General features: G+C 67.4%; 8 protein-coding genes and 1 non-coding gene across 12 annotated transcripts; 5 read left to right on the plus strand and 4 right to left on the minus strand.

Annotated features, from left to right (window-relative positions):
* The first annotated feature begins 1,139 nt into the window (after positions 1 to 1,139).
* LOC141934552 (myb-related transcription factor, partner of profilin-like) lies at positions 1,140 to 5,261 on the plus strand. The gene is made up of 2 exons (XM_074850094.1): positions 1,140 to 1,753; positions 4,547 to 5,261. Exons 1-2 carry the CDS (start codon positions 1,288 to 1,290, stop codon positions 5,095 to 5,097), a joined length of 1,017 nt encoding a protein of 338 aa, XP_074706195.1. The 5' UTR covers positions 1,140 to 1,287; the 3' UTR covers positions 5,098 to 5,261.
* Positions 5,262 to 6,020: 759 nt separating this feature from the next.
* Positions 6,021 to 9,877, minus strand: SHISA4 (shisa family member 4). Its single transcript, XM_074850375.1, is given in 7 exon segments — positions 6,021 to 6,333; positions 6,443 to 6,497; positions 6,499 to 6,626; positions 6,930 to 7,031; positions 7,034 to 7,061; positions 8,130 to 8,293; positions 9,657 to 9,877. Coding segments are annotated over 7 exon segments (597 nt in total). The 5' UTR covers positions 9,730 to 9,877; the 3' UTR covers positions 6,021 to 6,286.
* Positions 9,878 to 11,201: 1,324 nt separating this feature from the next.
* On the minus strand, positions 11,202 to 17,265 carry INAVA (innate immunity activator). Its single transcript, XM_074850300.1, is given in 10 exon segments — positions 11,202 to 11,248; positions 11,251 to 11,320; positions 12,416 to 12,595; positions 12,597 to 12,996; positions 14,348 to 14,738; positions 14,821 to 14,874; positions 15,764 to 16,013; positions 16,236 to 16,355; positions 16,438 to 16,562; positions 17,109 to 17,265. Coding segments are annotated over 10 exon segments (1,794 nt in total).
* Positions 17,266 to 21,146: 3,881 nt separating this feature from the next.
* On the minus strand, positions 21,147 to 22,623 carry GPR25 (G protein-coupled receptor 25). Its single transcript, XM_074850252.1, has one exon. The coding sequence runs from the start codon at positions 22,194 to 22,196 to the stop codon at positions 21,147 to 21,149; it is 1,050 nt and encodes a 349-aa protein (XP_074706353.1). The 5' UTR covers positions 22,197 to 22,623.
* Positions 22,624 to 22,682: 59 nt separating this feature from the next.
* Positions 22,683 to 25,852, minus strand: LOC141934629 (protein FAM107B-like). Its single transcript, XM_074850253.1, has 5 exons — positions 25,735 to 25,852; positions 25,192 to 25,228; positions 24,505 to 24,649; positions 24,266 to 24,404; positions 22,683 to 23,092 (listed from the first exon to the last, which is right to left on the minus strand). The coding sequence occupies exons 1-5, from the start codon at positions 25,756 to 25,758 to the stop codon at positions 22,979 to 22,981; spliced, it is 459 nt and encodes a 152-aa protein (XP_074706354.1). The 5' UTR covers positions 25,759 to 25,852; the 3' UTR covers positions 22,683 to 22,978.
* A 1,377-nt stretch (positions 25,853 to 27,229) lies between these two features.
* Positions 27,230 to 30,070, plus strand: TMEM167B (transmembrane protein 167B). The gene is made up of 3 exons (XM_074850164.1): positions 27,230 to 27,320; positions 29,325 to 29,456; positions 29,546 to 30,070. Exons 1-3 carry the CDS (start codon positions 27,260 to 27,262, stop codon positions 29,626 to 29,628), a joined length of 276 nt encoding a protein of 91 aa, XP_074706265.1. The 5' UTR covers positions 27,230 to 27,259; the 3' UTR covers positions 29,629 to 30,070.
* Positions 30,071 to 32,594: 2,524 nt separating this feature from the next.
* Positions 32,595 to 32,864, plus strand: LOC141934840 (small Cajal body-specific RNA 2). The gene has a single exon (XR_012626434.1).
* A 10-nt stretch (positions 32,865 to 32,874) lies between these two features.
* On the plus strand, positions 32,875 to 46,603 carry ELAPOR1 (endosome-lysosome associated apoptosis and autophagy regulator 1). Of its 3 annotated transcripts, none has more exons than XM_074850228.1 (22): positions 32,875 to 33,061; positions 37,052 to 37,172; positions 37,659 to 37,851; positions 38,755 to 38,902; positions 39,017 to 39,097; positions 39,336 to 39,441; positions 39,524 to 39,673; positions 39,927 to 40,015; positions 40,125 to 40,302; positions 40,419 to 40,547; positions 40,632 to 40,722; positions 40,831 to 40,936; positions 41,024 to 41,161; positions 41,245 to 41,493; positions 42,217 to 42,390; positions 44,104 to 44,284; positions 45,008 to 45,104; positions 45,202 to 45,303; positions 45,544 to 45,670; positions 45,766 to 45,944; positions 46,027 to 46,192; positions 46,358 to 46,603. In XM_074850228.1, the coding sequence occupies exons 3-22, from the start codon at positions 37,691 to 37,693 to the stop codon at positions 46,424 to 46,426; spliced, it is 2,721 nt and encodes a 906-aa protein (XP_074706329.1). In that variant the 5' UTR covers positions 32,875 to 33,061; positions 37,052 to 37,172; positions 37,659 to 37,690; the 3' UTR covers positions 46,427 to 46,603. The 3 variants fall into 3 exon arrangements, with proteins under 3 accessions (XP_074706329.1, XP_074706328.1, XP_074706327.1); XM_074850226.1 differs by lacking the exon at positions 32,875 to 33,061 and adding an exon at positions 34,068 to 34,236; XM_074850227.1 differs by lacking the exons at positions 32,875 to 33,061; positions 46,358 to 46,603 and adding an exon at positions 34,067 to 34,236 and having other exon boundaries at positions 45,766 to 45,831; positions 46,027 to 46,170.
* Positions 46,604 to 48,997: 2,394 nt separating this feature from the next.
* On the plus strand, positions 48,998 to 56,093 carry SARS1 (seryl-tRNA synthetase 1). 2 transcript variants are annotated; one of them, XM_074850299.1, is made up of 11 exons: positions 48,998 to 49,194; positions 51,446 to 51,516; positions 51,693 to 51,773; positions 52,401 to 52,559; positions 53,048 to 53,191; positions 53,500 to 53,655; positions 54,144 to 54,365; positions 54,481 to 54,610; positions 55,080 to 55,237; positions 55,337 to 55,466; positions 55,579 to 56,093. In XM_074850299.1, the coding sequence occupies exons 1-11, from the start codon at positions 49,059 to 49,061 to the stop codon at positions 55,737 to 55,739; spliced, it is 1,548 nt and encodes a 515-aa protein (XP_074706400.1). In that variant the 5' UTR covers positions 48,998 to 49,058; the 3' UTR covers positions 55,740 to 56,093. The 2 variants fall into 2 exon arrangements, with proteins under 2 accessions (XP_074706400.1, XP_074706399.1); XM_074850298.1 differs by having other exon boundaries at positions 55,080 to 55,466.
* Positions 56,094 to 65,301: the final 9,208 nt, after the last annotated feature.

The raw sequence follows: 65,301 nt of genomic DNA on the forward strand, positions 1-65,301 counted from the left end.
CCAGGCTCACCCCAACCCCCTGGGGTCACCCAGAACTGGGCACCCAGGGTCACCCCAAAACCCTGGGGTCACCCAGGGTCACCTCAACCCCCTTGGGGTCACCCAGAACTGAGCACCCAGGCTCACCCCAACCCCCTGGTGCCACCCGGAACTGGGCACCCAGGGTCACCCCGAAACCCTGGGGTCACCCAGGGCCACCCCAAATGCCTGGGATCACCCAGGCTCACCCCAACCCCCTGGGGTCACCCAGAACTGGGCACCCAGGGTCACCCCAAAACCCTGGGGTCACCCAGGGTCACCTCAACCCCCTTGGGGTCACCCAGAACTGAGCACCCAGGCTCACCCCAACCCCCTGGTGCCACCCGGAACTGGGCACCCAGGGTCACCCCGAAACCCTGGGGTCACCCAGGGCCACCCCAAATGCCTGGGATCACCCAGGCTCACCCCAACCCCCTGGGGTCACCCAGAACTGGGCACCCAGGGTCACCCCAAAACCCTGGGGTCACCCAGGGTCACCTCAACCCCCTTGGGGTCACCCAGAACTGAGCACCCAGGCTCACCCCAACCGCCTGGTGCCACCCGGAACTGGGCACCCAGGGTCACCCCGAAACCCTGGGGTCACCCAGGGTCACCCCAAACCCCCCCCCCGGGTCACCCCAAACGCCCAAAATTACCCAGAGTCACCCCAAACCCCCCTGGGGTCACCCAGAACTGGGCGAGGGGCCCTGCCGGGGCCGGTTTTGGGGTGCAGGCAGGCACCTGAGTGGCCCCCGAGGGGTCCCCCCGCTGGCCTGGGGACCCCCCCCCCCCCAACGTACAGGGGCTTCGACGCCAAGCCGCGGCCCCCAAAACTGGGCAAAACGCCAATATTTGGGCATTTTGCAGGAGGGCAGCGCCTCACCCCGGGCACAACCGGGGGACCACGGACGGGCGGCCGGTACGACCCGGGGAGGGGGCGGGCGGGGGGGGGGATCCCCGCGCCCCCCACCCACCGCTCACCGGGAGGGACCGGGGCGGGGGGGTCACCGGCCGGCAGGGGGCGATGGGAGGTGCCGGCGAGCGGCCGGCAGGGGGCGGTCCCGGGAGCCGCACCGGGGCGGCGGGGCGCGGCGGCGGCCGCCAGGGAGCGCAGCGCGGCGGCGGCGGCGGCCGGTGTCAGAGGGGGGTGGCGGAGCCGCCGGGCCCCGCTCGGCGCTCGGTATCGCGGGGACGAGGCCAGACAAAAGGCGCGGCGGCGGGGCGATGGGCGGCGGGGCGGCGCCATGAGGAGGAGACGGCGGCGGAGAGATGGCGGCGGCGGGCGGCGGCGGCGGCGGGGCGCGGCGGGGGCTGCTGAAGCGGAAACCGAACTTCACGCTGCAGGAGATCGACATCCTGATGAGCGAGGTGCTCAAGTACGAGCAGCTGCTCTTCGGCGCCGCCGCCAGCACCGTGAACGCCTACGAGAAGCAGAAGATCTGGTGGCGCATCACCAACAAGATCAACGCCGCCGGCCGCAACCAGCGCGACATCGGCGAGGTGAAAAACCGCTGGCGGGGGCTGCGCCGCCGGGCCAACGATAAAATCACCCGGCACCGGCAGGAGAGGCAGGGGCCCGCCGCTCGACCCGCCGTCAGACCCGGCAACGGCAACGGGAACGGTTCCGGGCCAGGCCCGCCGGAGCTCGGCCCCGGGCCCGCTGCCGGTTGGGGACAGCGCGGCGCCGCCGGCATCGACCCGCCGCTGCTCAGCGTCGAGGTGGTGGCACCGCACGGTGGGTGTGAGGGGCGGGGGGGGGCGGGACGGGGGCGGGGGGACCGGGGCACGGACATGGGGGCAGGGACGGGGACGTGGGAGGACCGGGACAGGTGCGTGGGGGGACCGGGACAGGGACACGGGGGACAGGGACAGGGACGTGGGAGGACCGGGACAGGTGCGTGGGGGGACCGGGACAGGGATACAGGGGACAGGGACACGGACACGGGGGACTGGGACACGGGGGACTGGGACGGGGATGTGGGAGGACTGGGACAGGTGCGTGGGGGACTGGGACATGGACACAGGGGACAGGGACGGGGACGTGGGAGGACCAGGACAGATGCGTGGGGGGACCGGGACAGGGATACGGGGGACAGGGACACGGACACGGGGGACTGGGACACGGGGGACTGGGACGGGGACGTGGGAGGACTGGGACAGGTGCGTGGGGGGACTGGGACATGGACACGGGGCCAGGGACATGGACACGGGGGACAGGGACACGGGGAACAGGGATGGGGACGTGGGAGGACCAGGACAGGTGCACGGGGGGACCGGGACATGGACACTGGGGACAGGGACACGGGGGACAGAGACAGGAACGTAGGAGGGCCGGGACAGGTGCGTGGGGGGACTGGGACAGGGATACGGGGGACAGGGACACGGACACGGGGGACTGGGACACGGGGGACAGGGACAGGGACGTGGGAGGACCGGGACAGATGCGTGGGGGGACCGGGACATGGACACGAGGGACAGGGACACGGACACGGGGGACTGGGACACGGGGGACAGGGGCACAGGGGACAGGGACACAGACACGGGGGACCAGGACAGGGACATGGGGATGCTGGGATCAGGATGGAGGTGTGAAGGGACCAGGACATGGACATGGGGGACCGGGACAGGGACACAGGGATGCTGGGACCAGGATGGGGGCGTGGAGGGACAGGGACAGGGACATGGGACACCAGAATCAGGACGTGGGGGGACCAGGACAGGGACACAGGGGGAAAGGACAGGGACATGAGGGACTGGAGCAGGGACACGGGAGCACTGGGACCAGGACTGTGAGGGGGGCACTGGGGACCAGGACAGGGACAGAGGAGCACTGGGACCAGGACAGGTGCATGGAGGGACAGGGACGGGGACACAGGGGACCAGGACCAGGACACGGGGGGACCAGGACATTTTAGGGACACGGGGCACTGGGGCCAGGATGTGGGGGACCAGGACACAGGTGTGGGGGACCAGGAGAGGGACATGGAGGACTCGGACAAGGACACAGGGGACCAGGACCAGGATGGGAGGGGACCAGGACCAAGGCACTGGGACCAGGACAGGTGTGTGAAGGGACAGGGACAAGGACACAGGGCATCAGGACCAGGACAGGGACGCTGGGACTGTGACATGGGAGACCGGGATGTGGATACAGGGGACCAAGGCAGGGACACAGACGACTGGGACAGGGAGGGGGGGGACAGGGACACAAGGACACTGAAACAAGTGCATAGGGGGACTGGGACAGGGGCAGGGACATGGGGGACAAGGACCAGGTCATGGGGGGACCAGGACACAGACACAGCAGAGCAGGACAGGGACACAGGACTGGGACAGGGACACAGGGGACTGGGACAGGGATGTGGCGGGACAGGGACCAGGACGTGGGGGGACATGGACCAGGATGTGGGGAGACCAGGACCGTGTCAGGGGCACCGGGACCAGGATGTGGGGGCCCAGGGCAGGGACATGGATGACTGGGAAAGGGATGTGGGGGGACAGGGACGTGGGGACACTGGGACCAAGACAGGTGCATGGAGGAACTGGGACATGGAGGACCAGGATAGGGACATGGAGGGGACATATAGACGCAGGAGAGGACAGGGGCATGGAGGACTGGGACAGGGATGTGGGGGGACCAGGGTAGGGACATGGGTGACAGGGACATGGGAGGACAAGGACAGGGACATAGGAGACAGGGACAGCAACAGGGGCACTGGGACCAGGACAGGAGGATACTGGGATCCAGCCAGGGACATGAGGCATGGAACCAGGACAGGGGCAAGGGACAGGGCACCGGGGCAGGGGACCAGGGCAGGGCCAGGAGCACCGAGACGAGGTCAGGGACATGGGGGGACCTGGGCCAGGACAGGGAACCGGCACCGGGACAGGGATGGGGGTGGCGAGGCTGGGACAGGAGCATGAGGGGACCAGGATCAGGACAGGAACATGGGGTGACATGGCCCAGGAGAGGGACTAGGGACAGTGGCACTGGGATCAGGACAGGAGGATACCAGGGTCAGGCCAGGGATTAGGACAGGGACAAGGGACAGGGGGTACCGGGACCAGGACAGGGATAAGAGGGGGCTGGGAACAGGGTGGGGACATGGTGGGATTGGGACAGTGACATGGGCAGGACCAGGACAGGGACAAAGGATGTGGGGGGACCAGCACAAGAGAGTTACTGAGACCAGGACAGGGACACATGGGGACCGGGACAGGGACATGGGGTACCGGGACCACGCAGGGACATGGGGGCACCACATTCAGGACAAGGATGTGGGAGTGCTGGGACCGGGAGAGGGACGAGGGACATGGGATGGGGCTGAACCACAATGAGGGACACGGGGCGATGGGGCTACGTCCGTAGAGATGGGAGCGGGACTGGGCACGGGAGAGGGGACGTGGGAGTACGGGGATGGGGACAAGGACGGAGCAAGCAGAGGCAGAAGGGGGGGGCCGGGTCGCTCGGCCGTGGGGCGCAGGGGACATTGTGGGGTCCCGCCAGCTGCCCTGTGTCCTCCCGCAGGCGTCAAGGAGGAGGCGGTGAAGGAGGAGCCGGTGGAGGTGAAGACCGAGCCCTTCCCCGGCCCGGCTGCCGACAGCGTCCCCGGCCGCGGCGCTGAGCGCCGGCTACCCCGCACCGGCATCCGCTCGCCCGGCGAGCTGTGCGAGGGCTGGAGCCGGAGCCCCCCGCGCCCCGCGCCCCCCGAACTCTCCCTCGGCGACCTGGGCGGGCAGCAGGAGCCGTTGGGCTCCGATTTCCCCAGCATCCTCTTCGAGCAGGAGGCCGAGCATCTCAATAACTGCGGCGCGGGCGAACCGGGACCTCCGGGGACGACGGGGCTGTCGGACGGGGCAACCGACAGCCCCCAGCTCACCCCGGCCGAAAAACGCATCGTGCAGTCGAACGAGCGGCTGGTGCAGGAGATGCGGGCTTTCCGACGGGAGTACGCCGAGAGCCGCCGGGAAACCACCTCGGTCCTGCGCGGCATCGCCCAGGCGCTGGGCGGCCTCAGCCGCAGCCTGGCCGAAATCCGTGACCTCTACCTCCGGGGGCAGGTGGTCCCCAAACCCTGACCCCCCCACGCAGCTGGCTGTGTGCGCCCGTGGCCGGCGGGGACCGCCCTGGGGACACCTTTTCCCCCCTGCCCCAGCGCCCGCCTTGCTTCTTTTATTAATTTTTTTTTTTTTTTCCCCCCTTCCATCCCACTTCAATAAAACTCAAGAGCTGCCCCCCCCCGCCTCCTCCCTCCCTGGGCTTGTTGCAGGGTTTTGGGGGCGATGGGGCTCATGGCTCATGGGGCAGCGGTTTGCTCCCGGGGGGGGGGGGGGGGGGGAGCGGTTTCTCTGTGGCTTTTCCCCCCCCACCGGGAACAATGGACTCGTCAGTCCCAAATTTAGCCGGTGGCTGGGGCCCCCCCCTCGCAGCGGTGGTGCGGGGCGGGTGGTGAATCACAGCGGAATTTGCCGTCCAAAATAGCCGGGGTGAATCACCCCCCCCCCGCGCCCGCTCCTCGCCGCCTGCTGCGGTGGGAGACGGGTCCCGGCTCCGGCGATGAGGAACCAGGGTGGGGGCGGGCGGAGGAATTGGCCTTGCGCCCACAGCCCCCACCCTAAAGCTGAATCTGCCGCTTTCTGACCCGAAATCCTGCTGGGGTTGGTTTCACATCCCGGTTCGGAGCTGGGGGGGGGGGGGGGGGGGGGGGGGGGCGGGCAGCGGACCCCCTGGTTTGGTGGGAATTGCCCATCCCAACCCAGTTTTTGGAGGGAGAAGCCCCCAGATTGGAAGGTGAAGGGGGGAAAGTCGCACCCCCCCCCCCCCCCCCCCCCGTTACAGCTCCCCGGGGGGGGCCGTGGGGCTCTGCCCCCCACCTCCGAGCCACCGAGACGACACCAGGGTTTGGGGCACAAGATGTGGTTTAATGCCAACGCCGGGGCGGGAGAAGGGCCAGGCCCGAATCCGGGGTGCAGGGGTGCAGCGATTCCCGGCCCTCGGGGACCCTCCCCCGGGCACCACCCCCGCCACGGGTACAACGGGGCCGTTGGCACCCGGAGCCGGGGCGGAGGCGCCCACAAAGGGCCCAGTGTGCGGGACAAGAGCCGCCCTGTGCTGCTGGCACCGGGTCACCCCGGGACAGCCGGGAAGGGCCCGATCCGGCCCCAGCCGGGGCACCCTCCTGGCTCCAGGGGGGGGGCGGGATGGGGGTCCCCAGCCCAACCCCGCTGGCCGGCGGCGGGAGGAGGGTGCTGGGGTCCCCGCGGGTGCTCAGACTCCGGGGTAGCCGGGCTGTGCCGGGGCGTAGGGTGGAGGCGCTGCGGGGGGGAGCGGGATGGGGGTGTCAGCCCCTGCAAGGCCACCGTGGCCCCCCCCTGGGGAATAGGGGGGTTCCCCACACACACACTCCCCCCCCCCGGTGCTCACCTGTGGGGTTGTAGACGGGGGGGCCAGAGGGGTACAGCGGGTACTGGGCGGCGGGGGCCGGCCGGCGGGTACATGGCCATGGGGGCGAAGCCGGGCTGGGGGGGCATGGGGCCGGCTTTGGGGTCCATGGGGAAGGGGGCTGGGGGGGCCGCGGGGGGGTAACTGGACAGTGGGATCTCCAGGCCTGCGGAGAGATGGGGTGAGGGCTGCGGCACCCCGACACGGGGACAGGGCCGGGGGCAGGTGTCTGTGGCCCTCGGGGGGGGGGTAGGGAGGGGCGGGTGGGCACTGGGGTGTGATGTCAGCAGCACCCCCCAGTGCCCTCCCCCACCACCCAAGTGCCCCTCCCGCACCCTCAGCATCCCCCTCGCCCCCCCAAATCCTCCCACCCTGTATCTACAGGACCCCTCCCGCACCCCCTCCCCTGCATCCCCCCCCCCCATCCCTGCACCCCACAGCCCCCCCACCCCGCACCCCAGCCCCCCACCTTGCAGGGGGGTGCGCAGGTGCTGCCGGCGCTGGTACAAGTAGCAGCAGGAGCACATGAAGCAGCAGACGATGGTGGTGACGATGGCGATGAAGAGCACACGGCCGAGGCGATGCCCGCGATGTCTTGGGGCTGTGCGACACCGTGGGGACGTGGCGGGGGGGCACCCGGGCAGAGCCCCCCCCCCCGTCACCGCAGGGTACCTCCCCCCACCCCCAGTCACACCAGTGCCCGAAGCACCGAGGGGCACCCGTGGAGCACCCACCTGGGGACCGGAGGGACAGGGACGTCCAGAGAAGCACCCAGTGCCCAGCACCACTGCCCAGTGCCCAGCACCCAGTGCCCAGCACCACTGCCCAGTGCCCAGCACCCAGTGACCAGCACCCAGTGCCCAGTGACCAGCACCCAGCACCAGTGACCAGCACCCACTGCCCAGTGACCAGCACCCAGCACCAGTGACCAGCACCCACTGCCAGTGCTCAGCTCCCAGTGCCCAGCACCACTGCCCAGTGCCCAGCACCCAGTGCCCAACACCCACTGCCCAGTGACCAGCACCCAGTGACCAGCACCACTGCCCAGTGACCAGCACCCACTGCCCAGTGCTCAGCTCCCAGTGCCCAGCACCCAGCACCAGTGCCCAGCACCCAGCACCAGTGACCAGCACCCAGTGCCCAGCACCCAGCACCAGTGACCAGCACCCACTGCCCAGTGCCCAGTGCCCAGCACCCAGTACCAGTGCCCAGGGCCCAGCACCAGCACCCAATACCCCTGCCAGCACCCAGTATCAGTGCCCAGCACCCAGTACCAGTGGCCAGCACCCACTGGCCAGCACCATGTACCAGCACCCAATACCCCTGCCCAACACCCATTACCCCTGCCCAGCACCCAGTGCCCAGCACCCAGTATCAATGCCCAGCACCCAGTATCAGTGTCCAGTACCCACTGCCCAGCACCTCATACCAGCACCCATTACCACCGCCCAGCACCCAGTGCCCAGCACCATTGCCCACCACCTAGTACCAGTGCCCAGCACCCACTGCCCAGCACCATCACCCAGTACCAGCACCCAGCACCATCACCCAGTGCCAGCACCCAGCATCCAGTCCCCAGGGCCCAGTACCCAAAGACAAGCCCCCATCGCTGAGGCTCAGCACCCAGCACCCGTCACTGAGGCTCAGCACCCATGGCCGCGGCCAGCACCCAAAGGCACCTGAAGGCGAGGCAGTGGCGCTGCTGCAGGGGGTCGCGGCAGCAGTAGCGCTGGTGGCACGTGCCGCAGCAGAAGGCGAGGAGCTCGCAGTCGAAGCCGGGGTGCCACGAGCCGTTCCTGTCCACGTACCACAGGCAGTCCTCGCCCCCCGCCGCTGGGGACAGCCGCCCGTCACCGGGGCCTCGGGGCACCCACACACCCGCCGCGGCGCCAGCACCAGCCCACGTCCTCTGTTCCCCGATGGTGGCTCAGGGGGACGGCCCGTACCCCACTGCGTCCTGCCCCCGGATCCCCCGCCCTGTACCCCACTCCAGCCTGCCCCACATCCCCCTGTACCCCACTTTATCCTGCCCCACACCCCTCCATACCCTGCTCCATCCTGCCCCCTGTACCCCACTCCATTCTGCCCCACGTACCCCTACACATCCCGCTCCATCCTCCCCCTGTACCCCACTTTATCCTGCTCCATGTCCCCCCATACCCCACTCCATCCTGCCCCACATCCCTCCATACCCTGCCCCCATGTACCCCTCATACCCTGCCCCATCCTGCCCCACATCCCCCTGTACCCCACTTCATCCTGCCCCACACCCCTCCATACCCTGCTCCATCCTGCCCCCCTGTACCCCACTTTATCCTGCCCCACGTCCCCCCATTCCCTGCTCCATCCTGCCCCCCTGTACCCTACTCCATCCTGCCCCACATCCCCCCTGTACACTGCTGCATCCTGCCCCCCACATCCCCCCCCCGTACCCCACTCCATCCTGCCCCACGTACCCCTACACACCCTGCTCCATCCTGCCCCCGTGTCCCCCCCACACTCTGCCCCATCCTGCCCCACATCTCCCCACACCCCACTCCATCCTGCCCCACAGCCTTGCGGACCCCGCTCCCTCTCACCCAGCCCCCAGACCCCCCCCCAGGCCGCCCCCCGCCCTCCCCAGTTGCCCCAGTGACGCCTCCCAGCTCTATTCCTGGCCGGAGTCACCTGCGCTCCCAGAAATAGCCCCGGGACGAGGCCCGGGGGGCGGCTGGAGGCGGGGCGGGGGGGGGGGGACACGGGACCTGGAAGCCACCGGCGTTGGGCTCCTTCCCTCGGGGTTTCCACTTCGCTCCCCACCGGCTCCAAGTGGCTTCTCCGGGGTCTCCTCTGGGGGTTCACCCACCGCCCAAACGGGACCCCCGGCAGCTCGGAGCCAAGTGGGGAAACTGAGGCACCCACCCCCCCCCCCCCCCCCCGCGACTCGAGTGGCCACCGGCTCCCTGCACGCTGCTCCCGGGGGCAAGCGGCTCTCGGGACACCCCGAAAGTGGCAAATGGGGGGCGGTGGGGGGGGGGGTGGGACACGACAGCGCCCAGTGGGACACGTTGGTGCGAGCAACCCCCGTGCCAAGGGCCCGTGTGCTGGCGCAGGGCACGGGCACAGCCGGTGGCACCGGGTTCCCCCCCGAGGTGGCACCGCCACACGCCCCCCCCACCCCCCCCGCGATGCCCCGGGACCCCCCCGTGTCTCTTACCCAGCGAGGCGGCCACGGCCACCAGCACGGTCCCGGCCAGGGGCCACCCGCTGCCGGTGCCGCCGGGCCCCATCCCGGAGGCGGCCCGGGGGGGCGGCGCGGGGCCGGGCCCGGTGCCCCCGCTCAGCGCTGCCCGGGGCCGGGCTGGGGGCGGCGGGCTGCGGTGCGGCAACGGGCGCGTTGCGGCGGGGCCGGGGAGGGGGAGTGGGAAGGGGCGGGGGGGGGATCCCGGTGCCGCTCCCGGTGCGGCGGTGCCGGTGGGATCCCGGTGCCGCTCCCGGTGCGGCGGTGCCGGTGGAGCCCCGGTGCCGGTGGAGCCCCGGTGCGGGGCCGGCGCAGGCCCGCAGTGACGCCGCAGCCCGGCGGTGCTCGGTCGCTGCCCGGTGCCCCCCCGCGGCGGCACCTCCCGCCGCAGCCACCGGCCCCCGCCCGCCGCCACCGGGCGGAGCGGCGCCGCCGGGGCCCGTGGGCACGGGCAGGGCCGGGCGGGGCTGCTCGGGGGGGGGGGGACTCCGGCGGTCGGACAGCGGCTCGGCCCGCCCCCCCCCCGCCCCTCACTGCCCTTCCCCACCCTGCACCCCTTCCCGGCACCCCTTATTTCCCCCTCCCCCTGCACCCCATCCCTTCGCTCGTCCTTGCACCCCTTCCCCTGCGCCCCACCCCTGCACCCCTTTCCTTCCGCCCCCCCGCACCCCCGCAGCCCTCCCCTGCACCCCTTTCCCTGCACAGCCCCCCGCTCCCCCGTTCCCCTGCACCCCAACCCTTCCCCGCCCCCCCTGCTCCCCATCATTTCCCTTCTCCTACCCCATCCTTCCCCTGCACCCCCTCCACACCCTCTGCACCCCTTATTTCCCCTCCCTCTGCACCCCATCCTTCACCCCAGCCTTGCACCCCTTCCCCCACACCCCTCCTGTCCAGCCCCCCCACCCCTGCACCCCACCCTTTCCCCCCCTCCCATCCCCAGCACCCCCCTTTCCCCAGCACCCCCATCCGGGCCAGGCCAAGGGCTCGCTGGGTGCTGGGGCGGGGGGCACGGCTGCCCCCCGACACTGGGGTCACCCCACCACCATCCCAAGCCCACAGAGTCACAGGCTGGACCCCAAAATACCGGGGCCTGATCCTGGCCATGACGACCCAGCGCTGGATCCAGGGGGTGGGGGCCCCCCCAGGGGACAGGGCTGGGGACACGGTGACGCGTCCCGAGGGGCTGGCGAGGACAGGAGCACCCCAACGACCACGTTTATTAGAGACCCGAATTCAGGATCACGGTGGCACCGTCAGTGTCGGGGTCACGGTGACAGGGTGGGGGGGGACACGGGGTGGGGGGGGGGCCAGCCCCAGCCACCCCATCCCAGCCCTGCGCACCCCAGAGGTGCTGGGGGGGGGGGGGGGGGGGGGCTGTGCCTCCCACCCGAGTCCCCACGCCATGGTGGGGGGGGGGGTGGGACGGGACATCCCTGTCCCCACTGTCCCTGGGCCAGCCAGGCTGTGCCCCCCCCATCCCCTCCAGAGTCGGGGGGGGGGGGGCGAGGGCGGTGTCCACGCTTACACTTGTGTGACGATCTCGCCGTTCTCAGGCACGTAGACCTGCACGGCACGCCGTCCGGGGAGCGCCGCAGGACGTGGATCGGGGGCGCCTGCGTGGGAGAAGGAGCCCGTGGGTGCTGGCACCCCGCCCTGCGCCGGGGCAGCACCCCGGGGTGCACATCGCGGGGCAGGGTTTGGGGGGGAGAGGGGGTGTTTGTGGGGGCACGACTGCAGGTCCCGACTTGCCCTGCGTGGGCCCTGGTCGTGCCACGGGTGCTGGCCCCCAAAATATCTGCAGGGACCCCCCTGCCCAGGGGCACCCTGGTGCTGTCCCAGGGACCCCCGTGGGAACCCGGGTCCTGCTTGTGGGACCGTGGGTGTGACCGGAGGGACCCTCGTGGGACTCCAGTCCTGCCCCAGGGACCCCCTTAGGATCCTGCTTCTGCCCCAGGGACTCTTGTGGGACCCCAGTCCTGGCCCAGGGACCCTGGATCTGCCCAGAGGGACCCTCAGAGGGTCCCCATCCTGCCCCAAAGGACCTTGAGGAACCTTGGTCCTGTGCCCAAGACCCTCACAAGACCCTGGTCCTGGCTGTGGGACCTTCTCAGGACCCCCAATCCTGGTCCTGCCCTGTCCCAGGGGACCTTCACCGGTCCTGTTCCAGGCACCCTTGGGGTTCCTCAGTCTTGCCCCAAGGAACCCTCATGGGACCCCTCATTCTTCCCCCACGATCCCCTCAGGACCCCGATCCTCCCCCTGGGACCCACTCAGGACCCTGGTCCTGCCCCAAGAGCCCCCTTAGGATCCTGCTTCTGCCCCAGAGACCCTCGTGGGACACTAGGCCTGGCCTGTGGGACCCTGGACCTGCCCCGAGGGACCCTCAGAGGGTCCCCATCCTGCCCCAAAGGACCTTGAAGGACCTTGGTCCTGTCCCCAAGACCTTCCTCAGACCCTGCCCAGGGACCTTCACTGGATCTCAGTCCTGCCCCAAGGACCCTCATGGGACCCCAATCCTTCCCCATGGACCCCCCCAGGACCCCACTCTTGCTCCGGGGAACCTCATGGGACCCCACCAGAGCCACTTGTCCCTAAACCACCTCAGGGTGACAACTCGTGTCACCCCAGTCACCTGCAGGGCAGCACCCAGGGGGTCCCCATATGGGCACAGGCACTGTGGTGCCCCCACTCTCCCATGTCCCCACTCCCACCACTGCCCCAGCCGGACCCCAGACCCTACCTGAGCCCGTGCAGGACTCTACGGGTGATGGCACGTCCCTGGTGGTGCCACCACGGGGTCCGTGAAAGGCCCCTTGTCGGTCAAGGGAGTGGGGCCGGGCACCCCGCAGTCGGGCGCGCTGGTGCCATGACTTGAGCTCCTCGGTCACGGCCGCCTTGGAGAGCCCCCGGCCCCCCCGCCGGCGCATAGTCCTTGAGCGAGGGGGTGCGCACGATGCGGCTGTGTGAGGGCACCAGGCGTTGGTAGCGTAGCGGGGCCAAATCCTGCTCGTAGAGGAAAGCCGGGGGGCCGGCGGGCGGCAGGAACCGATGGGCACCCCGGGGGTAATAACCAGGTTCGGCGAGGGGCGGTGGGACTGGGGGGCGCGGGAAGGAGACGTCGGGGCTGCTGCTGCCCGGGGACGTGGCGTGGGAGATGCTGGAGAGGTCGGAGATGCTGTCGTCGGAGCCGGAGTGGCACGCGGGGCCGGGGGTCGGGATGCAGGAGGTGGGCACCGTCACCGTGTAGTACGTGGGGCGCCGGCGGGGTACGGCACTGCGGCCCCGCGGCTCACCGGGCTGCCAGCACGCCTCCACCCTGCGGGCAGGAGGGCTGCGGCTGCAGGTGGACCCTTCCCCTCACCACCCGCCCGAAAAACCAGGGGAAAGGGGGGCCGGGGGGTGTGGGGGGCTGAGTACCCAATGGGTGCAGGCTGCGGCCTCCCCATGGGGTTATCTGCAGCCTCATCCCCGTGGATTTATGGGCATCCTCCACATAGGGTTGTCTCCAACCTCCTCCTCACGGAGTTATCTCCAACCTCCTCCCCGTGGGTTGAGCTCCACCCTCCCCATGGGGTTGTCTCCATCCTCCCATAACGTTGTCTACAACCTCCCCATGGGTTGTCTCCATCCTTCTCACAGGGTTATCTCCAACCTCCCCTTGGTGTTATCTCCAACCTCCTCCCCCCCCCATGGCTTTAGCTCCATCCTCCCATGAGGATATCTCCATCCTCCTCCTCGTGGAGTTAACTCCATCCACCTTCCCATGGGTTGAGCTCCATCTTCACCATGTGACTATCTCCATCCTCCTCCCCATAGGGTTGTCTCCATCCTCTTCATAGGTTTATCTCCAACCTCCCCACAGGGATATCTCCATCCTCCCCTTGCTGTTATCTCCATCCTCCCTCCCTGTAGGGTTATCTCCAACCTCCCAATGGCTTTAGGTCCATCCTCCCCATGGGGCTATCTCCGTCCTCCTCCCCATGGGGTTGTCTCCATCCTCCTCCCCATGGGGTTGTCTCCATCCTCCCCACAGGGTTATCTCCAACCTCCTCATGGAGTTAACTCCATCCACCTTCCCATGGGTTGAGCTCCATCCTCCCCATGTGACTATCTCCATCCTCCTCCCCATAGGGTTGTCTCCATCCTCTTCATAGGTTTATCTCCAACCTCCCCACAGGGATATCTCCATCCTCCCCTTGCTGTTATCTCCATCCTCCCTCCCTGTAGGGTTATCTCCAACCTCCCAATGGCTTTAGGTCCATCCTCCCCATGGGGCTATCTCCGTCCTCCTCCCCATGGGGTTGTCTCCATCCTCCTCCCCATGGGGTTGTCTCCATCCTCCCCACAGGGTTATCTCCAACCTCCTCATGGAGTTAACTCCATCCACCTTCCCATGGGTTGAGCTCCATCCTCCCCATGCGACTATCTCCATCCACCCCACCATAGGGTTGTCTCCATCCTCTTCACAGGTTTATCTCCAACCTCCCCATGGGGATATCTCCATCCTCCCCATAAATTTGACTCCAACCTCCGCACAGGGATATCTCCATCCTCCCCTTGGTGTTATCTCCATCCTCCCCTTGGTGTTATCTCCATCCTCTCCTTGGTGTTATCTCCATCCTCCCTTGCAGAAGCCCTGGTCCCCTCTCCCCATGCCCAGGACATACCTGAGGGACTGGGACTGTCCCCGCCGGCCCGATGGCTCCGGGGTGCTGGGAGCGCTGGAGCCCGCCTGCCGGCACAGCACCAGGGTCCTGATGGGGACAAAGCGGTAGGGAGGGACGTCCCCCGCCCTGGCCACCGGCGAGGCTGCGGGGTCGGGGCTGCCGGGTGTGGCGGGGGTGGCTGGTGGGGACCCGGGGTAGCACCGGGAGCCCCGCGTTTCCCCATCCCCGGCGTCGACACTGGGTTTTTTGGCCTTCTCATAGGGTCTGTCGAGGCTGGTCTCCCGCCAAGGGCTGGGAGGGGCCAGCGGGGTCCCTGACCCCTCCTCCTCGGTGGGCTCCTCGAGGGACGGGGACCCCCGTGGGGTGGCAGATCCTGTCAGCCGTGTCTCCTCTGCGGGGGAAGCGAAGGGTTGGGATGGAGGGGACACACGGGGAGCAGTGTCCCCCCTCCCCAGTCCCCGCAGCCCCCTTACCCTCCTCCAGCAGGACGGTGTCCGACAGCGAGCTCTCATCGGAGGCGCTGAGCTCTGCGGGGCAGGGGACGGGTGAGAACGGTGCCGGTGCCGCCGCCGGGTGCCAAAACGCTCCCACGGCACCCGCCGCCACCCAGCGCGTCCCCGGAGGCCTCCGCTCCCCCTCTCCCACGCCGCCTGTCCCGACACGCTCCGGGACGGTGGCGGTACCGGCCAGGCCGGCTTTGCCGAGCTGCGTTGCCGGCGCTGCGGGCAGCTCCCAGCCTGCCCAGGCCGGGCAGGAGGAGGGGTGCTGGGCAGGTTTGGGGGCACCAGGAGGGAAGGAGCCACCACCACCATGTCCCTGGTCCTTGGGGGGGTGACGGGAAGGTGGCAGGGATAGAGCCGAGGCTGAGGCACGTGCGGGGGCGAGCGGGGCCCCGCTTGGATGGCTGCCACCGGGATGGGGACGTGGCAGCAGGGCCAAATCCTGCCTCTCGTTGGGGTGCACTCACTGTGGGTGGTGGGTCAGGGGGCAGTCATGGGGTACAATCAGCAGGGGTGAAGTATTGGGGTGCATTCATGCGGGCGCATAGAGCAGGGATGGTGTATCGGGGTGCATGCCGTGGGGATGAAGCTTCGGGGGGGCATTCACAAGGGTGCAACCACCAGGGATGAAGCGTAGGGGCGCGTTCATGGGGGGGCCATCATCGGGGATGGTGTGTGGGGGTGCAGTCACCAGGGATGAAGTATTGGGGTGCACGCCCTGGGGATGGTATATTGGGGTGCATCCAGGGGGGTGCATTCACCAGGGATGGGGGATTGGGGTGCACACGCCAGGGACGGCACATCGGGGTGCATTCACCAGGGACACCCAACCACGCTGCACCCATCTCTACCTCCCTGACTTCCAGCACCCCCCGAACGAGCCACCACCAGCCAGGGGAGGGCAGATGGGGGGTGCGGGTGGGGGGGAGCTCACCCTCGGCAGCACCGGTCCCACCACCGGCGGGCAGGGGCCGGCGGCCGGCCAGGAGCCGTCGCTGGTTGAGGATGTTCTCCAGGTCCTTCAGCTTCTGCTCCTCCAGCAGAGCCGCCGTCTGCCGCCGCTTGCGGAGCCTCTTGCTGATGTTTTCCTCCCGGCAGAGACGTCGGGCGGCCTTGGCGATCTGCAGCTGCAGCGCCAGGTCCCGCTCCAGGGCGCTCAGTGGGTCCTGGGGATGGAGTTGGGGGGCGCACGCTCGGTACCCCACCACCCACCGCCACCCCACCCATCGCGCCTGCGGGGGGAGATGAATTTCTCCCGTGGGATGGCGATGGTGACATCTCCGGGTGACGCTTGGGCATCTCCAGCATGGGATGGAGATGGGTCCCCACCGCCTGCCCCCAGGGACACCCCCCCACCCACCCCTGCTGCACCCCGGGGACCCCCTCACCGCCCCGCGTAGGACGAGGGTCTCATCCAGCTTGAAGGCGGCACCAATCCTGCGCCGGACCTTGGGGGGCTTCTCGCCAGCTTTCAGGGGGTACTCGCGGGGCAGCGTCCCCGTCAGCTCCTGGGGGACATCACGGGGACACTGAGCCGCTGCCGGGGGGGGGTTTGGGGCAGGGTGTGTCCCCCCCCCGCACCCCACTCACCGCCTCGCGCAGGCAGAGCCGCCGCAGCTCCTGCACGCAGCCCTCCAGCCGGGCCTCCAACGCCTGCTGCTGCCTGCGCCCTGCCTGCGCCCGCTCCTTCAGGGGCGACACGGGGCTGTCGGGGCCTGGGGACGGACGGACGGAGGGACGGGCGGGTGGACGCCTGCTGAGATGCACCCCGACACCCCCCCCCACCACCACCCCCCAGCCTCCCTGCCTCAGTTTCCCCCAGCCCCAGGGAGGAGAAAAGAATCTGTGACCACCCCGCCCCCACCCTGCACCGCGCTACCCCCCAGCAGCACCCATGGGTGCTCCAGCTCCCCCGGGGCAGCTGTGATTTCCCAGCATGGGGGGGGGCACACACAGACGGGGAAGGTTTCGCCCTGACTCAGCCATCCCCGAGCGAAACCCGGCTGAGTCAACGCCAGACCAGGGCCCCCCCCCCTGCCCCGCCATGCTTGGGTGCCCCCCCCGAAACTGGGGAACCCCCATTTTCCCACCCTCCCCCCCCACCAAGGAGCTTTTGTGTGTCCCCAGGGCCACTCCATGCACTGAAGTGCCCCGTTCTCAGCCTGGGGAGGGGGGGCACACCTATACGATCATGCGTGGGGGATGGGAGCACCCCAAGACCTTCCCCCCCCCCCCCCCAAAAATACCTCCCCAGCGCTCACCCGAATGCAGCATGATCCCGCTGTCGGTGTCGCTCGCCTCCCCCATGCCGCGCCAGGACCCTACAGGCGACAGCGGGGAGACGCCTTGTCCCTGTGCCACCCCCCGGGGAGCACCCATGGGTGCAACCCCCACCGCACCCCCCCCAACCTTCAGCATCACCCTCGTCCTTCCCGGCCGCCGGCTCCGGCGATGGCGGCCGGGGGAGGAAGGCGAGGCCGTGTTTGCTTTGCCTGCCTTCTTGTAGGTCCTACAATAAACAAAGGTGTGCAAACACGTGCGTGGCAGCCAGGGTTGCCTGGATGAGACCAATCCCGGGGGCAAAGGTGGTCGGGTGCGGCGGGGGGAGGACGGGGGGGGCCTCGCTCCTGCCCCGGCCGGTTTCGCTGGGCGCCTCTCCCAGTTTTGATTTCTTTTCCGTCTGGGCTTGAGGCGGCTCCTGGGGTGGGGGCGGCCACCGACCCTGGGAAAGCGGCTCCCCCCCGTCACCCCGATACCCCCCTGCTCTCGGCAGAGGGGGGGAGAATGGGTGGGAGCGGGGAGAGGGGGGGTTGCCTGCCCCTGCTTTTGCATCGCTTTCGTGCCCGCCGCGCCTCAGTTTACCCTGGCGGGACGCTGAGCGACTTGGGGAAACTGAGGCAGGGAAGGGTCGGGGGGTCCCGGGGGGTCCGCGGCAGGGCCGGGGGGCGATGCCTTACCTGGGCGCTCGCCGCCGCTGCCGGCTCTGCTGCGCCCGGGCCACGGGGACGTGTTTTGACTTGAGGCGGAGGGGAGGAGCGGGTGAGCAACACCTTCCCCGGCTGCCGCCGCCGGCAGCGCCCGCGCCACCCCACGCGCCCCGGCCTCCGCCCTGCGCCGACGACAAGGACGACGGCCGGGGCCTGCCCGCCTGCTCGGCACGGCACCGGCGTGGCAAAGTACAGTGTGGTGTGGCACAGCGTGGTGTGGAAGAGCATGGCACGGCGTGGCACGGCATGGCCTGGCACGACACAGCATGGTATGGCATGGCGTGGCACGGTGTGGCATAGTGGGGCGTGATATGACACAGGCCAGCGTGGCGTGGTGTGGCATGGCACGGCACATCATGGCACGACATGGTGCAACTTGACACGGCGTGGTGTGGCGTGGCATGGAAGAGTATGGCATGGCATGGCATGGCATGGTACGGCATAGTAGGGCGTGATATGACACGGGATGGCGTGGCGTGGTGTGGCACGATATGGCGCATCATGGCGTGAGACGGCGCAACCTGACATAGCGTGACGTGGCGTGGCACCAGGCACAGCGTGGAGTGGCGTGGTGTGGCATGGAAGAGTATGGCACGGCGTGGCACAGTATGGCATGATACAGTATGGCGTGGCGTGGCATGGTATGGTGTGGCACGGCACGGCACATCATGGCACGACACGGCGCAACCTGACACAGCGTGGCGTGGCACAGCGTGGCACTGTACAGCGTGGTGTGGTGTGGTGTGGTGTGGCACGGCATGGCACATCGTGGTGTGGCATGGTGCAACCTGAGACAGCGTGGCGTGGCACGGCGTGGCACCAGGCACGACGTGGTGTGGCGTGGTGTGGTGTGGCATGGCATGGCACAGTATGGCACGGCATGGCGTGGCACGGTATGGCATAGTAGGGCGTGATATGACACGGGATGGCATGGTGTGGCACAACATGGCACGACATGGTGCAACATGACACAGCGTGACACCAGACACAGCGTGGTGCGGCGTGGTGTGGTGTGGCATGGAAGAGCATGGCATGGCACGGTATGGCACAGTATGGCATGGCATGGTGTGGCACGGTATGGCATAGTAGGGCGTGATATGACATGGGATGGTGTGGCGTGGCATGGTATGGCATGGTATGACACGGGACGGTATGGCGTGGTATGGTGTGGCACGGCACGGCACATCATGGCACGACAGGGTGCAACCTGACAGCGTGGCACCAGGCACAGCGTGGTGTGGCGTGGCATGGAAGAGCATGGCGTGGCACGGCACAGTATGGCATGGCGTGGCGTGGCACGGCATGGCATGGCATGATACAGTATGGTACGGCATGGCGTGGCACGGCATGGCATAGTAGGGTGTGATATGACACAGGACAGTGTGGCGTGGTGTGGTGTGGCACGACACAGTGCAACTTGGCACAGCATGGTGTGGCTCGGCACATCATGGCATGACATGGCACAACTGGACACGGCATGGCATGGCACGGCGTGGCACCAGGCACAGCGTGGTGTGGAAGAGTATGGCACGACCTGGCACAGCACGGCACGGCACGGGACGGTACAGCACAGCATGGCACAGCACGGCCTGGCATGGCACGGCACAGCCCGGCACACCATGACCCGGTGCTGGGTGGAGGTTCCACCCCCGGTGCCACGCGGGGCCGTGCCAAGCACAGGGACACTGTCCCCATCCCCACCATGGCCCGCAGCCAGGGGATCAGGGGATCTTCCCTGGGGTTGGTGTCCCCAAAATGCCGGGACCCGAGCGCTGCCCTGGCACTGCCACCACCGTCCCTTCGCCGGAGCAGGGACCCACGGGAGCCCAGGGAGCCTGTCCTGTCCCTGTCCCCAGCCAGGAGGGGACACGCAGAGCAGGGCAGTGCCAGGGCTGGGCCAGGGCTGGGCCACGGCAGGCCCAGGACAGTGCCAGGACAGTGCCAGGGCTGTGCCAGGGTAGAGCCAGGGCTGGGCCAGGACAGTGCCAGGGCTGGGCCAGGGCTGGGCCACAGCAGGTCCAGGGTAGGGCCAGGACAGTGCCAGGGCAGTGCCAGTGCTGTGCCAGGGCTGTGCCAGGGCTGTGCCAGGGCAGGGCCAGGCCGTGGGAACGGCGCTGCCGCGGGCACCAGTGAGGGGTGAGATGAATCAGGGCGGCTGGCGCGGGCGAGTCGGCCACATCCTGCGCTGCCGGCACGGGGCAGGTGGTGGAAAGTGTGTCTCAGCCCCACGGGACGGTCCCACAGCCTGCCAGGATGGGGATGAGAGGGCAGGGTGCAGGCAGAGTGCAGGCAGGAGAGATGCAGGCAAGGGCTGCAGGCAGGAGAGGGGCGGCAAGCGTGTGGATGGCAGAGGTACAGGCAGGGAAGATGCAGGCAGGGGTGCAGGTAAGAGAGGTGCAGGCCAGGGTGCAGAGTGCAGGCAGGGTGCAGGCAGGAGAGGTACAGGCGAGGGGTGCAGGCAGGAGAGGAGCAGCAAGCGTGCAGACAGCAGAGGTACAGGCAGGTGAGATGCAGGCAGGAGAGGTGCGGGCAGGGCGCAGGTGAGGGGGCAGGCAGGGGGCAGGCAGGAAAAGCTGCAAACAGGTCAGGCACAGGCCAAGGGTGCAGGCAGGGTGCAGGCAGGAGAGGAGCAGCAAGCGTGCAGACAGCAAAGCCAGCCCAGGCAGCTGCAGGCAGGAATGCAGGCAGCAGCGGTGCCCTGCACCTCCACAAACTCCCCAACCCCCCCCCCTCCACCCACAGCTTCCCGAGTCCCTGAGCCCCTCCATGATTTTGGGGGGGGCCACCCCCACCTTTGCTGCGGCCACCCCTTGCCCAACGGAACAAGGAGGGGAGGGAAGAACCCCTGGCAGTGCTGGAAAAGGGTGGATTTGGAGAAAAAGGGCTGATTTGGGGAAAAAAAGGGGGTTTTTTTTCTCAGTGTGTCCCCGCGCCGGGCAGAGCTGCTGGCACCGAGCCCCCCCCGAGCCCCCCGACAGGTGGTAAAGAAAGCTCGAAGGCTAAAATATATCGTTAGTGATAAGGGTAAATTTGTATTAAATGGGATTAAATTGCAATTAAAACCAGGTCGGTGCTTCTGAAGAGCATCTCAAAGTGGGGGGGGGGGATGGTGGCAAGGGGGGTATCCTGGGGGCCGGATCCTGCCGGGGCTGCGGGCAGGGCACGGGGCAGCAGCTCCCTCGGGAATCGCACCGGGACGGGTTGGACCCGGGTTACGGCTGGGGACCGGGTGGGACAGCGGGGACAGCGGTGGCACCCGGGGACGAGGAGGAGGAGGAGAGGGGGGGACTCACCCCCGGTGCTGGCCGGAGCTCAGTCCCGCTCCTGCGCCGGGGGCCGGGGGGGGGTCTTGGTCCAGATCCGGCCACCGAAGAGGCTGGAGTCAGTGGTGGAGGAGGGGGCGGCCACGGCGGGACCCGTCCCCGTTGCGCAGGGACCGAAGGGACATCGGGGACGGCAGCGTCCGTCCATCAGGGCGTAGACGAGGGGGTTGACGCAGCTGTTAACGAAGGCCAGGCAGGTGCTGCCGGCCACCACCCACCTCAGGGCCACCTCCTGCCCCTGGGACAGGACCAGCGTCCCCTTGGCGAGGAAGAAGAGCAGAACCTTGCAGGCGTTGAGGGGCAACCAGGAGCAGAGGAAGGCTGCCACGATGGTGACGATGGCGCGGTGGGAACGCCGGACACCCCTGCCCAGCCGGACGTGCCGCTGGAGCCGGCAGTAGATGGAGCAGTAGCAGAAGGAGATGACCCCCAAGGGCAGGAGGAAGGTGAGGAAGACCATGGCCAGGCTGAAGTCCTCTCCATCCTCATCCCAGCAGTCGTCCCCATCCAGCCGGCGGTACACCAGGGACGGGGCACCCAGGAGGAGGGACACGGTCCAGATGATGCCGCAGGTGACGTGGATGTGCCTCCGGGAACCCACCATCTTGGTGTCCAGCACCTTCCTGATGACCAGGTAGCGCTCCACGCTGAGGGCGGTGAGGAAGAGGATGCTGGAGCAGCGGTTGACGGCGATGGCGTAGCTGCTCACCTTGCAGAGCCCTTCGCCCAGCGACCAGCGGTTCCCCCGCGCCCCCGCCACCACCCAGAAGGGCAGGGTGCAGACGAAGATGACATCGGCCACCGCCAGGTTCAGCACAAAGGTGTCCACCATCCTCTTGCCCCCGCTCTTCTTGCCCATCCGCACAATGACAAAGAGATTCCCCACGAGGCCGAGGAGGAAGATGAAGGAGTAGAGGATGGGGATGAAGACAGTGGTGAAGAAGACCTCCCACCTGGAGGAGACCTCCCGGTTCCCTGTCCCGTTGGTCACCAGTGGGTAATCGTAGTCGGCCGAGCCAGCGAGCTCCTCGGGAGCCATGGCGGTGGCCGGGTGCCCTCCCCGGTGCCCGGGGCGGTGCTCGCCGCACCCAGCGGTTGGGTTGTTGATCTGAGATCTGCTCAAAAACAGCACCTCGCACTTCCTTTCCAACGGGGCAAGGGCTGCGGGGTGGAAGGGGCAGGAGGTAAAGCGTGTCTAATTTTGGAAACAGAAAAAAAAAAAAGAAAGAAACCCCCAAAAAAGGAGGGGGGAGAGGAAGACTGGGGGGTGGAAGAAGGCTCCACGCCACGAAGTCATGGCTAAAGGCCTTGGGTGGACACCAACCTGCACCTGGGCTGGTGGGGCCACCACTGACCCGAGCCACTGGCCACCAACCCACCCCGCAACGCCCCCACCGCGTCCGCCCTCCGTCCCCACCGCACAGTCAGCCCAAGCCAATGCCACCCCATCGCTGTCCCCATCCCTGTCCCTGTCCCTGGCACATTTGCATCAAGAAAACCAGATGAAAACTTTTATTTTCTTGGTGGTTTTTTTTTTCAGAGAGAGCCGAGCAGGTGCAGGTTGGGGTGAGACCGTTGCCCGCCACGTGCCCGCGCCGCCCCCGGCGCTGCCCTGGCTCTGCCAGCTCATTCCAGGCCTTGGCACGTTGGTTCTCACGGCTCTGGGGACGCGGGTACCCGCGGCTGTCCCCGACCACGAGCTCTCCCAGAATGACAGCGCCGGGCGCCGTTCCCAGCGCCGGGATGTGCCGGGGACGGGGGGAGCCCGCTGTGCTGCCGTGAGGGTCCTGGGGGAGCAGCCCCCCCCCCCCCGGCTCCTGCTCACGTCTGCCGGGCGCCCGGCTCCGCCAGCTTCATCTTCCTCAGGCTGTCCCGCACCAGCAGGAACTCGGGGCGAGGGTCCGGATCCGGCCGTGCCGCCGCCTCCCGCTCGTGCTGTGGCAGGTGGGGCCCGGGAGGGGTGTGGTGGGTCCCGGTCTGGGTCCCCTCAGCTGTCCCCATGACCCGGCCATCTCCTGACCTGGGTGTCCCATCAGCCCAGGCTCCATCACCCGTCCCCATGGCCTGACCACCCTTGAATCGTCCCTCCCTCGGCCACCCCCCAGGTCCAGCATCCCCTGGCCATTCCACCACCCAACTGTCCTCATGACCTGGCCTCTCCCAACTGTCCCCATGGTGTGGCCTCCCGTGGCCACCCCCAGATCTGTGGGGCAATGAGGAATGGATGGGGCTGAAGGGGGGTTGGGTGGGTGGATGGAGGATGGATGGATGGATGGATGGGTGGGTGGGTGAATGGATGGGTGGGTGGGTGGGTGGATGGAGGATGGATGGATGGATGGATGGAGGATGGATGGATGGAGGATGGATGGATGGATGGATGGATGGAGGATGGAGGATGGATGGATGGATGGATGGATGGAGGATGGAGGATGGATGGATGGATGGATGGATGGATGGATGGAGGATGGATGGATGGAGGATGGAGGATGGATGGATGGAGGATAGATGGAGGATGGATGGATGGATGGATGGAGGATGGATGGGTGGATGGATGGAGGATGGATGGAGGATGGATGGATGGATGGATGGAGGATGGATGGATGGATGGATGGATGGATGGATGGATGGAGGATGGAGGATGGATGGATGGATGGAGGATGGATGGAGGATGGATGGAGGATGGATGGATGGAGGATGGATGGGTGGATGGATGGAGGATGGATGGAGGATGGATGGATGGATGGATGGAGGATGGAGGATGGATGGATGGATGGAGGATGGATGGAGGATGGATGGATGGAGGATGGATGGATGGATGGATGGATGGATGGATGGAGGATGGATGGATGGATGGATGGATGGAGGATGGATGGGTGGATGGAGGATGGATGGGTGGATGGATGGACGATGGATGGATGGATGGAGGATGGATGGGTGGATGGAGGATGGATGGATGGATGGATGGAGGATGGAGGATGGATGGGTGGGTGGATGGATGGAGGATGGATGGAGGATGGATGGATGGTGAAGTGAAGGCAGGAGGGCTGGGCTGGACATAGGGATGGAGGGCTGGGACAGACAGACAGGGGACAGAGGGATGGCACAGACCTCCTCAAGCCTCTGGTGGCGTTTCCTCAGCTGCTGCTCCAGGTCGGAGGGGGGTGCCCGCAGCTCCTCCCTCAGCTGCCTCAGCCGCCGGCTCTCCAGCACCCGCGGGAGCTCGGCCCTGTGCCGGGGCAGGATCCCCCTGCGGGGACGGACAGACAGACTTCAACAGGGCCACCTCCACCTGGCCACCCAGCTGGGGACCATCCCATCCCCACGCCCCGGGTCCCATCCCCACTCACCTGCTGTGGCTGAAGAGCAGCTCCCGGTGCAGCTCCCGGTGGCTCCGAGACTCCCGCATCGGGTTTGGCACCTTCCTGGGCTGGATGAGGCCCTCGTGGCCATCGGTGGCCACGTCCGGGGAGAGGACATTGCTCTTGTCACCCTCTGGAGGGGTGGTGGGGGTCACCAGGGGATGGGTCACCAGGGGATGGGGTCACCAGGGGATGGGTCACCAGGAGGGCTCTGGTCACCAGTGGGAGAGGGTCACTGGGGACACGGTCATTGGGGTGTGGGGTCACCATGAGGGATGGGACAACCTGGGACAGGGTCACCAGGGGGTGGGGTGACCCTGCCTGGGTCCCTCACCCAAAACCACATGCCAGCGCAGGGTGAGATCCTGGACACCAGCCCCCACATCCTCCAGCCTGGGGGTCTCGGGGTGTCACAGCCCGGGGTCCCCACACACTGTCCCTCAGCACATGGCACCCTCCACGATCCCTGTGTCCAAGTGTCCCTGTCCCCAGGCCACCCCATGTTCTCCCACCATCCCTCAGCGTCCCCATCACCCCTTTGGGTCCTCATTATCCCTTGGGGTCCCCACCACCCATTGGGTGCCCATCACCCCTGGGGTCCCCATGGCCCACAGGGTCCCCGTTCCCCCAGTCCCCACAGCCCCGGCCCCGTGCCCCAGCCCCGGCAGCACCCACCCGGCACCGCGCGGCTCCTCGGGGCTTTGTTGTCACCCTGGCAAAGGCAAAGGGTGGGGTCAGAGAGGGACACTCAGCAGGTCCCTGGCTGCGGGTCCTCCCCGGGCTGGACACACGGCTGGGGACACCACCAGGTCCGTGTTCGTCACCCCCATCCCCCTGGCGCAGGAGGGGGCACAGCCATGGGTTCTGTGGGGCTGAACTTCCTCCGTCCCTCCATGGCTGTCACCCCTGGGGACTGAGTCACCCCCCGGTGTTGGTCCCCCTTGGGAGCTCAGGGCTGGCTGTGGTGGGTGGCTGCAAGGGAGGGAGAGGAGAATGGACATTCTCCACGTTAACTCTGGAACCTAAGGATGGCAAGGGGTCCCCAGGCTTAATGCCAGGGGTAGCAGGGGGGGGACAGCCAGACATTTGCCCTGGGGATGTGTCTCGGGGTGGCCTCTGTTGTCCCCTCCCACCCCCAGCGCGGGAGATGGGGGGCCCAGCCCAGGGCTCGGGGGTGTTCCTGTCCCCTGGGCATCCCAGTCAGCTGCCACCACTCACCCTCTTGCTCTGCAGCAGCCCCATGTCCCCGATGCTGGTGGTCCTTGTCCCCGCGCCCTGGGGGCCTGGGGACGCAGGAAACGCGGGCCGGGTGCTGGCTTCACCGAGCCCGGCGGATCCCCCCGTGTGCTCCACCCGTGACCGTGACGGTGGGCGGTGGCCCCACTCCTATCAGCAAAAGCCATTAAGCCCCGGGATTAGCCCTGACGGGGCTGAGGGGACGGTGACACGTGTCCTGTGCAGGGCTGGCGGCACCACACCTGCTGCTGCTACTGGGGACACTGGTCCCACTGGGCACACTGGGGTCTGCTGGGGGCACTGGGGTCTGCTGGGGGCACTGGGCCCACTGGGGGCACTGGGGTCTACTGGGGGCACTGGAGTCTGTTGGGGGCACTGGGCTCACTGGGGGCACTGGGGTGTACTGGGGGCACTGGGGTCTGTTGGGGGCACTGGGGTGTACTGGGAGCACTGGGGTCTGCTGGAGGCACTGGGGTCTGCTGGGGGCACTGGGCCCACTGGGGGCACTGGGGTCTACTGGGGGCACTGGGGTCTGTTGGGGGCACTGGGCTCACTGGGGGCACTGGGATCTGCTGGGCACATTGGCGTCTGCTGGAGGCACTGGGCTCACTGAGGGCACTGGGGTGTACTGGGGGCACTGGGGTCTGTTGGGGGCACTGGGGTGTACTGGGGGCACTGGGGTCTGCTGGGGGCACTGGGGTCTGTTGGGGGCACTGGGGTGTACTGGGGGCACTGGGGTCTGCTGGAGGCACTGGGCCCACTGGGGGCACTGGGGTCTACTGGGGGCACTGGGGTCTGCTGGAGGCACTGGGGTCTGCTGGGGGCACTGGTCTCACTGGGGGCACTGGGGTCTGTTGGGGGCACCGGTCTCGCTGGATTATGGGGGTTGCTGGGGGTTATTTGGGATACTGGGTTGGGGACTGGGTGCACTGGGGATGAAGGGGGGGTGCTGGGAGTTACTGGGTGCACTGTGGGTCATTTAGGAGGTGGCTTATGGGGGGACTGGGATGGGGACTGGGTGGGACATGGAGCTACTGGACGGACTGGGATACTGTGGGCACTGGGGGTTACCGGTGAGCCTGGATTACTGGGGGACTGGCAGTTACTGGAAGAGCTGGGCTGGGGACTGGTTTTGCTGGGAGGACTGGGAGTGACTGGGGAGCGGGATGGGCACTGGCTGCACTCAGGGGTTACTGGGAGGACTGGGGAACTGGGGTGGGGACTGGGTGCAGAGGGGCGAGCACACTGGTAGTTTTTGGGCGTACTGGGCGTTAGGGGCGCTCGGGCGCGCTGGGGCGAATACTGGGCGATACTGGTATTGCGCCCCCCCCGCCCTCCCCCGCTCTGCCAATAGGCGCTCGATTGAGGCCGCCTGTTCCGCAGGGCCGGAGCGATGTCCCCGCCTGGCTCGGCGTTCGGCTGATCGCGCCTGGCGCCATCGGCACGCGACTGGCCGCGCCTGCGGCTTCCGGTGTCGCGTTGGCCGGGTGGGGGGGCGGCCCCGCGCATGCGCAGCGCCGCCGCGCCCGGGAGCACCGGGGGGGGCCCCGCCGCCGCCATGACCAACGGTGAGGGGAGGCCCGGCCCAGCCCCCCGGGGACACACCGGGGAGCCACGGGGCGGGGGGACACGGCTGCTTGGACACTTCACGGTCTCCCGGGGCGAGGAGGGGGTGACCAGTCACTTGGGGGGGGAGGGGGGAGGGCTCCGTTCCACATGGGGGGGGGAATGGGGGGCCCTGGGTCCCGTTGAGGGGGGAGCTGGGGGGGGATTGGGCCCTCCTTGGGTGGAGGGTAACTCGGAGGCCTTGGTGGGGCAGAGCTGAGGGGCCTGAGTCCCCCTTTTGGGGGGGGGGAGCTGAGGGGTCCCGTTGGTGGGGCAGCTGGGGGGCCTGGGGGCCACTTGGGGGGGGGGGGTAGCTCGGAGGTCTTGGTTCTTCTTGGGGGGCGGAGTTGGGGGGCTGGGGTTCCTTTGGGGGACAGCTGGGAGGTCTGGGTACCCCTGGGGGGGGGGGCTCGGAGGCTGGGGTCCCCTTAGTGGGGGAAACTGGGGGGTCTGGGTCCCCCTTGGGGGGGAGCTCAGAGGTTGGAGTTCTTTGGGGGGGCGGAGCTGAGGGGCCTGAGTCCCCCTTTTGGGGGGCATGGAGCTGAGGGGCCTGGGTTCTGTTGGGGGGCAGCTGGGGGGCCTGGGTCCCTCTTTTGGGAGGGGGCAGAGTTGGGGGGCAGCTGGGGGGTCTGGGTCCCCCTTGGGGGGGAGCTCAGAGGCTGGGGTCCCCTTAGTGTGGGAAACTGGGGGGTCTGTGTCCCTTTTCAGAGGTGGGGGGGGAACTGGGGGGTCTGGATCCCCCTTACTGGGGGACCTCGGAGGTTGGAGTCCTTTGTGGGGGCAGAGCTGAGGGGTCTGAGTCCCCCTTTTGGGGGGATGGAGCTGAGGGGCCTGGGTTCTGTTGGGGGGCAGCTGGGGGGTCTGGGTCCCTTTGGGGGCAGGGGGGAAGAACTGAGAGGTTTGGGTCGTTCTTGTAGGAGGAGGGAGCTGAGAGGCCGGGATCCTTTTGGGGGGCAGCTGGGGAGCCTGGGTCCCCCTTGGGTGGGGGGTAGCTCGGAGGTCTTGGTTCCCCTTGGGAGGCGGAGTTGGGGGGCCTGGATTCTGTTGCTGGGCAGCTGGGAGGGTCTGGGTCCCCCTTGGGGGGGAGCTCGGAGGGTGGGGTCCCCTTAGTGTGGGAAACTGGGGGGTCTGTGTCCCTTTGCAGAGGTGGGGGGGGGAACTGGGGGGGTCTGGGTCCCCCTTGGGGGGGAGCTCGGAGGTTGGAGTTCTTTGGGGGGGCGAAGCTGAGGGGCCTGAGTCCCCCTTTTTATGGGGGGAGTGCGGAGCTGGGAGGCCTGGGCTCTGTTGGGGGGCAGCTGGGGGGCCTGGGTCCCCCTTGGGGGGGAGCTCAGAGGTTGGAGTCCTTTGTGGGGGCAGAGCTGAGGGGTCTGAGTCCCCCTTTTGGGGGGCATGGAGCTGAGGGGCCTGGGTTCTGTTGGGGGCAGCTGGGGGGCCTGGGTCCCTCTTCTGGGAGGGGGCAGAGTTGGGGGGAAGCTGGGGGGTCTGGGTCCCCCTTGGGGGGGAGCTCAGAGGCTGGGGTCCCCTTAGTGTGGGAAACTGGGGGGTCTGTGTCCCTTTGCAGAGGTGGGGGGGGAACTGGGGGGTCTGGGTCCCCCTTGGGGGGGAGCTCAGAGGTGGGAGTCCTTTGTGGGGGCAGAGCTGAGGGGCCTGAGTCCCCCTTTTTGGGGGGGATGGAGCTGAGGGGCCTGGGTTCTGTTGGGGGGCAGCTGGGGGGCCTGGGTCCCTCTTTTGGGAGGGGGCAGAGTTGGGGGGCAGCTGGGAGGGTCTGGGTCCCCCTTGGGGGGGAGCTCGGAGGGTGGGGTCCCCTTAGTGTGGGAAACTGGGGGGTCTGTGTCCCTTTGCAGAGGTGGGGGGGGAACTGGGGGGTCTGGGTCCCCCTTGGGTGAGGAGCTGGGACGCCGAGGGCCTGCTGGGGGGCAGCCGGGGGGCCGGGGTCCCCCCGGGGTGCCCCACTGAGCTCCCCGCAGTGTACTCGCTGGACGGGCTGCTGGTGTTCGGGCTGCTCCTGGTCTGCACCTGCGCGTACCTGCGGAAGGTGCCGCGCCTCAAGGCCTGGCTGCTCTCCGAGAAACGCGGCGTCTGGGGCGTCTTCTACAAGGGTGAGTCGGGGGGAACCTCGGGCTCCGGGACGGGGACACCCCCGGGGGTGTCGCCCCCCCCTGCCCCGCCTCACCCCCTGACCCCGCAGCTGCCGTCATCGGCACCCGCCTGCACGTGGCCGTGGCCGTGTCCTGCGTCCTCATGGCGTTCTACGTCCTGGTGGTGAAGTGACCCCGCGGGGACCCCACGACCAGAGACCCCGGTACCGACGTCGTCCGCCCCGCCGCCGGCCTGGCCCCCCCCCCGAGGAGCCGCCATGGCCCGGCACCCGGCTTAAACCCGGCTTGAACCCGGCTTAAACCCGGTTTAAACCCGCCTCGTCCCCCTCGGCGGGGCCGGGCAGCCTTGAAGCGGTTGGAAAGGGAATTCCCGGGGGGGCGAGAGGGAAAATCCATCTCGTGCCCTGCCGGGACTGTGGCCCCCCCGCTGCGGGGACTGGGGGGGGCCAAGCAGGGCTCCCCCCTCACCAGTGGGATTTCCCTGCTCCCCTGGGGTGCCTCGGCGGGGGTCTCCTCCCCACTGTAGCTGTGGGGTTTGTACAGCCCCCCCCCCCCCCCGGTTTGCGAACGCTGGACCGCGATGTGCAAATAAAGTGGGGGTGCCCCTGTGGGCAGCGATGGCTCCCTTCCTGGGGGGGCTGCTGGGGGTGAGGGGCTCCGTGGCATGGGGGGGTTCCATGGTGTCGGGGAGTTCTGGGGGTTAAGGGGTTCTGGGGGGTGAGGGGGGGGGGTTCTGTAGTGGGGGGGGCTGCCGTGGGGTGCGGGGGTGCCGTGGGCTGGGGGGTTCCTGTGGGGTTGGGGGTTCCATGGGGTGGGGGGTGCTGTGGGGTGGGGGGTGCTGTGGAGTAGGGGGTGCTGTGGGGTGAGGGGGTGCCGTGGGCTGGGGGGTTCCCGTGGGGTGAGGGGCTGCCGTGGGGTGGGGCATTCCAAGGGGTGGGGGCTGCCGTGGGCTGGGGGGTGCCATGAGCTGGGGGGTTCCATGGGGTGGGGGGCTCCAGGGCCGGCTCCTCCCGCCCCACGGGGCCGACCATGGTTCAGCGGGTCAGTGAGGGGCGCAGGGGCGGTGCACACCCGGGGTGAGTGTGCAAGGTGTGCACAGCACCCGCCTCTGCGGGGAGGGGCGGGGGGGGGGGGGGGGTGCGAGGCCGCGCACGCCTGCCTGGGGGTGCTGGTGTAAGGCTGAGGTGCGCTGTGTGCACACGCGTGTGAGGCTGGGCACGCTCACACGCCTGCCTGTGCACACCCGGAGAGGGGGGCAAGTGTGCAAAGCGAGGCTGTGGGACACACGTGCACAGCGTGAGCGCGCAGGGTAAACACACACACTCGCTCCCGGGGCACAAGTGTGTGTGGGGGCATGCACACGTGTGTGTATGTGTGTGTGTATGTGTGTATGTATGTGTATGGGGTGTACATGTGTGTGTATGTGAGTGTGTCTGTGTGTATATATGTGTACGGGGTGTACACGTGTGTGTATGTGAGTGTGTATGTGTGTATATATGTGTGTGTATATGTGTACGGGGTGTGTACGTGTGTGTATGTGAGTGTGTATGTGTGTATATGTGTGTACGGGGGTGTATGTGGGTGTGTACGTGTGTATATGTGCATACATGGGGTGTATGCGTGTATATATGTGTGTGTGGGTGTGTAGGTGTGTGTGTATATGTACGTGGGTGTGTACATGTCTATAATGTGTATGTGTGTATGTATGTGTATGTGGGTATTTATCATGTGTGTGCACATGTGTGTATGGGAGTGTGTACACGGGGGTGTATATCTGTACGTGTGTACATGTGTATGTCTGTACGGGGGTGTGTCTGCGTGTGCGTGTGTATATCTGTGCATGGGTGCATGTGGGTATGTGTGTACGTGTATATCTGCACGTGTGTGTATCTGTGTGGACATGTATATCTACGTGTGAACGTGGGTGTGTCTACGTGGGGGTGTATCTGTATGTGTGTGTGTCTACATGTGTATCTGTACGTGTGTAGGTGTGTATCTGTAGGTGTGTACATGCGTATCTGTACGTGTATGTGTGTGTACATGTATGTCTGTGTACGTGTGTATGTGTGTGTATCTGTAGGTGTGTATCTGTATGTGTGTACATGTGTGTATCTGGGTGTGTATCTGTATGTGTGTGTCCGTGTGTATCTGTCCGTGTGTGTATGTGTCTGTGTCTGTCCATGTGTCTGTGTGTGTATCTGTAGGTGTGTGTCTGTCCATGTGTATCTGTACATGTGTATCTGTCCATGTGTCCGTGTGTCTGTACACGTGTGTGTCTGTACACATGTGTGTCTGTACACGTGTGTGTCCGTGTGTATCTGTACATGTGTATCTGTAGGTGTCCGTACATGTGTGTCCGTGTGTATCTGTCCGTGTCCGTGTGTCCGTCCGTGTGTACCTGTAGGTGTCTGTCTGTGTGTCTGTCCATGTGTATCTGTCCATGTGTCCGTGTGTCCGTACACATGTGTGTGTCCATACACGTGTGTGTCCGTGTGTGTCTGTACATGTGTATCTGTAGATGTCTGTACACGTGTGTGTCCGTGTGTGTGTCCGTGTACGTGTGTCCGTGTGTGTGTCCGTGTGTGTCTGTGTATGTGTCTGTGTGTGTGTCCGTGTGTATCTGTAGGTGTCAGTACACATGTGTGTCCGTGTGTATCTGTCCGTGTCCGTGTGTCCATCCGTGTGTATCTGTCCATGTGTACCTGTAGGTGTCTGTCCGTGTGTCTGTCCGTGTGTATCTGTCCATGTGTATGTGTGTGCACGTGTGTGTCTGTGTATCTGTGTATCTGTAGGTGTGTGTCTGTCCATGTGTATCTGTCCATGTGTCCGTGTGTCTGTACACGTGTGTGTCCATACACATGTGTGTGTCCGTGTGTGTGTCCGTACACGTGTGTGTCCGTGTGTGTCTGTCCGTGTGTATCTGTCCGTGTGTACCTGTGTGTGTCTGTCCGTGTGTCCGTCCGTGTGTCCGTCCCCGTGGCCCCGCCCTCCCGCCGCCAGGGGCCGCTGCCGCCCGCCGTGTCCCGCCCCGCCCCTTCCCGTCGTCCCCCGCGCGGCAGCGCTATAAAATGGCGGCGCGGAGCGCGGGCGGGCGGGCAGGGGGCGGCGGCGGCGCGGGCGGGTGGGTGGTGCGGGCGTGAGGCGCGTGCGAGGGGCGTGCAAGGCCGTGTGCGTGTCCGTGTGCGTGCGGGTGTGCGTGGGCGCGCGAGGCGGGTGTGCGTGGGCGCGCCAGCCCCCCCCCTTTCCCCTACACGTTGATCTTATTCGATCGGCCGGGCCGGGCCGGGCCGAGGTGAGAAAAATGGCGCCGCGAAGCCCGCGGGCGGTGTGCGGCGGCCGGCGGCGGGCGGGATGAGTCGATCAGATAGGCGAGGCCGCGGCCGCTGAGCGCCCTGCGATTCTGACCCGCCGCCGAGCCCCGCGGCCCGCGCCGGGCCCCGGTCACCCGTGCGACACGCGTGCGGCCTCGTGCGACACGCGTGCGGCCTCGTGTGACACGCGTGTGCTTCGCGAGGCCCGAGGAGCGCCGTGCCACACGCGTGGGCCGCACGCGGGGCTCCCCCGGTGGGCGAGGGCCCCGTGAGCTCCGTGTGACGACGTGTGAGGTTTGTGTGGGCCCGTGCGAGGCGTGTGAGCGCCGTCGGGGTGCTCGGGCCTGGCAGGAGGCGGTTTGCAGCGGGGCCCCCACCCCGGGACACCCACGGGTGACACCTCGGCTGCACTCGGTGGCTCATTGGCAGCTGGTGGGGACCAGGGGACAGCCACGGTGCCGCCACCACCCCCAGAAGCCACCGTTCTCTTGGCCAGGAGCGGCCGCAGTTGGTGGCCGCGCTGTGGGGACACTCCGGGGGGGGGACACACCAGCTCAGCAGAGTCCTGTGGGGTCTCTGGGGCGCGGCCACCTCCCCACGCCACCGTGTCCCCGTGCAGTGATGGCCACAGGCATAGCCCCATGTCATGGCCATGTCCCCTGTCCCCCTGGTATGTGCTGGTGTCCCTCTGCCACCACAGATGGAGCCGTGTCCCCAGTGTCCCCCATCCCCACGGGTACATGCCAGCATCCCTGTGCCACCATGGGTAGAGCTGTGACCCCCATGTCACTTCTGTCCCTGTGTCCCCTTGTCCCCATATCCTGTGTCCCTCATGTCCCCACATCCCCAGTGTCCCCCATGCCCAGAACACGCAGCCATGTGTGTGTCCCCCCCCCCCCTCCAAATCCCCGGCATCTCCCCGCCCCCGGTGCACCGACTCCTTGCCGGGGGGGGGGTGACGACACACCCACCCACGGGACACGGGGACACCGCGGGACAGGGGGACACCCACCCACACCCGTGAGCGTGGCGGGGGGCGGCTTCAGGGCGCGGGGGGAGCCGTGACACTTCCCCCCCCCGCCGCCCCGGGCACCGTTGCTCGGGCTGGCCGAGACGGGGGGGGGGGTTCCGGGAGGAGGGGCCGTTACCGGAGCGGGGGGTGCGGTGCCCCGGTGTGTGTGGGGGGGGGGGGGCGGTGGTGCCCGGTGTTGTCCCCGGGGGTGCCGTGCCCGGGATAACGCGCCCGGTGCCGGGGGCGGGGGCAGGTGGCGGCAGGTGCGCGCGCGGGGCCGGGCCGTTGGCGGGGGCGGGGCCGCGGGGCCGGTACCCGGCGCGGGGCCGATCGTTGCCGCCGCCGCTGCGCCATGGCCGGTACCGGCACCGCGGCCCGGTGGGTGTTGCTGACGCTGTGGCTGGCGACCGCCCTGTCACCGGGCCGTACCGGGGAGCGGCTGCACGTCTGCAAGGAGGTACCGGTACCGGAACCGACGGATGAGGCGGGAGGGGGGGGGGGGGGTGGGGGAGGGAATGGGGTGGGGAACCGGCAACCGGTGCCCCCCGGTAGATGAAACCCATCCCCGTAGCACGGGGGCTGCGGCGCCGGGGCTGGGATAGGGAGGACCGGGATGGGGGGGTGTCCCTATAGCGAGGGGGGGCTGGCCGGTCCCCTGGGGGGTCTTTGCCCCCCCGGGGCTTCCAGTGCCACCTGGAGGAGGGTCCCCTGGGGTCCGTCACCTACAGGGAACGTAGGGACCGGGCTGTGCCGCCTGCAAAGGGGGGGGCTCCTGGGGTCCCCTGTAGGGATGGGGAGTATCGGGGGAGGTGGCTTTGCTGCTGGGGGGCCCCTCGGGGACACCCCTTTCCCCGACCGGAGCCATCCCGGGGGTCCCCGGGGCCACCCCCAGCCCCATGTCTGTGTCCCCATGTCCGGGTCAGCTGCTGACCCCAGCGACACGTTGGGATGTCCCCAAACCCTCCCCGGGCGCCAGCGCTGCTGGGGGTGGTGACAACAGAGCCGGGGTGGGGGACACACACACACGGACACACACACACACACACACACACACCCCCACACACACACACCCCCCACCCCCCCCCCCCCCCATCGGCCACGTGCCATTCCCAGCCTGGCACATGGGGACAAAGTGTCCTGCGAGGAGAAACCGGGGGGCTCTGCCGCTCGCCGGGACCCGGCCGGCTCGGGGACAGCGGTGCTGGGGTGACCCCCCACCCAGCTTCCAAATTCCCTCCAAATTTCCCTCGGTGGGGTCCTCGCCTGCCCCCCCTGCGCCCCCCCCACCCCCCAGCTCTCCCTAACCTGCGGCCGCTTTTCATCTGGGCCAGTAATTTTTTTTGTGCTGTGATCCAATTTTTTTTTTTTTTTTTTTTTTTTTTTTTTTTTTTTTTGTGTGTGTGTTCTGTGGCCCGGAGCTGGAAACAATAGACTGCGGCTGGCACCTGTCCCCGGGAGGGATCGCTCCCACGGAGGTTACGTCCCCTGTCCCCGTCCCTGTCCCCCCCCCCGTTGGGGACAGACCCTCTCCCTCCCCTGGCTGGAGCAGGGTGGCGGTGACAGCCCAGGGTCCCTGTTCCTGCTGCGGAGCCACCCTGGGGCTGAATCAGGTCGATTTATTTAGATTTTAAAACAATTTCAAAGCTTTCACAAAGGACAGTGATTAATATCGCTCGTTCCAGCCGCTCAGCTCCGTGCCAGGGGCGGGGAAAGTTTGGGAAGAGGGAAAAACCCACCTTTTTCCCAAGGGAATCCCTCCAGAGCGAGAGCGATGTTGGGGGGCTCGGGGCTGCTGAGAGCCGGGGTGACCCCGTGAGTACCCCCACCCCGGCTGTGGTGGGGGACACCCCCCTCTATGTCCCCGTCCCGGGGCTGGGGGGGGCTCGGTGCTGCCTGTTTGCGGGCAGGGGGTGCTGCAGGCAGAGCCTTCGCCCCCCTCCGTCCCCCCCTTTCCCCCCCATCGCCGCCGTTTCCAGCTGACGGGAACATCAAAGCTTTGTTTTCTCGCCAACCTGCCACGCTCCGGCGTCTGTCGGGAGCACGAAGCCACGGCGCCCAGCTCTGACACCCCAGAGATGCTGCAGTGGAGGCAGCGGGGTGGGGGGGGCTGTGGCATCGCTCCCTCACCCCCCCCCCCCCCCAAGTCCCCCCACCACGCCGGAGCAACCAGACCCGGCCTTCGCCCTGCCCGGGAGATTCCCCACCCCGGCTGGGCTTCGCCTGCCCCCGGCGTCGCCTCCTCGCCGTCCTTGAGCCAGTCCCGGCTTGGAGGCAGCCGGCGGCACGGGGAGGGGGGGTCACGGTGCCCCGTTCTCCTTTCTCCTTCCCTCCCGGCTGCACCCTGCTCCAGCACCCAGCCGGCGGCACTGCCGAGGGGTGCCCACGGCAGGGTGGGTGTCCCGGAGCATCCGGGTTGCGCCAAGGAACCTGTTTAATGAGCAACACGTGCCGCCGCGCCGGGGCCACGCCAAAACAAACGGTGCTGTGCCGGGGACGGTGCCAGCGGCTTGCTGGTGCTTGGAGGGGGGTTGGGGTTTTGGCCCCCCACCCCGGGGAGGGGGCGGCAGTGCCGGGTGCCCACGCTGCGCCGGGGCTGTCTCATCCCGTGGGTCAGGGGTCAGGGACATCCTGGGTACGTGCGTGTGGCCTGGGTGGCCCCACGGCTCTCCCTGGGGTTTGGCATCTTATGGGGGGGATGTCCTGGGGTGGGGGGGTCATCGTACCTGAAGCCACACCCTCAGCATCCCCCCCAGCCAGGCATCCCCCCCACCCTGAGCATCCCCCCCACCCTGAGCATCCCCCCACCCTGAGCATCCCCCCACCCTCAGCATCCCCCCACCCTGAGCATCCCCCCACCCTCAGCATCCCCCACCCTCAGCATCCCCCCACCCTCAGCATCCCCCCACTCTCAGCATCCCCCCACCCTGAGCTCCCCCCATCCTGATCATCCCCCTGCCCAGAGCACCCCCCCACCCTGAGCACCCCCCCCACCCTGAGCATTACCCTGGGCTGAGCATCCCCCCCACCCTGAGCTCCCCCCACCCTGAGCATCCCCCTGCCCAGAGCACCCCCCCACCCCAAGCACCCCCCACCCCGAGCATCCTCTCCCCTTGCACAGGCCAGTCCCAGGCTGGGCCGAGCCAGGGGACTGGGCAACACCTTAAAACAAAACCACCAATGCAAAAGGTGGCCGGGCACACACCTGGGGGGTGGGGGGGGGGCACTATGGGGGTCTCGGGGCCGCAGCTCTCCCTGTGTGTTTTCTCTTCCAGTCTGAGTATCACTATGAGTACACGGCGTGTGACAGCACGGGCTCGCGCTGGAGGGTGGCCGTGCCACACACGCCAGGGCTCTGCACCGGCCTGCCGGACCCCGTCAAGGGCACCGAGTGCTGTAAGGTTGGGGGGATCGGGGGGGGAGGGGCGGGTGGGAAATGAGGGTGAAGCAGGGGGAGAGGAGCGGCGAGACGAAGCGCGGCTTTTCATCAGCTCCGTCGCAGCGCGGCGCCTTCAAAGGCGGCGGCGGGACTTGTCTGCGCGGCAGCAATAAGCGCTCGTTAGCGCTGGCAGCTCGTCACGGGGACGGCCGGGATGCGATGAGGGGGATGGAAAAACCCCCCCACACCCCCACTCCCCCAAGCCTTGAGGGGTGCCGCGGCTCTGCAGCGCGCTTCGGCGGAGGGGCGCATCCTGCCTGGTGCGCGCTGGGGGTCGGGAAGTGCTGCCGAGTTGCCAAAAATCATAAATCGGGGGGATCCCCGAGCCAGCCGATACCTCCACTAGCAGGGAGCGCTCCGAGAAGCGGAGCTGAAGATGATGAGGCTGAAGCAGCACCGGGGGGGAGCAGGGGGGTGACCACCCTGACCCCCCCTTGTTGCAGCTTTCTCCTGCAAGGCGGGCGAGTTCCTGGACATGAAGGCGCAGGCGTGCAAGCCCTGTGCCGAGGGCACCTACTCGCTGGGCACCGGCGTCCGCTTCGACGAGTGGGACGAGGTGCCCCACGGCTTCGCCAACGTGGCCACCAACCTGGAGGTCGACGACGGTTTCGGCGACGCGGTGGAGAACTGCACGGCGTGAGTCGTCCTGCCGCCGGCACGGCTCCTCCGCGTTAACGGCGGGGGGGGGGGATGGAGCCCCGGGAGGATGCTCGGGGACTCGGCCACCCCGGCGTGGCAGGGATGGGCATGGCGGCCGGTGCAGCCGTGAGCAGGATGGGTGCTGCGACACCTCTGTGCATCGAGAGCACCCTGTCCCCCCGACACCCCGTCCCCCACGCTCCCTCTGCCACCCTTCCCTGCGAGGCGATGCTGGCGGGGTGCTATGGGGGGGGTACCCCAGCAGCATCGCCCCCACCCGCAGTGACAAGACCTCATGGGACACCCACACCAACCCTCCTTGGAGAAGGAGCACCCATGGGTGTCCCCACACCTTTGCGCCACGAGCCAGCACCTTTATTTTCCACCCTGGCCCTTTGATCAGCACCGGTGGCCTCCGAGCTCCCCCCACCAGCCCGTTGCACCGGTGGCCACCGAGCACCGCCCCCCCCAGCCGGTTGTGCCGGTGGCCGCCGAGCTGCCCCGTGCCGCAGCATTTATGCAATTTGCAAATGTAACCTACTTCCAGCAGCACTTTAATTATTCAGCCGCCGTCCCCGGTGCAGCTCCGGCGCAGGAGGATCCCCCCTCCTCCTCCCCGCAGCCCACCCGCCTCTCACCGGGGTAGGGGGGCGGAAGGGTCCCTTAGGGATAAGTGTCCGGCCACCGCACAGTGACATGTCCCCTGGGCTGTCCCCAGCACTCAGCTCTCCATCATTTGTCCCCCCGCCCCGTGCTGTCCCCAAGCGCCCGTGTCCAACACCTCCCTCCCTGCTCCACCCCACACCTGGGGACCGTCACAGCCGTCCCCGTTGTCCCCATCCTGGCTGCGGTGAGGTTCGGACCAGTGACAGAGCCCACGGTCTGTGTCACCCGCCCCAGGTCGACGTGGGTGCCGCTGGGGGACTACGTGGCCTCCAACACGGACGAGTGCACGGCCACCCTCATGTACGCCGTCAACCTCAAGCAGTCGGGCACCGTCTCCTTCGAGTACATCTACCCCGACAGCAGCATCGTCTTCGAGTTCTTTGTAGGTGACGGGGGGCCGGAGGGGTGCAAGGGTGGAGGGTGGGGGTCCCTGAGGACATGGTGGGGGGTCTCTGGGGACATGGAGGGGGTCCGCGTCCTCATGCCAGCCCCACAGGTGCAGAACGACCAGTGCCAGCCCACGGTGGAGGAGTCGCGCTGGATGCGGACGACGGAGAAGGGCTGGGAGTTTCACAGCGTGAGTGGGGGGGCTGGGGGTGACGCGGGGGGGGGGGGGTGTCTCTCAGTGCAACCCCCCCAGGGTCCCTTGTCCCTCCCCTGGGAGGAAGATGCTCCATGAGGATGCAGTGGGTGATGGCAGCCAGGGGTTAGTGCCTCAGCCCCCCACCCAGGGGTACCCCCTCCCCAGCAGCGGGACCACCCGACCCTGCCACCCCCACCCGCCCCCCCCCAGCACCCCCCAACCCCTTTTCCAGGTCGAGCTGAGCCGCGGCAACAACGTGCTGTACTGGCGGACCACGGCTTTCTCCGTGTGGTCCAAGGTCCCCAAACCGGTGCTGGTGAGGAACATCGGCATCACAGGTAGGTGGGTGCAGGGTGGGGGGGGGTCCCACTGACCCCGCCCCCCACAGCTCCCGCACCCTGAGCACCCTCCCGCTGCCAGGGGTGGCTTATACCTCCGAGTGCTTCCCCTGCAAACCGGGCACCTACGCGCCCGCCGCCGGCTCCTCCGCCTGCCAGCTCTGCCCCACCGACACCTTCTCCAGCAAAGGAGCCACCGCCTGCCAGCCCTGCGAGCCCGCCACCTACGCCGGTGAGAGGTGGCCACTGCGTCCCCTCCCCTGTCCCCTCACCCAGAGGTGGCAGCTGGGTCCCCTTGGTCCCCCACCCCGATCTCTACCCTGCAGGGATGCCCCTGGGGAAGGGAGAGGTGATGCGAGGGGCAGGGAGGACCCGTCATCCCTTAGGGGGGGGCATCCCGCTGGTGACATGGTGGCACCCGTGGGGACAGCGGTAAGGTCCCCTCGCCGGGCTGGCTCAGCCACCATCTCCCCTGCGGTCGGCAGAGCCCGGCTCAGCGTCCTGCAAACCGCGGCCGCCCTGCACCGACAAGGATTACTTCTACACCCACACCGCCTGCGACGCCAGCGGGGAGGTACGGCCCGGGGCAGGGCGGGGGGGGGGATATCAGGGGGCTGGCACCTGCTGTCCCCGTGTCCCCCCGCTGTGCCAGCTCAGCCCCCTCCCTGCTCCCGCCCGGGCAGACCCAGCTGATGTTCAAGTGGGCAGAGCCAAAAATCTGCAGCGAGGAGCTTCCGCAGGCGGCCAAGCTGCCCCCGTCCGGGGTGAAAACCAGGTGCCCCCCCTGCAACCCCGGCTTTGCCAAAGGCAACGGCAGCACCTGCCAGCCCTGTCCCTACGGCTCCTACTCCAACGGCTCCGGTAAGGATGTCCCCGTCATTGTCCCCAGGGGGTGACCAGGGTGCGTGGAGCTGCTGGGAAAGGTGAGGGGGAGGTGGGTGCCACCCCAGTGCAGGGTTGTCCCCTCCTGTCCCCAGGCTGCCTCAGCTGCCCGGCGGGCACCGAGCCGGCGCTGGGGTTGGAGTACAAGTGGTGGAACGTGTTGCCCCCCAACATGGAGACCACCGTCCTCAGCGGCATCAACTTCGAGTACAAGGGGATGGCAGGTAGCGCCAGGACGCTGTCCCCTCGCTGTCCCCTCCCGCGGGGGCGGCTGGGGACCCCGCTGAGCTGTCACCGTGTCCTTGCAGGCTGGGAGGTGGCCGGGGACTACATCTACACGGCGGCGGGAGCCTCCGATAACGACTTCATGATCCTCACGCTGGTGGTCCCTGGCTTCAGGTGAGGTGGGGACCAGCGCCGGGGTGTCCCCAGAAACGGGGAGGGGGGACACAGCACCGTGGGGCAGAGCCTGGCAGCATCCCCACGCTGTCCCCACGCTGTCCCCAGCCCTCCGAGCCCGGTGCTGGAGGATGCAGAGAGCAAGGAGGTGGCCAGGATCACCTTCGTCTTCGAGACGGTCTGCAGTGTCAGCTGCGAGCTCTACTTCATGGTGGTGAGTGGAGGGGACATGGGGGGAAGATTTGGGGGGGGGGAAAAAAAAATCGGGGGGGGGATCCCACCATCCCTGTATCCCCCCCAGGGCATCAACTCCCGCACCAACACCCCGGTGGAGACGTGGACGGGCCCCAGGGGGAAGCAATCCTACACCTACATCGTGGAGAAAAATGCCACCATGAGCTTCACCTGGGCCTTCCAGCGCACCCCCTACCACGAGGCGGTGAGGGACGGGGGGGGTGACCCCCCCCCACGCCGTGGGGAGGGTGCTGGGGGGACACGGGTGACGGGTGCTCTCGGTGCCAGGGCCGGCGATACACCAACGACGTGGCCAAGCTCTACTCTGTCAACGTCACCAACGTGCTGGGAGGGGTGGCGTCCTTCTGCCGGCGCTGCGCCCCCGAGCCGGCCGGAGCCTGCGCCCCGTGTCCCCCCGGGAACGCCGTGGACCGCGGCGCCTGCCGGCCCTGCCCGCCCGGCACCTACCTGCGGGGTCACCCCTCCGACGGGACCCCCACCTGCCACCCCTGCGGCCCCGGCACACACAGCAACCAGGTGCCTGTCCCCGCGTGTTCCCCCCCGGGGGTGGGGGTGAATGGGGTGGCGGGGGGATGTCAGTGCCCCCCCCCCGCCGCCAGCTGTCCCAAATGGGGGGTGCTGTGGGGCCCAGAGGGGTGACACCAGCCCTGCCCCGCCAAGATGTTCCGGCTGGGTGGCACCAGCCAGCCCCGGAGGGTGACACCAGCTCCTCACCCCATCATGGGTAGGTGACACCAGCCCCCCTGGCCACGCTGGGTGGGTGACACTCTCTGGAGGGGTGATGCCAATCCCCAGCTGTCCCCAGGGAGGTGACACCAGCCCCCCTGGCCATCCTGGGTGGGTGACACTCTCTGGAGGGGTGATGCCAACGCCAGCTGTCCCCATGGAGGTGACACCAGCCCCCCTGGCCATCCTGAGTGGGTGACAGGGTGGGTGACAGTATCTGGCCCTGGGTGGGTGATGCCAGCCCCCCCAGCCATCCCCAGGGAGGTGACACCAGCCCCCCACCCCATCATGGGTAGGTGACACCAGCCCCCCCCGGCCGTCCTGGGTGGGTGACAGTATCAGACCCTGGGTGGGTGACACCCCTCTCCCATCTGTCTCTGACGGTCAACGCCAGCTCTCCGCTGTCCCCAAGGCGCTAACCCCGGCTGTCCCCAGTGGGTGACACTACCTGTCCCCGTTGGGTGACACCAGCCCCGGGGCCGTCCCTGACCGCCACCTCCTGCCCCCCCCCAGCTCCGCTCCCTCTGCTACAACAACTGCAGCTTCTCCCTGCCGCTGCCGGGCCGCATCCTGCACTACGACTTCTCGGCGCTGGCCGCCGGCACGGCCTTCGCCAGCGGGCCCAGCTTCACCGCCAAGGGCCTCAAGTACTTCCACCACTTCAACATCAGCCTCTGCGGCAACCAGGTGAGGCCGGGGTGGCCAGCGGCAACCCCGTGAGGCCGGCGTGGCCAGCGGCGCTGCCCGTGGGCAACGGGGCCGGGGGGAGCTCGTGGCATCGGCGGGCGGCGGGGCTGGGCGTGCGTGGGGGTGGGCACGCGCGTGTGTAGCGTGTCTGTAGCGTGAACACGCGCGTGTGAAGGCACGTGGAGTGCAAACGCACGCGCGCGTGCAGCCGTGCAAGCAAGGCCGGTCGTGGAAACGTGCGAGGGATGCAGGGAGTGGTGCAAATGCGTGTGTGCACACGTGCAGGTAGTCATGCAAACGCACGCGCACGCTCGTGCAAACACACACACGCGCTTGTGCAAACACGCATGCAAACATGTACACTCGTGCAAACACACATGCACGCTCATGCAGTCGTGCAAACACAGGTGTAGAGGCGGTCACGTGTGCACACATGCACACACGTGCAGAAACATGCACACGTGCAGACACATGCACATAGTCGTGCAAATGCATGCACACACTTGTGCAAACGCAGGTGTACAAGCAGTCATACGTGCACACATGCACAGCCACGCAAACACACGTGAACTTATGCACGTGGTCATGCAGACACATGTGCACACGCAGACACACGCACATAGCCACACACACACATGCAGTCGTGCAAGCGCATGCATGCAGTTGTGCAAACACAGGTGTACAGGCGGTCATGTGTGCACACATGCACACACTCATGCATAAACAAATGCACACGTGCAAACACACACTTGTGCGAACACACACACATAGTCGTGCAAACACACATGCACACTCGTGCAATTACATTCACACTTGTGCAAACTCATACGCACGCTCATGCAGTCGTGCAAACACATGCAGTTGTGCAAACAGGTGTAAGGCGGTCATGCGTGCACACATGCACACACTCATGCAAACACATGCACACTTGTGCAAACACATGCACGTAGTTGTGCAAACACACGCAACTACATGCAGTCATACAAACATACATGCTCATGCATGCAGTTGTGCAAACGCAGGTGTACATGCATACATGCACACGTGCACAGCCGTGCAAACACACATGAGCATATGCACACGGTCGTGCAGATGCACGTGCATACTTGCACACTCATGCAAACACACGCACGTAGCCACGCACAGACATGCAGTTGTGCAAACACAGGTGTGCAGGCGGTCATACGTGCACACATGCACACACTCATGCAGAAACACATGCAGATGTGCAAACACATGCACGTAGTCGTGCAAACACATGCAGTTGTGCAAACAGAGGTGTACAGGCAGTCGTGTGTGCACATATGCACACACTCATGCAAACACACATGCACACTAGTGCAATCACACACGCAAACATGTACACTCCTTGCAAGCACATGCGCACACTTACGCAGTTGTGCAAACACGGGTGTACAGGTGGTCATGAGTGCACACATGCACACACTCATGCAAACACATGCACACTTGTGCAAACACACATGCACACTAGTGCAAACATGCACGTAGTCGTGCAAACACACACAATTACACGCACTAACACACACACACACTTGCCCGCTCGTGCACGCAGACGTGCAAACACGCACAAACACGCAAACACCCACGGGCCCACCAACATGTGCACACACATACGTGTGCACCGTCACGTGTGCGCACACGCGTGTGCCGCCGCCGCCCGGCCTCAGCCCGCTCCCCCCCCCCCGGTGCCAGGGCAGGAAGATGGCCTCGTGCAGTGACAACGTGACGGACGCGCGGCTGCCGGCGGGCGAGGGGGACCCTGCCCGGGTGGTGACGTCCTACGTCTGTCAGTCCATCCTGGTGCCCCCCGACGTCATGGGCTACAAGGTGGCCGTGTCCTCGCAGCCCGTCAGCCTGGCCGACCGCCTCGTGGGTGAGCCGGGACTCGGGGGTGGCTCCTGCGTCCCCCTTCTCCTTCCCCCCAAACCCGGGGCAAACCCTCAGTTCTCGCCGTCCCCTCCTGTGGGACACCCCAGTGCCACTGGGCCACTCCGGTTGCCACTAGGCCACCCCGGTTGCCACTGGGCCACCTCAGTGCCACTGGGCCATCCTGGTTGCCACTGGGCCATCCTGGTTGCCACTGGGCCACCTCAGTGCCACTGGGCCACCCCGGTTGCCACTAGGCCATCCCGGTTGCCACTGGGCCACCCCAGTGCCACTGGGCCATACCGGTTGCCACTGGGCCATCCCGGTTGCCACTGGGCCACCTCAGTGCCACTGGGCCACCCCGGTTGCCACTAGGCCATCCCAGTTGCCACTGGGCCACCCCAGTGCCACTGGGCCATCCCGGTTGCCACTGGACCACCTCAGTGCCACTGGGCCATCCTGGTTGCCACTGGGCCACCTCAGTGCCACTGGGCCACCCCGGTTGCCACTAGGCCATCGCGGTTGCCACTGGGCCACCCCAGTGCCACTGGGCCATCCCGGTTGCCACTGGGCCATCCCGGTTGCCACTGGGCCACCTCAGTGCCACTGGGCCACCCCGGTTGCCACTAGGCCATCCCGGTTGCCACTGGGCCATCCCAGTTGCCACTGGGCCACCCCAGTGCCACTGGGCCATCCTGGTTGCCACTGGGCCACCCCGTTCTCGCCGCAGGCGTCACCGCCGGCTCCACGCTGGACGGCATCACCTCCCCTCCGGAGCACTTTCCCCCCGGCCACCCCGACCTGCCTGACATCGTCTTCTTCTACAGGTGAGAGTGGGTGGCCCGGGGGGGGACAGGGGACAGACAGACACCCCGCTGTGTCCCCCCCCCCCACGCTGACCCCCCCCCGCGTCCCCCTCACCAGGTCCAACGACGTGACGCAGCCCTGCAGCGGGGGACGGGCCACCGCCATCCGCCTGCGCTGCGACCCGCTGCGCCTGGGCGCCGGCACCCTGGCTGTGCCCAGGTAGGTGGGGGACGGTGCTGGGTGGGGGGGGGCTTTTGGGGGGAACATCCTCATAGCCCCCCCCCAAAGCGCCACCCCCACCTCCTTGCCCACCCCGCCTGGCAGGGCACGGGGTGTGTCCCTGGGGGTGCTTTGCTTTGGGGACCCCGGTGCGCCGTGTCCCCCACGCTGCGTTGGCACCACCGGCCAAGCCCCCCCCCCCATCTTTTTTCTTCCTGCCCCCACCCCCCCACCCTCCAGCAAATGCCCCGAGGGCACCTGCGACGGCTGCACCTTCCACTTTCTCTGGGTGACGGGCGAGGGTTGTCCCCGCTGCTCCGCCGGCCACTATCGCCCCATCGTCAGCGCCTGCCTCGGCGGCGTCCAGGTGCGACCGGGACACCACGGGGATGGGCTGGATTGGGCAGGGGAGGGGGTCACCCACCTCACTGAGCCCCCCCTTTCCCCCCAACCCCACCCCAGAGAACCACTTACGTCTGGCGGGAGCCCCGGCTGTGCCGCGGCGGGCAGAGTTTGCCGGCGCAGAAGGTGAGGGGCTGCAGGAGCGTGGATTTTTGGCTGAAGGTGGGAATCTCCGCCGGCACCTGCGCCGCCGTCCTGCTCGCCGCCCTCGCCGCCTACTTCTGGAAAAAGAACCAAAAGTGTGTGGTGTCAGCGGGATTTTGGGGACGGAGGGACATTGCCACGGCGGGGGGGGTTGATGTCACCGCTCTCTGTCCCCAGGCTGGAATATAAATACTCCAAACTGGTGATGAACGCGGCGGCCAAGGAGAGCGAGCTGCCGGCGCCGGATAGCTGCGCCATCATGGAGGGGGAGGACGCCGAGGACGACCTGGTTTTTGCCACCAAGAAGTCGCTTTTTGGCAAAATTAAGTCCCTCACGTCCAAGGTAAGGCGGGGGGGGGGGGAGGAGGTGAAGGGGGGCAGGAGTGCACAACCCCGGAGCAGACACCAGAGAAGCCACAGCGGTGGTTTGCGGCTGCTCCCGTGCCCCAGTTTGCCCACCCCAAGGGGGGGGCCGGGGGGTGCGCGCTGACGCCGGGGCTCACCGCAGAGGACGCCGGATGGTTTCGACTCCGTCCCGCTGAAGACGTCGTCCGGCAGCACCGCCATGGAGCTGTGACGGGGCGGGGGGGGGCACCCACGCCCACCCCCCCACCCCCCCAACGTGGCCTTAGGGACCCGCTTCGGACCGGAGCTTCGTTACGGCTTTTGTACGTGTGTCCCCCCCCCATCTCCGTGTCCCCCCCCGCCCTCAGCCAAGCACCGAAAAATGCCAAATACAGGTGTGGGGTTTGTACGACGGCTCCGTGTGTGTGTGTGTGTGTCCCCCCTGCGCCCCCCGGGACACCGGCACATGGCGGGGGGGGACACGCGTCGTGGCACACGTGTGTCGGGGTGCTTGTGCGTGGGGTGGGGTTGCTCGTGGCGTGTAGCGTGGGGATGCGTGTGCACACACACGTGTGTGTGTGTGTGTGCACAGGGGGGTGTTCACACGCGGGGGGGGCGTGTGTGTGCGTGTGTGGATGGGGGTGGGGGCGTGCACACGCGTGTGTGAGCTCTGGCCGTGGCACGGCTGCCTCCTGCGCGGCTGTCACAGGCCGGGGGGTCGAGGGGAGTGACTGTGGCTGTGCCGGGCTGTGCCAGGTCATGCCAGGCTGTGCCGTGCCATACCAGGCCATGCCAGGCCACGCTGTGCCATCTCAAGCCACGCCAGGCCGTGCCATGCCATGCCATGCCATGCCAGGCTGTGCCATGCCATACCAGGCCAGGCCGTGCCATGCTGTGCCATCTCAGGCCACACCAGGCCATGCCATGCCAGGCCGTGCTGTGCCGTGCCAGGCTGCGCTGTGCCGTGCCAGGCTGCGCCATGCCATTCCAGGCCACACCAGGCCATGCTGTGCCGTGTCAGGCTGTGCCATGCCATGCCAGGCTGTGCCGTGCCGTGCCAGGCCACATCGGACCATGCTGTGCCGTGTCAGGCCGTGCCAGGCTGTGCCACGCCATGCTGTGCCATGCCAGGCCACACCAGGCCATGCTGTGCCATGCCAGGACGTGCCAGGCTGTGCCGTGCCATGCTGTGCCACAGCCCAGCACCAGCCCCGCACCCGCCTCTCCCTGCCCAGGCTCACTAGCCCACCTGCACAAATTGACCAATTTGAGCAATTCTGACCCAAAGCAGGTACCTGATGCCGGGAGCTCCCGGCACGGTGTTTTCCACCACCACGGTGGCACACGGGTGGGTGTGTGTCCCCCCCCAGTGTGGGGCACCCTGGGGTCCCCCGTGGTCTTGCTCCCAAAGTCCCTCAGTCCTGCAGACCCCTGGGTCCCCTGGAAAGGAGGGGTGGGGGCTGGTGCCAGCTCCCTCTGACCCCCCCAAGCCCCCTTCACCCTTTTTACACATTTTTCCACATTTTCTAGGTGGTGCCAGGGGACCCGCGTGTCCCCACAGATCATTCTGACCCCTCCATCTCGGGGGGATGGGGACGGGGTCCCCACAGGGGTGGGGGCACCCAGGACCCCTCCAGGAGCCCCCCAGGGACCAGATGGTGGAATCCAGCTCCCAGCTTGGGGACGACAAATGTTGGGGTGCCATAAGGTGCCATGGGGAGCTGTGTTTGTGCCACGGGGTGCTGCGGGGGGACTCGTGGGAACACCCGGGGACTCACAGAATTGTCTAGGTTGGAAAGGACCTTGAAGCTCCTCCAGCCCCACCATGAACCTCACCCTGACCGTTCCCAACTCCACCAGATCCCTCAGCGCTGGGTCAACCCGACTCTTCAACCCCTCCAGGGATGGGGACTCCCCCCCTGCCCTGGGCAGCCCATTCCAACGCCCAACAACCCCTTCTGCAAAGAAATCCTTCCTAAGAGCCAGTCTGACCCTGCCCTGGCGCAGCTTGAGGCCATTCCCTCTTGTCCTATCACTTATTACTTGGTTAAAGAGACTCATCCCCAGTTCTCTGCACCCTCCTTTCAGGGAGTTGCAGAGGGCCAGGAGGTCTCCCCTCAGCCTCCTCTTCTCCAGACTAAACCCCCCCAGTTCCCTCAGCCGCTCCCCATCAGACCTGTGCTCCAGACCCTGCACCAGCTCCGTTGCCCTTCTCTGGACACGCTCGAGTCATTCAATGGCCTTTTTGGAGTGAGGGGCCCAAAACTGAACCCACTCACCGAGGGGCGGCCTCACCAGTGCCGAGCACAGGGGTCAGATCCCTCCCCTGTCCCTGCTGGCCACGCTGGTGTGGATACAAAAACCAGCCAGGCCGTACTGTGGCCTCCTCGAGGCCTCTCTGTCGCCGTCCCACTTCCCCTCGGGCCCCCATGGGCCTTTTGGGGCAACCGCTAGCCTGGGCCTGTGTGAAGCCTCAGCACGGTGGGGTGTGAGCGCTCCTGGGGCTGCTGGTGGGGGGGGGGGGGGGGCCCAGGGATGGGGGTACCTAGAGGCCACCAGAATACCCGGGTGTGGCTGGGGGTACCCGGGGAGACACCTGGGGGTGCTCAGGGATACCCGAGCAGACACCCACAACCCGCGGGGACCCCCCGGGGGGTGCTTGGCCCCCCCCAGCCCGTCACCCTTCAGCCTCCACCAGGGGGCGCTGCTCCCGCCGGCCGCCATTTCGCGCCGCAGCGCCCCCTGGCGCGGGGCGGCCTCTCTGCGCATGCGCCCCCCCTCCCTCCCCCCTCCCCCCCGCGCATGCGCGCTGGGCCGCGGCCGCCGCCGGCTGAGGGGCGACAGGAGCCGCCGCTGCCGCCATCATGGTGCTGGACCTGGACCTGTTCCGCGCCGACAAGGGCGGGGACCCCGCCATGGTGCGGGACATGCAGCGCAAACGCTTCAAGGATCCGGCGCTGGTGGACGCGCTGGTGCGGGCCGACAGCGCCTGGCGGAGTTGTACGTGGGGCGGAGGGGCCGCGCCGGGCCGGGGGCTGGCGGCCCTCGGGCTGAGGGAGGGGCTGAGGGGGCCTGAGGGGACCTGGCACGCCCCCGGGGCTGGGGGGTTCCCAGGAGGGCCTGTGACCCCTCCCAGAGGGGACTTTCTGTCCCAGGCTGGGCATGTCCTCTCTCACATGCCTCCGCGGTGGGGGACCCCTCTCACCCCCCAGCTGGTGGCCTGTCCCCAGGTGATGCCCCCCCCATCTCCCCTCCCCGGGGATGGGGGATCCCCCCAGGGGTCCCTCTCTTCCACTCCCCCCCGGGCTTCGGAGCCTGTCCCCAGACTGATCCCCCAAACCCCCTCATCAAGGCGGGGTGACCTGTGGGGGATCCCTGCCACCCCCCCTCCCCAGCCCCGTGGGATCTCCTCGGTGGGTCTTACCCCTGGGGGATCCTGTGGGTGGGTCCCTGCGGGGGCCGGGAGCCTGTCCCCGGGTGGATCCCCCTCACCCCCTTCCTAGGACTTAGGGAGAGTTTTTCCCTGCGGATCGCTCCTTCCCTTCTCCCAGGCCTGGGGCAGATCCCTGGTCCCGGTTCCCCTTGGCCTGCACGTGGGTCTCGCCCCACCGGTGATCCGACCCCACTGGTGGTACAACCCCACCGGTGATCCGGCCCCACCAGTGATCCCCAGGGATCTGCTCCCCACGCTGCCGCGGGGTCCGGCTGGGCGAGCCGGGGGGATCCCACACGGTGCCACCCCCGTCACGTTGGTGTAAACCCGTGCCCGGGCGGTTCGAGAGGGGCAGGAGCAAAGGCCCCATCACCCCCCGGCCTGGGTGGGAGGTCGGGCAGCAGAAGCTGCCGTTGAGTCCCATTTTTGGGTGCCCGGGCATGGAGGAGGGTGTGGTGGGAGGCGAGGAGGGGTGGGTGCCCCAGAAAGCCGCAGTTCCCAGGGCGCCCCGGTCCCCCTCGCCACCGCCGCGGGATGAAAGCAGCAGCTTTAAACACTCTTTTAATCCCGTTGCCTTGATGTGAATGAGCCCGGCCCTGCTTAATCATGCCCGGCGCGTCCCCTGGCTCCGGCCGTGCCCTCATCACCGCCTTAATTTTATCCGAGGACCTTTCATCCTGCAGGACCAGCCGGCTTTCCAGGCCGGCGGTGGGGGCTGCGCCCCAGCCCCCTCCCCGCAGGGCTCTGGCCCATCCCGGCGGCGGTGGGTGCTGCGGAGGGGTGTGCTGGCGCGGAACCGCGAGGCGCAGGGCTGGCAGGACGCGCAGGCGAGCAGCCGGCTGATGCAATCCGGCGCCTGCCGGTGCTGTGGGGTCCGTGGGAGGCTGCCAGGGTCGTGTTTGCCGTGTCCTGTTCCCTGGCTCTTAACCCTTCCTGTTTCCTGACTCAGGATCACCCCCGGGGGTCTGATCCTGCCTGCAGATGGGGGTGTTACCCGGTTGGGGTGACAGATCCCTGGCGTTGGTGTGTCTCTGATTTAGGCTGCCCTGCCAGGCTGTGTCCTGGGCTCTGCCCTTCCCAGCCCTGGTGCCACCAAGGGCCACCTCCCCGGTCCCCTCACCAAACAGCCCCAATCTCATCTCGCTGAGCTCTGCATCCGCTCAGCCCTCAGCAGCCCCAGCCCAGCGTGGGGGTCCTGGTGGGGCTGTGGCCCAGTGCAGCGTCACTCGGGGCGTTTTCAAACGACACCCATGCGTGGGAGCCCTCTGCTCCCCACATCCCTGCCCCACACTGCGCTCTCACACCACCAAACCCTCCCTTGTCCTTCCAAGACCTCATGGCCCTCTCCAACTCCCTGAAAGGAGGGTGCAGAGAGGGGGGAGGAGTCTCTTGAGCCAAGGACCCAGCGCCAGGACAAGAGGGAATGGCCTCAAGCTGCGCCAGGGCAGGGTCAGACTGGCTCTTAGGAAGGATTTCTTTGCAGAAGGGGTTGTTGGGCGTTGGAATGGGCTGCCCAGGGCAGGGGGGGAGTCCCCATCCCTGGAGGGGTTGAAGAGTCGGGTTGACCCAGCGCTGAGGGATCTGGTGGGGTTGGGAACGGTCAGTGTGAGGTTCATGGTTGGACTGGAGGATCTTTTTTCCAACCTTGATGATTCTGTGAAACACTCGGGGCTGGTGGTGTTGGGCATCCCTGGAGCTGCCGGCCCCTCTTCCTGCTCCCACCGGAGGCTTCGTGTCCCCTCTCAGTGCTGGACGGGGATCCCGACCCCGCTCCCCCTCATGCAGCTGGCTGACAGCTCCTTCCTCTCTGCTTTCTAGGCAGGTTTCGTGCCGATAACTTGAACAAGCTGAAGAACCTGTGCAGCAAAACCATCGGAGACAAGATGAAGGTGAGGCACGAAGGCAGACGGTGCTGGCAGTGATTCACTGGTGGGATGTTACTAACTGGTGGCATCTCCCCCAGGTCTCTGCTCTCCAGGCCTCTCCCTCACGTCATCGAGGAGTATTTTTACCCTGGAGCTTTACTCTTTAACTCTGCTGGGATTTCTTTTGCCTTCCTCTGTAGAAGAAAGAGCCAGTGGGGACGGATGAGTCCATACCTGAGAGCGCGCAGAACCTTGACGAGCTCACGATCGACGTCCTGGGGGTGAGTCTGACCCCCTCTCCCCTCACTGTGCCGCTGGCCCACCCACTTCATCCAGAGCTTTGCCTGTAACTGCCCAAGTTGGTGTGAGGTGCCCAAAGCCCCAGCACCAAGCGAGGGGGCACTGCCTGAACCCCCTGCCAGGAGGATCCTTGTTTTCCCCTGTCCCGTGCAGCAGTGACCAGCTCTTGCTCAGTGTCCTTCATCTAAAGGCCGTTTCAGCCTCGGCTGGTGGCAGTTCACTAGCCCAGGGCTCATCCTGCCCTTCCCTGGGAGATTTGAGCAGCCTCAGCCATTACGTGTCCTCTGCAAGTCCCTCCCTGCCCGATCCCCTTCCCGGTTCGTTAACTGCGATGTTTAATGAGCTTGGTGCTGGCCGGCTTTTGCTGCCACGGGAGCTGACTGCTCCCCCTCATCCCTGCCGGGCGCTGTGTGATGCCGTAGCTCGCTCAGGCCCTTTCAGAGCCTGACTTATGTTGGTCCTTTGTCCCTTTGGGCTGTTGTTTGATGCGTTCAGTCCACGGGTTCACTCCGGAAGCCGTGTCGGTCCGTGATTAATGGCCCTCGGCTGCCAGCCCCCTCTCCCCAGCAGTTTCTTCCCTTCCCCACCCGACCCGGGTCCCCGCGCAGGCTCTTCAGGTGTCCCAGATCAAGAAGGTCCGTCTCCTCATCGACGAAGCCATCCTCAAGTGCGACGCCGAGCGCGTGAGGCTGGAGGCGGAACGTTTTGAGAGCCTGCGGGAGATCGGGAACCTCCTCCACCCCTCGGTGCCCATCAGCAACGATGAGGTAGGGACAAGAGCGAGCCCAGGGCCGGCCGAGACGGTTCATCAAAGCCAGACAACTGCCGGCAAGCGGGGGGCTCGCTGCGGGGAGGTCCCCCAAGCCGAGATCAGCGGGCGGGCGGGTGAATGAAATCTGCATGACAAGACAGCGTTTCCTGCTGGGAGCAGACAAAGAGCAGCTCAGACAACACTGGATGCGGCCATTGTTGGGGGAATACATGGGAAACTCGCTTCCAGCCGGGGGGCTGGGATCTCCCTCCGCTGCCTTCATTCATCCAGCAGGAATATTTTGCTGGGGGAACACAATTGGGCTGGGCCGGCTGCCAAGTGGCCGCATAATAAGCGACTGGCCAAGATCAGGAGTTGGGGTTCCAAGCTCTGGAGTGTGGGATCCCAAACTGGGCCCAGTGCAATGCAGAAACTGGTGTTGCTGCCACCCTGGGGAGCTGAGGTGACGGGTTCCCTCTCCTCTTCTGTCCTGTCTTTGTGCAGGATGTGGACAACAAGGTGGAGCGCGTGTGGGGTGACTGCAGCTGCAGGAAGAAATATTCCCACGTGGACCTGGTGGTGATGGTGGACGGTTACGAGGGGGAGAAGGGGGCCGTCGTCGCGGGCAGCCGGGGCTACTTCCTTAAGGTGCGAGCACAGACCCCGCGGGGGCACGGAAACGATCGGAGCCAGAGGGAGAGCTGAGGGCAACCAGGAGGGGACAGGGGTCGTGGCTTCTCTCCCCCGGGCTGAGCTCGCCGCAGCGACAGGAGCCTCCGCTCGTCGCGTGGGACGGACGTTGGCCTCTCTGGAGCTGCCACCACGGCCTGGGCAGCCTCGGGGTCCGCCCCAGCATCCCCGCTGCAGTGGGAGGGTGATGCTGAGCAAGAAGGGATGGCACAGGGAGGTGGGTGGGGGTGTGTGTGTGACAGGCGGTGGCTTCTCTTGTCCCCCAGGGTCCCCTGGTGTTCCTGGAGCAGGCCCTCATCCAGTACGCCCTGCAGAGCCTCCGTGCCAAGGGCTACACTCCGGTCTACACCCCCTTTTTCATGCGGAAGGAGGTGATGCAGGAGGTGGCCCAGCTCAGCCAGTTCGACGAGGAGCTCTACAAGGTGAGCGGCTCGACGCCCGCCCGCTGGCTCTCCGTGTCTCAGCGCCTGGCACCCGCCGTCCCCCTCCGGGCACCGACTTTCCAACCGAGCCGCCGCCACGCAGCTCCCGCCGCGGGGAGGGAGCCGGCTCAGATCCCCTCTGCCCCGGTGAGGCTCCGGCTGCCTCCTGCTCCCTATCTCCAGAGTCCATCTTCACGGCTGACGCGGTTGTCATGGCGATGCGGTGACAGGGAGGTGGCTCGTCCCCAGCCTCGCTGGCGGGAGGCCATCGGGGCCTTTGAAAGAGGCCAAACAAGCAGCAAACGGCAGCTGCTCCCTTTCCTGAGCCCTCCTGTCCCCGCGCCGAGCGCCGGCCCCGGAAAGCCCCGCTGCCTGTCGGCGTGCGGGCAGGGAGAGCAGCTGCCCGCGCATCTGCCGGGGAGCGTCTGTCCCCAGAGGTGGGGGAGCAGCTGCGGAAAGGGGGACGGTGGCTCTTGTGTCCCCTTCAGGTGATCGGCAAAGGCAGCGAGAAGGCCGACGACAGCTCCATCGACGAGAAATACCTGATCGCCACCTCGGAGCAGCCCATCGCCGCCCTGCACCGGGACGAGTGGCTGAAACCGGAGGATTTGCCCATCAAGTACGCGGGGCTCTCCACCTGCTTCCGGCAGGAGGTGGGCTCGCACGGCCGCGACACCCGCGGCATCTTCCGCGTCCACCAGTTCGAGAAGGTGAGAGGAGCGGGGCGACCTTCCCCGTCCCCCCCCCCCCCGCCCCCAAGCTGGGAATTTAGGGGGTTGCCTCCGAGGCCGGTGCCAAGGCGGGGGGGGTCCCTTCTCTTGACAGATCGAGCAGTTCGTCTACGCCTCGCCCCACGACAACAAGTCCTGGGAGATGTTTGAGGAGATGATGGCCACGGCGGAGGATTTCTACCAGTCCCTGGGCATCCCCTACCACATCGTCAACATCGTCTCGGGTAGGGGCAGGGGCTTCCTCACCAGGGCCACCTCTCTGTGCCGCGCTGGCCCAGGAGGAGACCGGCCACCTCTGCCAGCGCCTCGGGTGTCACCGTGGCCCTGACCCACTTCCCAGCTCAGTTTTCTTTGTCCCCGACTCGCCTTCCCGTGGTGTCTGTCCCCAGAGTGGCGAGGGGGAGGAGGTGCCTCAGCTGGGAAGGGAACATTTGTGTTTCTGCAGCGATCCTCTGCTTTGCTTTGGGTCCCGTGCCGGGACTGTCCCCTCTGTCCCTTCTAGAGGGACAGTTTGAGTGTCCCAACTCCTCTGGGAAACTCTTCCCAGGAAAATTATCCCGTTTAAACGCCCCTCGCAGAGCGGGAACCCCACACCTCGGAGGCCTCACGCCTTTAGCTGGTGCTACCGGCCCCCGGGATGGGTGCGTTTAGGGGCGGAGTGGGACCCCCCCCTGCTCAGCGCTGCCCCCCCAGGTTCCCTCAACCACGCTGCCAGTAAGAAGCTGGACCTGGAGGCCTGGTTCCCCGGTTCCGGCGCTTTCCGCGAGCTCGTCTCCTGCTCCAACTGCACCGACTACCAGGCGCGTCGCCTGCGCATCCGCTACGGCCAGACCAAGAAAATGATGGACAAGGTGAGGCCGAGCTGCTGGGTTGCACGGGGGGGGGGGGTGTGGGGGGTGTGGGGGTTCCTTTTCATCCCCTTCCCACCTTTTCCGTGTCCCCCGCCGCAGGTGGAGTTCGTGCACATGCTCAACGCCACGATGTGCGCCACCACCCGCACCATCTGCGCCATCCTGGAGAACTACCAGACCGAGGAGGGCGTCCGCATCCCGGAGAAGCTCCGAGCCTTCATGCCTCCAGGTAACAACACCCCCGGGGGGGCTGGGGGGGGGATCCCCAGTGCTCCTGGAGTGTGTGTGGGGGGGTGGCATGTGATGGCTGGTGCTCGCTCTCCCCCCCTCCCCTTGCCCAGACCTCCGGGAGCTGATCCCCTTCGTCAGGCCGGCGCCCATCGAGCAGGAGCTCTCCAAGAAGCAGAAGAAGCAGCAGGAGGGGGGCAAAAAGAAGCCGGGGGGGGGAAGCGAGCGGGTGCTGGAGGAGCAAATGCAGAATATGGGTGTCAACAGCGCCTGAGTCCTGCTGCCACCACCCCCCCGGGCCCCCTCCCGCCCCTGCGGGGGACCTTGGGGGCCTCCTGAATCATCATCCTGCCTTCATCGCCGGGGCTGCGCCCATCACCTTCGCTTCAGGCCTGTCTGGGCCGAGGAGCCACCGGTCACCGTCTGGGCCCCCCCCCGCCGCGCCACGGAGCTCTGCGCTCCCCCGGGCCCAAGGACTGACGCTATGTGGGGCTCCGGCCCCCCCCCACCCCGTCCATCTTGTGTCCCCCCCTGCCGAGCGGGGTTGGGGACCCCCCCTGCGCCCTGGCCCCTTCCTGGGGAGGGAAAACACCCCCCTCCTCCATCCAATAAAGCCAAGAGCTGCGGAGCTGCGTGTCCTTGGTGGGGAGGGGGGGCAGGAGGGATTGGGGGGGCTCCAGCCTGGCGGGGGGGTGCCTTTAGCTGCCTGTCCCCCTTCTCTCCCCCCCCCCCCCCCCCCCCGAGGGCCCCACACAAAGGCCCAGACAAAGGCCGCGCTCCGGAGCCCATTTGTAATTCAAAGAGGGGCGGGGGGGGGGGGGGGGGGGCCCACGTCTGGGCCCCAGCTGCCAGCCCGGCCCCCCCCGGGGGGGGCAGTTGTGGGGGGGGGGGGGTGCTGCGTGCCTCAGTTTCCCCAAGGGAAGGGGGTCCGGCTGCTCCCAGACCGCGCGTGGGAACCCCACGGGGTGCTGGGGAGGGAGCCCCGGTGCCCCCCCCCGGTGAGCCGGTCGGGCTCGCCCCCCGCCCCCCCCCCGCTGCCGTTTGAAGGGTGCCAGGGCGGGGAGAGGCCCCGGTGAGTCACCGGAGCCCTCGGCGGGTGCCGGGGGATCCCCGGGCGGTTCCCCAGCCCCCCCCCCGCTCTCCCCACCCGTCCGACCCGTTCCGCTGCCGGGGCCCCCCCCGCCCCCCCGGGCCCGGCTCTGCACCGTCCTGCCCAGCACCCACGCCCTGGGCCCGACGCCACCCGCCAGGATGGGTGCCAGGCGCTGCGGGGGGGCTGCACCCACGGCCCCCCCTGCCCCGCGGGGCGCCCAGGGGTGCACACCCCCCCCTCAACCTCCCACAGTCCCCCCAGTATCCCCAGGCCTCCACGCCTGCCGCCCATCCCAGTGCTCCCAGTCCGTCCCAGTTTGTCCCAGTGCTGGTGCGACGGGGCCAGCCCAGGCCTGTGGGGCCCCCGGGAACGGCGTCACGGGGCTGGGACTGGGGGGGGGGTGTGTGGGGACCCCCCTGTGTGCGTTGGGGTGTCACAGCCCGCAGCAGTGACATGGGGGGGCACGGGGGGGTGTTTCATGCGTGTCCTCTGTGTCTGTCCTGCGTGTCACACGTGTGCTGTATCGTGTGTGTGTGCTGTGTGTCACGTGTGTCCTGGGTGTGCTGTGTCATGTGTGCTGTGTGTCATGTGTGTGCTGTGTATCACATGTCCTGTGTGTGCTGTCATGCGTGTCCTCTGAGTGTCATGTGTGTCCTGCGTGTGCTGTGTGTTGTGCGTGTGCTCTGTCCTGTGTGTGCGCTGTCCTGCGTGTGCTGTGTATCATGCGTGTCCTCTGCATGTATCACACATGTGCTGTGTCCTCTGTGTGTCCTGTGTGTCCTCTGTGTGTCCTGCATGTGCTGTGTATCACGCGTGTGCTGTGTCATGCGTGTCCTGTGTGTGCTGTGTGTGTATCATGTGTGTGCTGTGTGTCCTGCGTGTCCTCTGTGTGTCCTACGTGTGCTGTGTGTCATGTGTGTCCTCTGCATGTATCACACATGTGCTGTGTGTCCTCTGTGTGTCCCCTGCGTGTGCTGTGTATCACGCGTGTGCTGTGTCATGTGTGTCCTGCGTGTGCTGTGTGTTGTGTGTGTGCTCTGTCCTGTGTGTGCGCTGTCCTGCGTGTGCTGTGTATCATGCGTGTGCTGTGTGTCATGTGTGTCCTCTGCATGTATCACACATGTGCTGTGTCCTCTGTGTGTCATGTGTGTCCTCTGTGTGTCCTGCGTGTGCTGTGTATCACATGTGTGCTGTGTCATGCGTGTCCTGTGTGTGCTGTGTGTGTATCATGTGTGTGCTGTGTGTCCTGCCTGTCCTCTGTGTCCTGCGTGTGCTGTGTATCACGCGTGTGCTGTGTGTCTTGCATGTCCTCTGTGTGTCCTACGTGTGCTATGTGTCATGTGTGTCCTCTGCATGTATCACACGTGTGCTGTGTGTCCTCTGTGTGTCCTACGTGTGCTGTGTGTGTATCATGCGTGTGCTGTGTCCTGCGTGTCCTCTGTGTGTCCTGCGTGTGCTGTGTATCACGCGTGTGCTGTGTCATGCGTGTCCTGTGTGTGCTGTGTGTGTATCACGCGTGTCCCGCGTGTCCCGCGCCGGGAGCGTGTGCGGTTCACACGCGTGTGTGTGCGCGTGCAACACGCGCTCCCGGTCGTCCCCGGTGCCGCTCCCCCCCCCCCGCGCTGTCCCCGGGGCGGGCGGGCCCCGCGTGTCCGTGTGTCGGGGGGGGGGGGGGGGGGGGGGCGGCGGCTCCTTTAAGCGCGGCGCAGGTCGGTGCGGCGGCGGCCCCGCCCCGGCGGGGGCGGGAGGGGCGGGAGGGGCGCAGGCGGCGGCGCGGGGCGCAGCGGGCACCGGCGGCAGCGGCCGCACCGCGCCATGGGCGCTCCGCCCGCCCGCGGGGCCGCGCTCCCGCCGCCGCCGCTGCCGCTGCTGCTGCTGCTGCTGCTGCTGCTGCCGCTGCCCGCGCCGGGCCAGCCCCGCCGCCCGCCCCCGGCACCCGCCACCGGCACCTGCCCCTCCGCCGCCTTCCTGCCGCTGCTCCGGCCCCGCGGCGGCACCGGGGACAGCGGCGGCACCGGGGACAGCGGCGGAGCGGGGCCCTCGCCGAGCACCGGCGCTTCCAGCGGCACCGGGGACAGCGGCGGCGCCGGGCCCTCCCCGGGGACGGGCGGAGGCGGCGGCGGATCCCGACGCACCGGCGGTGCCCAAGGCGATGGCGGCTCCCGGAGCGCTGGGGACGCTGGAGGCACTGGGAGCACTGGGAACACTGGGAGCGCCCGAGGCCACCGGGACGCCAGGAGCACCGGGGATACTGGACGGACCGGGGACACTGGGAACGCCGGGATCCCCACGGACACCGGGAGCACGGGGGACGCGCTGAGCACCGGGGGTGTTGGACACGCCGAGGACACCGGGGACACCAGCGATACTGGAAGCGCTGGGGAGACTGGGAGGGCCCCCAGGAGCACCGGGAAGACGATGGGCACGGGGGATATTGAGGACCCCCCGAGCGCGGGGGCCACCGGGAGCCCCGTGACCCGCAGCCGTTCCCGCCGGCGCCGCAGCCCCAACGCGCCGCCGCAGTTCCAGCCCTCCAGCTACCAGGCCTCGGTGGGGGAGAACCGGCCGGCGGGGACGCCGGTGACACGGGTGACGGCGGTGGACCCCGACGAGGGGGAGGCGGGTCGGCTGCGCTACGCCATGGCCGCCCTCTTCGACAGCCGCTCCGACGCCCTTTTCGCCATGGACCCCGTCACCGGCGCCGTCACCACCGCCGCCCCCCTGGACCGGGAGAGCAAGAGCACCCACGTGTTCCGGGTGACGGCGGCGGACCACGGCACGCCCCGGCGCAGCGCCATGGCCACGTTGACGGTGACGGTGAGCGACGCCAACGACCACGACCCGGCTTTCGAGCAGCCCGAGTACCGGGAGAGCGTACGGGAGAACCTGGAGGTGGGCTACGAGGTGCTGACGGTACGAGCCACCGACGGCGACGCCGGTCCCAACGCCAACGTCCTCTACCGGCTCCTCAACGCCGGCGGCGCCAACGAGGTCTTCGAGATCGATCCCCGCTCGGGCGTCATCCGCACCCGCGGCCCCGTGGATCGCGAGGCGGTGGAGGCCTTCGAGCTGTTGGTGGAGGCCACGGATCAGGGCCAGGAGCCGGGACCCCGCAGCGCCACGGCCACCGTCCGCATCGCCGTGGAGGACGACAACGACAACGCGCCGCAGTTCAGCGAGAAGCGTTACGTGGCGCAGGTCCCCGAGGACGTGGCGCCCAACTCGGCCGTGCTGCGGGTGACGGCCACCGACCGCGACAAGGGCAGCAACGCCCTGGTGCACTACAGCATCGTCAGCGGGAACACCCGCGGCCACTTCTACATCGACGCGCAGACGGGCGCGCTGGACGTCGTCAGCCCCTTGGACTACGAGGTCAGCAAGGAGTTCACCCTACGGATCCGGGCGCAGGACGGCGGCCGCCCGCCCCTCTCCAACATCAGCGGCTTGGTCACCGTCCAGGTGTTGGACGTCAACGATAACGCCCCCATCTTTGTCAGCACGCCCTTCCAGGCCACCGTGCTGGAGAACGTGCCGGTGGGCTACTCCGTCATCCACGTTCAAGCCATCGACGCCGATTCGGGTGACAACGGCCGGTTGGTCTACACCCTCTTGGAGACCGGTGCCGGCTTCCCCTTCGCCATCAACAACAGCACCGGGTGGATCGTGGTGGCCTCCGAGCTGGACCGGGAAGCGGTGGACTTCTACAGCTTCGGGGTGGAGGCGCAGGACCAGGGTAACCCCCCCATGGCCTCCTCAGCCAGCGTCAGCGTCACCGTCCTGGACGTCAACGACAACAGCCCCGAGTTCACGCAACGGGAGTACAGCGCCCGCCTGAATGAGGACGCGGCGGTGGGCACCAGCGTCCTCACCGTCTCCGCCATCGACCGCGACGCCAACAGCGTCATCACCTACCAGATCTCCAACGGCAACACCCGCAACCGCTTCTCCATCACCAGCCAGAGCGGCGGTGGGCTCATCTCCCTCGCCCTACCCCTGGACTACAAGCTGGAGCGGCAGTACCTCCTCACCATCGCCGCCTCCGACGGCACCCGCCAGGACACGGCCCAGGTGATCGTCAACGTCACCGACGCCAACACCCACAGACCCGTCTTCCAGAGCTCCCACTACACCGTCAACGTCAACGAGGACCGGCCGGTGGGCACCACGGTGGTGGTCATCAGCGCCACGGATGAGGACACGGGGGAGAACGCCCGCATCACCTACCTGATGGAGGACAGCATCCCCCAGTTCCGCATCGCCGCCGAGACGGGGGCCGTCACCACCCAGATGGAGCTGGACTACGAGGACCAGGTGTCCTACACCCTGGCCATCACGGCGCGTGACAACGGCATCCCGCAGAAGTCCGACACCACCTACCTGGAGATCCTGGTGAGCGACGTCAACGACAACGCGCCCCAGTTCCTCCGCGACTCCTACCAGGGCTCCGTCTACGAGGACGTGCCCGCCTTCACCAGCGTCCTCCAGGTCTCGGCCACCGACCGTGACTCGGGGCTCAACGGCAGGGTCTTCTACACCTTCCAAGGGGGTGATGATGGGGATGGTGACTTCATCATCGAGTCCACCTCGGGCATCGTCCGCACCTTGCGCCGTCTCGACCGGGAGAACGTGCCGCTCTACTCTCTGAGGGCATTCGCTGTCGATAAGGGGGTCCCGGCCAAGCGGACGCCGGTGGAGATCCAAGTGACGGTGCTGGACGTCAACGACAACCCGCCCGTCTTCGAGCGTGATGAGTTCGACATCTTCGTGGAGGAGAACAGCCCCATCGGGCTAGTGGTGGCCCGGATCACGGCCACCGACCCCGATGAGGGCACCAACGCCCAAATTATGTACCAGATCGTGGAGGGCAACATCCCTGAGGTCTTCCAGCTGGATATCTTCTCCGGCGAGCTCACCGCCTTGGCCGACCTGGACTACGAGTCCAAGGCAGAGTATGTCATGGTGGTCCAAGCCACCTCGGCCCCGCTGGTCAGCCGGGCCACCGTCCACGTCCGCCTTCGCGACGCCAATGACAACAGCCCCCAACTGAAGAACTTTGAGATCCTCTTCAACAACTACATCACCAACCGCTCGGGCAGTTTCCCCGGGGGGGTCATCGGCCGCATCCCGGCCCACGACCCCGACGTCTCCGACAGCCTCACCTACGCCTTCGAGCAGGGGAACGAGCTCAACCTGGTGCTGCTGGACCCCCGGAGCGGGGACCTGCGCCTCAGCCCCGCCCTGGACAACAACCGCCCGCTGGAGGCCGTCATGAGGGTCTCCGTCTCGGGTAAGACCACCGTCCTGGCCTGGGGTGACTTGGAGGTCCAAGGTTTGGGCCCCCCACCCTTCTATGTGGTCCTGAGAGGTTTTGGGGGCCCACCACCCCATCTTGACTGCCTCCTCCAGATTTGGGGAGGGGGCGATGGGGGTGCTGTGCCCCCTCCCCAACCCTGACATCCCAGATGGAGGCAGTTGGGGGCCCCAGCACCCCCTTTGCTTTCCCACCCCCAGCTACAGCCCTGGAGTGTCTGTGGGGGGGTCCAGTAACCCAGTGTTGGGGGGGTTCAGGACCTTGTAGAAGGAGGTTGGGGGGGCAAGACTATGTGTATGTATTTGGGGGGGGGGCTGACACCTCGCTGTGTGTGTTTGGGGGGGGACAGGACCCACTGCGTGTATTTGGGGGGGGGCGCAAGGCCTGTGCATGTATTCGGAGGGGAGAAGAGCCTAGGGTGGGGGGGGGGGGGGGGGGTGGGTGTCCTGGTACCCTTATGTGTATGTTAGGGGGGGGCCCGATGGGTGAATTCTGGGGGGACTCAGGGTCCAGTGCAGCCCTTGGGGGGGTCCTGGCACCCCAACGCATGTGTCTCCAGAAGGCCCCAACGCTTGTATTTTCGGGGGGGGGGGGGGCAGACAGGGCCTGGTGTGTGTATTTGGGGGGGTTCTGGCACCCCGGCCTCTCCCTTGGGGGGTCCCCAAACCCAACGCATCTGTTTGGGGGGCTCAGTGCTGGGAGGGAGCCAAGGGGGGGCCGTGCTGGCAGCGCTCGGTGCGGTTTGGGCCAGGGGGGGCCTGGGGGTGCTGCCGGGGGGGGTCACCCTGGGGTGGGGGAGCAGCTCCTCAGCCACCCCCGGGCAGGGAGGGACACTGAGTCACAGGCCATGTCGTGATGTCCCTTGTCCCAGCCGTGTGTCCACCATCATCCCCCATCCCCCCCCCCCAGCCCCCCCCCGGGCTGGGGTCCCTGCTCCAGCTGCACAAAGAGGGGGGCTCAGGGCACAAAGGGTGGGGGCAGGGAGCCCCCCATGCCCAGACTGTGCCCCCCCCCTCAGCGCAGGGGCAGCCAGGAGGGGAACAAAGGGTCCGGCCATAGCTGGGCCCCCCGCGGCCGCAGCCATGGCAACCCCCCCCGCCGGCCACCGGCCACGGGCCACCGGGCAGCCCCGGCCCCCTGCCACCACCCCCCCCCGGCATCACCCCCCCTTCTCCCTCCCCCCCCGGTTCCCCCCCACCCGTCTGTCCCCACGCTCCCTCCGTCCATCTGTCCGCCCACCGCCCGCTCCCCATCTGTCCCACATCCCACTGCCCCTCGTCCTGCCCGGGAGGAGGAGGAGGAGGAGGAGGAGGAGCAGGAGGAGGAAGGTGGTGCCCCCAGTGCTGGGCAGAGCCTTTCCCCCCACCCCCCCACCCCCACCCCACGGTGCTGCCGGCTGAGTTGGGACACGTGCCCCATGGCCAGGTGGCCGAGCAGGATGGGTGCCCCCGTCACCGGCCACTTGTCCCCATCCCGCGGTGGCCCGGAGCTGTCACTGACCCCCTCCCCGTGTCCGTCCCCCCCCCCAGACGGGGTCCACAGCGCGACGGGCCCAGTGCACGCTGCGGGTGACGGTGATCACGGACGAGATGTTGAGCAACAGCATCACCCTCCGCTTGGCCGACATGTCCCAGGAGCGATTCCTCTCCCCGCTGCTCAGCCGCTTCCTGGAGGGGGGTGGCCGCCGTCCTGGCCGCCCCCCCGTCACCGCGTTGTCCTCTTCAACATCCAAACGGACACGGACGTGGGGACCGCCCGGATCCTCAACGTCAGCCTCTCGGTGCTGCTGCCCGCCTCGGGGCACGGCGCCCCGCTTCTTCTCCTCCGAGGAGCTGCAGGAGCGGCTCTACCTCAACCGCTCGCTGCTGGCCGCCATCTCGGCGCAGCGGGTCCTGCCCTTCGACGACAACATCTGCCTGCGGGAACCCTGCGAGAACTACATGCGCTGCGTCTCCGTCCTCCAGTTCGACAGCTCGGCGCCCTTCCTCGCCTCCGACACCATCCTCTTCCGCCCCATCCACCCCGTCACCGGCCTGCGCTGCCGCTGCCCGCCCGGTTTCACCGGCGACTACTGCGAGACGGAGATCGACCTCTGTTACTCCAGCCCCTGCGGCAGCAACGGGCGGTGCCGGAGCCGCGAGGGCGGCTACACCTGCGAGTGCCACGAGGATTTCACCGGTTAGAGCCCGGCGCCTCCCTCCCGCGGCCGTCCCTGGGGTCACCTTGTCCCCTTCGGCCCTCCCGCGGCCGCCCTGGCCTCTCGGTGTCCGTTCTTCAGCCAGCTCCCTCCGTCTGCTCCTTCTCGCCGTCCCTCCGTCACCCGTCCCCAGCGTCACTTTGTCCCGCTCCCGTCCTCCCTCAGCCTTCATCCCGTCCCTCGCTGGTCTTCCTCATCGAGCCCTTCTTCTGCCGCCCCTCCACCGTCCATCGCGGTCACCCCTTCGTCCTGCTGCCCTCAGCCCTCCCTCTCCCCTTCTCTTCCTCGGCTGTCGCTCCGTCAGCCACCCTCCGTTGTCTTCTGGCCATCCCTCCCTCTTCCATCCCTCCCTCCCTCCCTCCCTCCTCCATCCCTCCATCCTTCCCCTCCCTACTCCATCCTCCCTCCCTCCCTCCCTCCCTCCCTCCCTCCCTCCCTCCCTCCCTCCATCCCTCCATCCCTCTCTCCATCCCTCCCTCCCTCCTCCCTCCCTCCCTCCCTCCATCCCTCCATCCCTCTCTCCATCCCTCCCTCCCTCCTCCATCCCTCCTCCCTCCCTCCCTCCCTCCCTCCTCCATCCCTCCATCCCTCCTCCCTCCCTCCCTCCCTCCCTCCATCCCTCTCTCCATCCCTCCATCCCTCCTCCCTCCCAACTCCCTCCCTCCCTCTCTCCATCCCTCCATCACTCCCTCTCTCCATCCCTCTCTCCCTCCCTCCCTCTATCCCTCCTCTCTCTCTCCCTCCCTCCCTCCCTCTCTCCATCCCTCCATCACTCCCTCTCTCCGTCCTCCCTCCCTCCCTCCCTCCCTCCATCCCTCTCTCCCTCCCTCCCTCCCCTTTGTCTCCAACACCTTTATCTTCCTCCTCTCTTCCATCTCTTCACCCTCCTCCCCCCTCTCTCCGCCCCACCCCTCTGTCCTCTCTCCTTACTCCCCCTCCCATGTTGCCCCCCCTGTCCCCCCCATCCTCCCATCACCCTCCATGTCAGGTCCCTCTCCCTGTCCCCTCTGTCCCCACAGGGACCTCACTGGGGGGGGACGACATGGGGTCACTGGTGGGGGCAGAGCCTTGGGGACACCCTGGGGACACCCCGGGGTGCAGGGACACCCTGTCCCCACTGTGGTGGCCCGGCCATCTGCTCCCCACCACAGCTGGCCAGGGGACACACACAGACACACGGTCACTGGGAGACTGGTGGCACTGGGGACAGCCCCCCACCCGCCCTGGGGACCCCA

The sequence above is a fragment of the Strix aluco genome, chromosome 25 (genome assembly GCF_031877795.1).
Source record: "Strix aluco isolate bStrAlu1 chromosome 25, bStrAlu1.hap1, whole genome shotgun sequence".
Lineage (NCBI taxonomy): Eukaryota > Metazoa > Chordata > Aves > Strigiformes > Strigidae > Strix > Strix aluco.

Coding starts and splice junctions, on each gene's coding strand:
- LOC141934552 (XM_074850094.1), top strand. CDS start 1,288: ATGGCGGCGGCGGGCGGCGGCGGCGGCGGGGCGCGGCGGGGGCTGCTG. Junction 1,754..4,546: donor CGAGGTGGTGGCACCGCACG/GTGGGTGTGAGG, acceptor GTCCTCCCGCAG/GCGTCAAGGAGGAGGCGGTG.
- GPR25 (XM_074850252.1), bottom strand. CDS start 22,196: ATGGCTCCCGAGGAGCTCGCTGGCTCGGCCGACTACGATTACCCACTG.
- LOC141934629 (XM_074850253.1), bottom strand. CDS start 25,758: ATGGGGCTGCTGCAGAGCAAGAGG. Junction 25,229..25,734: donor GGCTGCTGCAGAGCAAGAGG/GTGAGTGGTGGC, acceptor TGCCTTTGCCAG/GGTGACAACAAAGCCCCGAG. Junction 24,650..25,191: donor GAGGAGCCGCGCGGTGCCGG/GTGGGTGCTGCC, acceptor CCACCCCTCCAG/AGGGTGACAAGAGCAATGTC.
- TMEM167B (XM_074850164.1), top strand. CDS start 27,260: ATGCGCAGCGCCGCCGCGCCCGGGAGCACCGGGGGGGGCCCCGCCGCC. Junction 27,321..29,324: donor CGCCGCCGCCATGACCAACG/GTGAGGGGAGGC, acceptor AGCTCCCCGCAG/TGTACTCGCTGGACGGGCTG. Junction 29,457..29,545: donor CTGGGGCGTCTTCTACAAGG/GTGAGTCGGGGG, acceptor CTGACCCCGCAG/CTGCCGTCATCGGCACCCGC.
- ELAPOR1 (XM_074850226.1), top strand. CDS start 34,132: ATGGCCGGTACCGGCACCGCGGCCCGGTGGGTGTTGCTGACGCTGTGG. Junction 37,852..38,754: donor GCGGTGGAGAACTGCACGGC/GTGAGTCGTCCT, acceptor CACCCGCCCCAG/GTCGACGTGGGTGCCGCTGG. Junction 45,105..45,201: donor GACATCGTCTTCTTCTACAG/GTGAGAGTGGGT, acceptor CCCCCTCACCAG/GTCCAACGACGTGACGCAGC.
- SARS1 (XM_074850298.1), top strand. CDS start 49,059: ATGGTGCTGGACCTGGACCTGTTCCGCGCCGACAAGGGCGGGGACCCC. Junction 53,192..53,499: donor GCCGGGGCTACTTCCTTAAG/GTGCGAGCACAG, acceptor CTTGTCCCCCAG/GGTCCCCTGGTGTTCCTGGA. Junction 53,656..54,143: donor TCGACGAGGAGCTCTACAAG/GTGAGCGGCTCG, acceptor TGTCCCCTTCAG/GTGATCGGCAAAGGCAGCGA.